This window comes from Neoarius graeffei, chromosome 26 (assembly GCF_027579695.1).
Source record: "Neoarius graeffei isolate fNeoGra1 chromosome 26, fNeoGra1.pri, whole genome shotgun sequence".
Lineage (NCBI taxonomy): Eukaryota > Metazoa > Chordata > Actinopteri > Siluriformes > Ariidae > Neoarius > Neoarius graeffei.
Window position 1 is genome coordinate 32953088 of NC_083594.1, and position 72089 is coordinate 33025176.

General features: G+C 41.3%; 2 protein-coding genes across 5 annotated transcripts in view; both read right to left on the reverse strand.

The window, feature by feature from the left end:
- Positions 1-3204: 3204 nt before the first annotated feature.
- acad9 (acyl-CoA dehydrogenase family, member 9) lies at positions 3205-43920 on the reverse strand. Its single transcript, XM_060910613.1, has 18 exons — positions 43662-43920; positions 32126-32219; positions 31937-32038; positions 31734-31840; positions 23534-23634; positions 23356-23434; positions 20800-20974; positions 20518-20591; positions 20333-20408; positions 20183-20253; positions 19984-20103; positions 15998-16126; positions 15347-15426; positions 15130-15256; positions 10337-10414; positions 9462-9590; positions 5510-5582; positions 3205-5278 (listed from the first exon to the last, which is right to left on the reverse strand). Exons 1-18 carry the CDS (start codon positions 43836-43838, stop codon positions 5178-5180), a joined length of 1893 nt encoding a protein of 630 aa, XP_060766596.1. The 5' UTR covers positions 43839-43920; the 3' UTR covers positions 3205-5177.
- Positions 43921-71748: 27828 nt separating this feature from the next.
- iqsec1b (IQ motif and Sec7 domain ArfGEF 1b) overlaps positions 71749-72089 on the reverse strand; it is a 514186-nt gene continuing 513845 nt past the window's right edge. For all 4 annotated transcript variants that reach the window (XM_060910459.1, XM_060910458.1, XM_060910461.1 and 1 more), the window contains one exon: positions 71749-72089. This exon is cut by the window's right edge and continues 3765 nt beyond it. The gene's annotated coding sequence lies outside the window, so the exon portion shown is untranslated.

The window sequence follows — 72089 nt, forward strand, 5'->3', positions numbered from 1 at the left end:
AGAAAATGAGGCCAAATTAGAATCAGAAGAGAATAATTATAATGCAATTATGAAAGAAAGGAATTACAAAAATTAAAGAATGAAAAATTAAATATAACATTTGAAATGCTGATAAGTTTGGGCCTTCTCTGAAGGCTTAGAAAGCCGACAGTTCCTCTCTGTTTACAAGAGAAAAACATACCAAGAGACATCGAAAAACTGGAAAAAAAGTGTGCATGTATTATAATAATAATAATAATAATAATGCCTTTTTCCATGGTATATCAGATATATTCCACTGAATGGAATATACCTGATATACCACTCAATGCCAACCAATATTATTTAAATATGTGATGGCTGCTGGTCCTGATGTAGTTCATATGAAAAATACGAGTGGCGTATTTCCCAGTAAAACACTCGTGTGTGTGTGTGTGTGTGTGTGTGTGTGTGTAATCAAATATACCATGCACTGAGAAGCTCCGGTTGAAATTATGGATTCTCTAAGGTGACTGGTGCAGCCCTGAAGAAAACATTACTATGCCAGTCACCTCTGAGAATCCATAATTACCGGCGCCTCTCAGTGCATGGTATATTTGATTTATATCCCTCAACAAGAAATTCCAAACTAAAAGTGTTAAGATTGAATCTCGGCATAAACTCACTGGCGGCAGCCATGTTTATTGTTTACGTCGGCGCGATCTTCGACCTGTGCATGTGCAATGTACCATGCTGTCGCCTGCCTCACTAGGCATGATCATGATACGTAGAGCTACACACACAGACATGCTCGCAGAGCCACAGCTGTGACTCGAGTCGGCCGTGTAGCTTGAAATTGTGACGTCAGTTCATGGTATATCCAGGATATACCATGACTGACTGATACCGTATCCTTTTTTAAAAAAAAATTAATTTTTCATGTCATGAGATACATTATTTAATCAATGGTGGAGCTATTTTATGTCACGTGAGCCTGCATGGGAATTTTTTTGATGAGGGATATAAATATGGACTATTCCTAGAATTCATGGAGAATGTTAGCTGGAGCCTGGTGTGACTGCAGAGATTAGTGTATTACATTACATGACTGAAAAGACGTGCTTGCAAAGTAGCAGGTCAATATGAGTAAAATGTAAATATGAATCAGGAGTCCACAAATCACACACAAATGTCCAATATGGGCAAATTGTTTACAGATATAGTGTGTTATACTTTGTCCTTTTATTTTATTTGATCTTCTTGGTTTAGAATAAGTCACCTCTGCCAAGTAAATCAACTTGAAGACGTGGTCCAAAACAACCTGTTCCCATCAGCTGAAATGGTTCGTTGCTTGAGGAATGAGTTTGGAATTATTCCTCACAGAGGAGTGACAAGATTAATGCCAGACAGCAATGAGACAAAGGCTATTTCACATCCTCGTGTATCACAGCAGAGGATATACACACCCGCTGACAACTTCAGTAAAGATGATCTGGCATGGAAACAGAGTCAAGCAAATCAAGGTCTTTACACAAAAAACTTTATAAAGGTATGACTAATCATTCATAAAATTATAATGGAGGTGATGTCTAATAAGAAATAATATTATGCATTTTACTGTCTATATTTCAGGCCAACGTTGAGAACATCCAAAGAGCATCAAGTGATTTACAGAGAGTAAAGCCAAAAGTGTTTGTAGCTGAAGTGAAAGATGGTCAGTCTGCCCACAACTACAGTATTCAGACAATGAACTGCACCAGTCTGGCGAAAGCGCTACTGCGTAAGGAGCTGGCAAAGGTCAAAATGAAAAAAATGAACAGAAACATAAAAGATAATCTGAGTGTTTTGGGGAATATTCTATTTTCTTTATAATCAAAAGAGACAAATTTTTAACTAAGTTATGGGATCTAATAAAGCCAGCGATACTGAATAAATGCATTCTAATGACACTGACTGGAAATGCGCTATTAAATGGTCACATAACTTACTGTATATCTGTTCCAGGAACCAACTCGCAGGTTCACCTATAGCCAGGATTACCACTCCTTCACAGTGGACCCTGTGGATATAGAGGCTGAGCCTAAGGCCTCAGAGGCCAGGTCTCGAGCTGCATGGCGTACTTGGAACGGCTTCCTCCTTTATAATTTCAAAGACAGTGTAGAGTCCAACCAACACCCCAAACGCCCAGATGAGGCTCGGGTGGAGGAGCTTAGAAAGGTGCTGTCACAGTCATGTATGTTCACCATTAGCCCCAAAGAGTTTCAGGTTCCATTCCCATCAGGTTCCTCTCCAGAAGCAATAGGCATTCCAGAGTGGTTGTGCAAGAATATATAGATGTTTTAATACTGCTTTCGTACCATGCCCCCTGTTTAAAACCCTCTGATCTTAAGTGCGTATTTGGTTGCCTGTAATGTGACATGGCTAATGTAGATTGATAGATAACGGCTAAAGGCGTAACCAGATGACCAGGCTTCTTTAAGACGCTGGCTTTATCTGAGCCACTGAATGTGTGATTTATCGTCCCCAATGAAACATATGCCAACTGCACAAATATGTCTTGGAGAATATATGACCGAGAAAGGTCTTATGAGATCCTCTAGTGCAGGGGTGTTTTCAATTTTTGTTCCAGCTACATAAAATCCTTGCTTACAAATGTCTGGATAAGTAACTGCCATTACTGAAGGGTGACAACATTTAGCCTTTACTGATTAGTTCATGGCTATAAATAAGACATCTCAATTTGAACTGGTTTGTTTCACACTGGCCCTTCATGTTAGCACTTTTGAGTAACGCCATGGACAATGAACAAATGAAACCTCTGCTTGAGAGAATTAAAAAAAAAAAAACCTTTTGTCCAAATCACCTTTAAAACACTGGACCTTTTTGGAACAAGCCATGTCATCACTTGACTAATCAAACTAGAGAAGGTAACGGAAACAACAGAACGAAAAAGACCCTTTTCAATGTGGTACCTTTAAGGAAATAATTTACATAACTATGTGAATGCTCGCAACAAGCCATCAAAGAGGATCAGTCATGATGCATCATAAATTACATGATGGTGCTTTAAAAACAACAGCTAGTTTTTCAGGCATTGAGTTTTTCTGCGACAGTATTTTTTCAGGAGTCATCAGACCTGCTAAAATACTTTGCTAGACCACCAGTTTCCGACCCCTGCTCTAAAAGGAGTCTCTCATCCCTATGACTGAGCTTATCTGAATACAAATTTACATTTTAACACGCAACACAGTTTGAACCATAGTTTATTAGCACATGAACATTTGTCCTTCATGAACAGGCATGGAAAGAGAACATTCTTCATGAGAACATACCATTCCTGGACAGGGCCACATGGCCTTGGAGCAAACGGAACAAGGACTTTGAGCGTTACAGGAAACCACCTGCTGTTTCAAGTCCAGTACCTCCAATTACAATTCACCTTGCAGGTAAAAATCTCAGCACACTAACACAAATAAGCATTTTTTTTTTTTTAAATATAAACAGTTTCAACTTCTTCTAGGAGAATCTCTGCATCAGGAACAGCTCCAAGCTGCAGGTGCTCAGTATGTCAGATGGCGGAGAAAAATCTTGCCTGATAAGACGTCTGCAAGTTGCAGTCGAGTCCCAGAGTTCAAGTGCCACATGCAAAAAGTAGGCCTGGATAAACTACATGATATTCTGAAGGACAAGCCTATGAAGCTCTCTCTGAGAGCATGGAGGAGATCAATGGTACAGGTTTATGTACCCAAACACTTACATAAGAGAAGCTTACGTAAAAGACAAAATGTACAGAGAAAAATGGTCAAAATTCTTAATATATAGTTTGATTTAGTATACCTAAAACACAGGCGTCTTTGAACTTCCACATTTCAGAAACAGAATAGTAGAATCACTGTGTGTGTATTTTTCAGCCCATACCCTACAGAGGCACAGAGAAAGAAGAAAAACTGGAGCACATCCGTTCACTGGACACACAGATGAACGCTGGTGAACACAGCAAGACCCAGTTTGAGTGAGTAAAGACTGATTCCAACCTCTAGTGTAGACTTCCAGAACAACTCCTGGCTTAAAATATACATTTCACCAAGACTGTTGGCTTAAAGAGCAAGAATAAACTAAAGCAATTAAATGAACTTTCTTGTTTTTAACAGATGTTACTGGAGGCCACACTCCTTTCAACATAAGCGGACTGCGCTGCCTCTGACAGATGAAGAGAAAAGTTTGCATGCATTTCAAAAACCTCAGGATACCACCAAGACATACACAGATTTGGCTAATACCCAGTACAAGCGAAATGTTATTGAAACAAGGACCCATAACTGTGTAACTGCTCACATAAAATGAAAATGGCTCGTACAGCTTCAGAGCTACTGTGCATTTATATAATGTCTTACATTATACAAATCCCTGTCCAAAAAAAGTGCATTAACCAATACAGAAGTGTTATTACAATGTTGTTCATTTAACCCTTGTATAGTGTTCAAGTCTGTGGGACCTGTTTAAATTTTTTTTTCCACCATATATATGCTGCTCGTATATTGTTTGTAATTGGGGTGAAGTAAACCTCTATTAAGAACACTGGCTGAGTAACAAAAGGTTAAGGGTTAATAACACAGTTATGTACTGTAAAATACAGAGATCAGTATTTACAGCATGGTACATTTCAATAAGATCAAGGCCTTATAGTGCATATACAGTTAACACATCTCATTATCTCTAGCCGCTTTATCCTTCTACAGGGTCGCAGGCAAGCTGGAGCTTATCCCAGCTGACTACGGGCGAAAGGCGGGGTACACCCTGGACAAGTAACCAGGTCATCACAGGGCTAACACATAGACAACCATTCACACTCACATTCACACCTACGGTCAATTTAGAGTCACCAGTTAACCTAACCTGCATGTCTTTGGACTGTGGGGGAAACCGGAGCACCCGGAGGAAACCCACGCGGACACGGGGAGAACATGCAAACTCCGCACAGAAAGGCCCTCGCCGGCCACGGGGTTCGAACCCGGACCTTCTTGCTGTGAGGCGACAGCGCTAACCACTACACCACCGTGCCGCCGATCAGTTAACACACATTTTTAGTAATAAAAAGGACTGAAGTATGAGTGAACGGGGGAGCAGGACAAACCAAAGGCTGTCAACCTATTATCCAGAAATTGTCCAACACCCAATCAGAATGCAGAAGAGTTACATTGAAAGATAGAAACGCTATATCAGTATGTTCTTTCGAGAGGGTGGGAGCAGATATATTCCCGCTTCTCCAGGACTTCCTGGGCAATCTTCTTAATGTTGGCATCATTGTTTTCTGGAGAATCTGGAATAAACACACATTCATTACTGACAAAAAACAATCCATTCTGCAGAAGTGACTGAAGGTGTTTTGGGCAGCTTAAACAATTCGTTTAAATGGAAGACTATATAGTGCTGAGTGACTTATGGCAGAAGGCTTCAGTGTGAAACTCTATTCCACATGCTGGAGCTTTGTCTCGCAGTGCTATAAAACGCACCAGGCCTGGTCTCAATTACGGTTTTGTGATGTACTCACGTTTTTGCAGCTGAGTCATCCAGTAGTTGTTTTTGAAGAAAGCGTCTTTGCAGAAAGTGTTTGCGAGCAGCACCTACACCAGGAAAGAACAATTTGTTACTGTATAAAATAACATTATCACTCACAAGCAAGCTGTGGTAGAGTGTATATTAAAGTATGAAGAATATAACTTTAAAAAAATAGGTACCCTATGGGTACATGTGGCTACTGCTTATAAATAAAATTGTTTTCTGATACAATGGCCATACAGTAAATATAGTGCGTGCGCGCACACACGTTATCAATTATATTAGCCTCACCTCTTGCGTCACCAAGCTGTGAGCAGCATCGGGGCTTTGTTCAAAATACAGTGAATGTGAACTACATTTTCAAAATAGTAAGAAAGCACTTGTTCATGAATTGTCTTAGAAGCATTATTTAGTACTAATGAGCACATTTGGTTTCACAAGTGTAAAGACTAAAAATAAATACATTAAACTGGGTGCTGTGGGGGTACCCCACTAAATATACTCTCAATCAATAAACTATACGGTTTTGAATGGTGATGTTGGTTTTAATTTGAAATAAAATGATGAAAGAAACACAAAACTAAATCTTTGATGTGAATATTCAGAATTTGGCAAAAATTCTGCAAATTTGTGGAAAAATGGCAGCTTGATCTGGGCCATGATAAATGGTTGACATCACATTCCCTTAAAAAGGTTGTAGTCCACTGAAAAGTCTACAGTTATCACTAATTGTATTTTAAGTTGTAACTTTATACACCTAAGGATTGGTGCGCTCACAGAATAATCATAACCGTAATAAAACATCATGCAAAATATTTGATCACCGTTGTAACTCCATTTTCCGCATACCCAAAACCAATATGATCGTGTGTTTTGATCTAAACGGAAAGCCTCAGGGTCAAGGTCACTACCTCACCAAAAGTAGTAACTTAAAATCACTACGCCATATAAACATTTAGTTATAAATCTGCGATTTTGTTTTTTAAAACGAAAGCTGAAAGTTAGGTATAGAATGTGTTTCTTACAGAATATGTTACGATGGTAGCTGGTCTTGTATGAATTTCTGAGCTATAAAATGAGTTGTGGTCCATTTTTTACTGTAGTGTGTTATTTGTGTGCGGGGAAGGACACACATTAACGATTTGCATGTGTAGAATGGAATTTTCCACTCCAGCAGTTAGAAGTTGATCGTGCTTCCATTTGCGGTCTTTCTGTTACGCGGGTGATCTGTTCGGACGTTATCACTGAAAAGGTGAGTTTTGACAGTTTTATTTTGTTTTAGTCTTGCAGTATAAGGCAATAGAATGTTTCTTTTTCATCTTATTTTCATATTTCGTAGTGTTTGCGTATTTTTGGCCAATATTTTGCAACCATGGTCAATTTAGATCGAACTTTTGATAGAACCTATGGCCAGTCGTTTTGCTCCGCCCCCACCTCGCGCTCTGTCCGGTGCAGTAGTGATGTCCCGATGCTTGCATGCTGCAGCAGAGACCCCCGCGACCTTCAGCTGGTACAGTCGCTGTTCTTTTACCAGCGCCGTTATGCTCATCTTTCCGGTGTTCTTGATTTTTCCACTGTGTCCTATTTCGCCATATCAAATACCCAAAATTTATCATATTCATATTTAAGTGAATAATCAATTCAGTCATCATAACTTGGCTTTTTTTTTTTTTAAAAAACCAAGCAATCAAAAAAAGGAAATTTATTCAATATTTTTCACTCATTTGTGAAGGAGGGGCTTTAATTCTTCATGATGTAGTTATTTTATATGTAAATCAATTTTGCAAAAGCATTTGAATTGTAATAAAAAAAAATGTTCCACAGTGGAGGCCAGATAAAGCAAGATGCTATCTTTATTCTTATTAAACATGACAAAAGAAACATTGAGTGTTAGGTAAATGCAAAAAAAAAAAAAAGAGGGGGGGGGGGGGGTTAGAAAATTTATTTTTTGCCCATAATGTCCAAAATGAGAGACCAGTTTCTGAGACGAGCCCATATATATTTTATATGCGAATAGCAGAAGTTTGACCAATTATACGTTTACTCTTAGTTTTCACATTTGTCAAAGAACATATATGATTTATTAAAAAATTATTGACTGAAAAACACAAGTACTCATTACAACTCTTGTTGAACGGCTGGAATTCGTAGCCTAAATATCTGCCAAAAAGCTAAAAAAAAAAAACAACACAAAAAAACCCCCAAAAAAACCCCACACACAACTTAGAAAACCTTTCATTTGATCTTTCAGAAGAACCAAATAAAAGCTGTGATATCAAAAGGTAAATTTTCTTAAAACAACCACTTAATTGATATTGAAATCAGTAGCCTTGGCGAATGATGTGAATTTGATTTATCTTTATCTGCCGATTATCTTCCGATACGACGAAGTTATAACGAGGTTTATCTTATTTAGTTTCTAGTTCTGATTAGTTTCGGAGTTTATCAAGAAATAAAACAGGTAATCAAACTTGATCAGGATAAGTGCTGATTAGTTACGAAGTTTTGCTATTTTTTACACTCGTTCTTGTGTACCTTTGATACACAAAACAGTATTGTGTACTGATCATATCGCGAGATCACAATTCGCTGCTCTGGTGAGTGTAATGCTTATGCGTTATCGTAATTCTTATGCGTATGCGCAACTGTTACACTCTTACAGCACGACGACAGTGGCTACCGCCTCTATATGAGGTAGTAGTCACAAAAAAGCCTTGTAATTGCAGAAGTATAAACAAACAACACAAAAACAAAAGAACTACTGGATGAACTGAGGAGTCCATATTGAACTATCATTTTCCTTGATAAGATCCAGCTTACTTTTTTCTCCAGAAACAGACCATTATCTCAACATTAAAATTATTCCATTCCATTTTAAATCAAGAACAGGACTCTTTTTAGCGCTCTCTTTCATTTTGTTTTTGGCTTGACGTGTACATCACACACTTTACCCAAGTGGCCACTTTTAACACAAGAGAAGGAGGGTGTGGTGGGAACCAATCTTCCCAGAACAGACCGCCTTTGCTCTTGGCAGGATAACATTAGTGATTTCATTTTGAACTCTGTACAGAGTCATATTGGCTTGTTAACCAGCTAGCTCTCTCTGTGCAAATGATAGTTGAGCTACGCCAGCTGTCACATACAGACATCGTAGTTAACTACATGAAACCTAACAGCTTCCATTTCTCAGGTTATTTTTGGCCGTTTTGAAAAGGAAATCTCTTCTTATTACAACGTGTTCTTAGAAAGATGCATTCATTGACTCCATCGGCTGTCTGAACCTCCCTGACTGTGTATTCATGCTGCAGCAAAACAATGCACTGCTGCCTTTAGAGGATATGTATACATACATAAATACACATCCTGTATGTATAGATGTCCAGGGTGATGTGCATGAAGTCTAGACCCGTTCTCCAGTGAAATAGCGTTTAAAACAAGCTGGCTATACTTCAGTGTTTTGAAACAAACAAACAAACAAACAAAACACCTTGTTCATGTTTCTTAAACTTAATTAAATTCCAAATCCCACTGAATGTTTGCGCATGTTGCTTGTTTTGGGGTCTTCTAGCCTTGTATGCCTTGCAGAAAAGTGTCTTTCAGTCATTATGCTGTTGTAAACATGTAATCACGGTGGGCATGGGTTACAACAAGCCTCACACAACACAGAGCAATACGATCGTGGCTGCTACCTGACGAGATTCACCTTCCCTTTGGATAGAATTGAGAAATTCCTGCGTTTTTTGCTCTTGCTTTCACAGTGTTCAGCAAATAATGTAGTTTAAAAAAAAAAAAAAAAGCTTTGCAGGGTTTTGCTTGCCTCCTACTTGAAACCTTGTGCTGAATTGTTTTCTTGTGAAGTTGTAGTTTGTGGTGGTTGGTTGAAGAGGATGTTGGATAATTGATTGAAATGCTGTCAGGTATTTGGTTGATGGTGACTTATTTACCTCATGCTCATGGTTGCGAAGGCCAATGCTGATGGAGCGACTGGCACGGGACAGCACTGCAGTCATTGCGTACAGGTTCATCAGTGTATCGGCCACTCTTTTCAGCACTAGTTGCTCATCTACTATAGTCTAAAAACACACAATGGTACACAATCGTGAGTGACTTGAGAAACTTTCTCTGTGAAAGGCAAGCAACAAACAAATGCTCAAGTAACCTCTCTAAGCAACTATCTGCATGAAAATGTCAAAGAAAAGAATTCAATCAGTTGCCACATCCATAGCACACGCACTGTCAGTCTTTCCGAACTTGACATATCCCATGCGCAGTGCAGATGCGAGTTTTGGATCAAGATGATTTATTGCTTTAAATGTTTCCTTGACATGTAAAAGAAAATAAACAGTGATTAAATCAAGCAGAAGAACAGCATCCAGAAATATATCTCATGACTCTTTGTGACTGGAGTCCTAATTACAATAACATGGCCTCTTTTTTTTTTTTTTTAAACTAAGAATTGAAGACGGGCCGAGTAGAGCTCAGGACAGCTGTCTCACATATGAGGCCACACATTACCTCAGTGCTACAGGAAATAAGGGAATAGCAAGGCAGTCCCAACAGGCCCACACTAACTACTCTGCACCTCCTTATAGCAACCAGCAACACTCTGGGATGTTAAACCAATAGCATGTTTTCTCTGGTGGTATTTGAAAAATCTGCAGAGGAAGTGATCACATAAAACTCCAAAAGGCAAGGAACAGAGACTTCATTTGCAGAAAGAGCAATTTGGCCAGAGATTTTCTGGAGCTGCAAAGTTCCCATGATCAAATAAATGAACATTTATTTGACCATTGATGAGCTTTCAGTAGATGGAATGTACCTTTCCATATCTGTACAGCAGGCTTTCTACAGTGGAGCCGAACAAGGCCACGTTCTGCTCAAACATCTTCGCGCTCTCCTGTGGGAGACAGAGGCACATTGTCCTTTCATTTAATTTAAAACAAACTACATATAGAATAGACAAGTCACAGTTTGTCACATTTGATTAGTTTCACTGACCAAGGAAAAAGCAACAGGTATTGATCAAGTGTCTGCAATTATACAGTCCTGGCAATAGTGCCCACTGTGCTCCTTTAGCAAGGGCACCTAACTCACAACTGCTCCACAGGTGCTGTAGCATAGCTGCCCGCTGCTCTGGGGATGTGAGAGAGCTCATTGCTCGCTTGGGTGTTCACTGCTTCAGATGGGTTAAATTTCACTGTGTGCTTAAAGGAGATGCGCAGAACCGTGGCCTCACTTTGTTTATAAATGCCTTGAGACCTCAAGAATGGCATAGGAATAGTTTTAAGTGTTAACAATAAATCTAATATAGTAATTTTTACGATTAAAATGATTCATACAGGTCTGAGAGGCTGTCCACACGGCAACGGATTCAGGTGAATCTGATAAAATTGTTTATCATTTCGGCCTGGCGTCCACACGGCACCGGCGTTTTGGGTGCCCCAAAACGAGAACGGGTTCCAGAGTGGAAAAATCTGGCAACGGCGCCGTTGCGAAGTCGTCTGGATGAGTAGAACGGATTTGTTTACGATGACATCACAACCACATGACTAGAACAAGCAGCACTCTCGCTGTTTTGTATGAACCACTGCATTGCATTCACTTTTGTATACAGCTTTTCTTTTAAATAAACAAGTAACTGAACCATTTCTTGAATTTCTTTTTTTTATTGGATAAGACTGCTTTTCAAAATGTTCACACAATAAGAAAATTAAGTTATATAAAACTATGCACACTAATGAAACTAATTTGTACACACAGAAGGCACGATTTCCTCGCGTAGTTGCAGCCATCTTCTTGTTGTTGTGTGTTTGTTCCTGAGTACTTCACGCCAGGTAGAAGAAGGTGTTTATGCGCATGCGTCCTACTTCTTCTATTGTTCTGGTGTCTCCGAAGGGACCGTCTTACAGCGCACGTGGAGGTGTGGCATGTGTATTGCATCGTTTTCAGCAAGCGTTGCCATATGTACCTGATATTTTACTGATCCATTGCCCATGTGGACGCGATATTTTTTTTAATAACATCTCGTTGACGTTGTCGTGTGGATGTAGCCTGAGTGAATGACCTTGACATCTGTGACGTCACAGCAGGAAGGCTATCGGTCTCATCGCCATTTTTGCTATACTAAAAACACAGCTGACTGCAACTTTGATCCTCCATTTTGAGCTAATTTATCGCCATGCCACGTAGATGCGTATCTGGCGGGTGCAGCAACACGACAGAAGGCGGATTTATGTTGCATTCATGGCCCAAGAATGATCAAACTGCAAAAATTTGGACGCGTTTTATAAGAAATTCATGGGCACATTTTACTGATGACTCGTACGAAACCTCTGATCTGTTGAGGAGCGTTGGCTATAAGCCCGTACGGAAAGAGGGTGCAGTACCCACAATTAAAGGAAAAGAAAACTACAAGAAAAGGAAAGCAAGTTCAATTGCACCAGTTCTCCCGGAGTGTGTGCCAAGCAGTAATGGCGGAGTACTCAGTATGGAGAAAATGGAGAATGAGTGGGCCAATCATCAGATTTCTCCACTGGATATGCTTGCCTCAGCAGCAATATCTCACCCTTACGTGGAAGAAGCGAATAAACGAAGAACTGAAAGCCAGATTGTTTTGAAATAATTGACCACAAGATCGGCCTTCAAAAAGCGAAAACACATACGGGTAAGATGTGGCTCTCATTTGGTTACGTAACACCACCACTCACTGTTTACCTGCATTTAGATTAATACATGTAACTTGTATTATGTATTTAAGTTACAGGTATAAGATTATTTAATTTACTTCAGAATGCAATTGTCCCAGTTCATCTGATTATTTAATTAGCTTTTTACATTTTATCAGTGAAAATGCATGCATGTACGTGTATGTTGCACAAGTTATAACGCCTATCCTGTTTTAATGAGAGTCACATGAGATTGTCAGTTCAATTCCATTCAATTCTCTAGACGGCCTTGTTCCCTGCCTTTATTTCGTAAGGTGGGGGCCTCTGTGGCCGACGTGTTACTATCAGATTCATTTTCCGATGGTTCAAACTGATACGGTTCTACGCGTATAGCAGTAGCATCTACACACATTCCAATTTCAGGACTATCACAGTCAGATGTACTACTATCTGAGGAATCCGAAGAATCTCCAATAAATCCGAACGAAGAGGCCATTGGTCTATAGGTGTAAAAGGCCTCGGCCTTAAAACCGGTTACCGCTGTGATGTCACGCACTCAGGGCTGGCTGGCTCAGCGGGGCAGCTTATATGCCAACTTTGCAGTCGATTTTAACTCTCATATTTTTTTAAAATTCCCATTTATGCAGCATACAAGAGTCAAGGATGAAGATACTATCCACTCAGAAATGTATTTAAAAATAAAAGGTTCTGCGTATCTCCTTGAAGTCTATGCTTGAGTGTACATGTGACAAATAAAGGCTTCTTGGCTTATCCAATCACAGGTTTTATATTCATGCACTGGGGTAATGAGAAAGAAAAATACATGTCACGATGTGCATCATAGAAATGTGTGACACAATATGGAAGGCTATTAATTACATGTCTAATGCAGTTGCACTGTGTGAACACCAGGGCTCCCAATCTGTAAGTGAAGTTTGCAGAAGTTGGACATTTTCATCCACTTTGGAGCTCTATTTCCAGTTAAAATGATGCCTCAGGTCCACAACTCATTATGTTTCAATTGACCATTTTCCCAAGGACAGAGACTTTGTTTATTCACTCAAATTTTGGGGCGAATTTATACATGTATGCATTTATTTATTTTTAAGACAGGAACCTGTAGTACATTTGTTTAAATATTAAACATTGTTTTGCACTGTTAATGATTCAGGAAAAAAATACATTTTTCAGTCATAAATTTTCTTCTTTCAAGTTTTGTTCAAGATATTCTGAGAATCAAATTGTCTAACCAGTCTCGTGAATCAAATTGTGACCGGGGTGTATTGTTACACCCTTGTAATGTACTCAATTCTAATACGTTTCTATAGTAACGGCTCATTCACAGGGATCTGGTTGATGGATGCTCCATATAATCTATAAGAATGGAACTAAGAAAATTGTCCAGTTGTTGATTTGGAAAAGGAAGTTTAACATTTATAGGAGGAGTCTCCCATGTCAATACTTTGTAATGGTCCACAAGTTTTCCACCATGGTAAAGTCTTTCATACGGAGGACTTTCCAGTTTCTTAGTAACATGAAAAGGTGATTTTTAAAGCTGTGATTAACACACACACACACACACAGAGAGAGAGAGAGAGAGAGAGAGAGAGAGAGAGAGAGAGAGAGGGACTGTTTATATAACAAGTGATGGCAGGAACTATAGAGCTACATTCTACAACGTTAAAATTATGGTGCGTTATTCTTTTGGCCACCCATTTTTTATCTTTAGGTTCACGGATTTTTTCAATATATTTTTGATGATGTCGGTCAAAATAAAAATGTGTCCTTGGCCAATTTTTTTTTTTTTGCATGGCAAAATTTCAATATCGGATTAAGATGATAAAATAATTTAAATTCAAGAGACACGCTTTACACACACACACACACACGTGTTCTTGTGTATAAGTTTATAACACGGACTAGCATTCCAGTACTTACTTCTCTGAAGGTATGTGGTCATATGACCGTTGAGCTCTCATGAGCACATCGAAGGCTGATACGTTCGTGCTACTTGATTCGATAGGACTCTCTGCGGCACCATCCTCTTCTAATTCCACAGTCAGATACTTGCAGCCAAAATCGTGAACTAACGTTATGGCAGGCATATTCAGCATCGTGCTCATTACATCACCACCTTCTTTCTGAGAACCAAAGATCGTTTTGATCTTTTCATTGTTTACTTTCAACGCTTGAGAGATGAAATCGCCCACGTTTTGGTTAGTGAGACAGTGAAAAGACTTTTCTTTACCACACTTTATGCTTACATACAGTTGAGGTGATAGCTCGGAATCCATGCTGTCAGCGTCAGCCATGGTCAGCACGAGGTTGACACTGTCATAAAGCGGTCGTAAATACCATAAAAACGTTCAAGTGAATACTCAAATGTCGTAAATAGTTTCGTTTTCGGACTCGGCTGAAGTGGATATATACAACACACATTGTCGTTTGTATTTGCGATTCTAATACTTTTTACTTAAAGAAATATGACCTAGTACCAGGGATGCAATGCTGTTACAAGAAAAATGTGACTTTTTTTTTTTTACATTTCTTTTTGTACGTTTCGGCGGTTAAAATAAAAATACGCACAGACTTATTTTTCTAGCGGTAGTATTTAACTGCCGTCGGTGGATCCAGGATCCAAAAAATCTAAAATGAGTCGCCTTAATAAATAAAATGTTGCAATCACATACAGTAGCAAATTGTAATGGTCTAAGAGATTATTGCTATGGTCTTGCTATGTGGTGGCAACATTACTGCGCTTCATGCTGGGTCACATCACACCACTCAGTCAGTGATTTTTTTTTTTTTTAAAAACAATACGGACCATGTTTTAATTGTTACTTCTAGATTTCTATACAGATCTGTGGATTTAAATGTATTAAATTAATATTTAACAATTATCTAAAACATAATATGAATACATGAGCAAAGCACCAAATTTAGATACCGTCAAACTGGGGTGAACTACGCCGTCTTTGCCAGTGAGGCCAAAATCAATGGTCCTCCCCAGAGAGTCCTTCAGCTTCTTCCCCAAAATCTCAAAGACCACGCCCACATTCCCCTTTTTCATCTCCCTGTAAAAAAGAGTTACACACAAGCAGTTTACCTTTCTGCATTCTTTAACTGTGACAGGGCAGGAAGACACATTTACAGCTTATACATACTTGATTTTTCCTGTTAAGACTTTGCCTGCGTACTGCATTCCTGTGAGAGCAATGTACATCCTTAAGATCTCATTGGTTCCCTACAAGCAGACAGAGAGGGGGAAGAAATAAAGGAAAAAAAAAAAAACACAAGAAAATGGAGGCAATATGTTCAGATCAAGTTTCAAGTGCCATCTAGTGGTCAAGGCATGGAGAAAATGATTACAATTCCCACATCATAAATAGTCGTTTTTTGAAAAACAATGCAGGACAAATCATCGGCCATTTTTCTTCACTTATGCAACACACCCCTGAGTTAATCAGGATATTTGGGCAGGGTCCATGGTAATGTATGGATTTATTTTATTTAAAAAAAAAAACCACCCAGCTGACATTTAGAGACAGCCAAAGTTTGCCACATTTTCATCCAGATCATATAGATTAGAGAAAAACAAGAATTCGCCAATACTGGTGAACTGCAGAACACCAGAGTCATGAACTGACAAATGAGGGAAAAAAAAAAGTTTTTGATTTCATATCATCTAAGCTTAACTAGAATCACAATTCAGATAATTTACTGCAAATTAATCCAGTAATACTTGATAAATCACAATATGGTCTCTTACATGAACCAATTTGGACAACAAGAACTAAATCTTTGTTCAAAAATACCTCAAAGATATGCAGGATTCGACAGTCCCTGAGGTAGCGCTCAAAAGGGTAGTTCTTGGTATATCCAATACCTCCTAAAACTTGCAATGCCTCACTCACACACACCCAAGCACCCTCAGAGCTGAACACCTGTAAAAAGACACGAACACACACAAAATCCATTTTAATTGTTTATTAGGAGTCTAAGCAGAGAAGCTGCTGGAACCCTACTGTCAAGTCAGTTTATTTGTATAGCACTTTTAAGAATGGACATTGTCACAAAGCAGCTTTACCGAAAAATAAAGATTTAAACATGGGAACTAATACATTTATCCCTAATGAGCAAGACTGACATGACAGTGGCAAGGAAAAACCTCCTATGACTACACGAGGAAGAAACCTTGAGAGGAACCAGACTCAGAAAGGAAGCCAACCTCATTTAGGTGATGATAAATAACTCGCTTCTATAAGTTGGGGATTAAGGATCACTGGAGGAGTAGCACCTTTCTAGTTGGCCATTGTGGCGTCCTAGACTGGTCTCCCTATATCCAGCACCATGTGAAGCGCAATAAATGGTCTATATCAAGTGGCCACTAGCCTCTCCATGTGTGGTAGAGAGCCACATCCTACTCGAGGTGCCTCGGTTTACTTTGCAAAACACGGTGGCTCTTGAGAAGTAAACCCTGAAATCAAATCCCACTGTATGCTTGGTGGTATTTACTGGCAGCTCTGTGCAGTCAAACTGGTGGTAGTTATGGCACCCTGGCAGTCCTGCTCGCTAACGGAGCAACAGTTCTGGCAACCAAGCAACAAGCCTTCTCTGCGACCTTGTCAGCTCTGCTGTCCTGTTGGGAAACTGGGATTTCTTGCCAAGGAACGCTATTCTGCACCATTTAGTTTGGTCATCGTAGACACAGACTTTTTAATGAGCATCACAAGAGATTTAGTAACTGCTACTGGGTTTGAGGTAACGGACGCCTCACCAAATATGGCAGTAGAGGAAACTATACATCATACATCAATGCTACCACATCTGTGGTAACTAATGGAAACAGCACACGATAAAGTAAAAGTACGCAATAGTGAAAAGCAACTCTTAAACCTGCCAGCCTGGAATGTTCACACAACTAAATGATAGCGACAGCAGTATTAGACCAGAATGAGCCACAGCAATCATTTGCAGAGAGCTACAAAAAGCAACTGTAGAGATCTGTGCCCTGAGTGAAGTTCAGTGCCCAGGTTCTGGCAACATCAAGGAGAGAAGTTGCACCATTTTCTAGAGCTGGTGCACATCAACTCAGTGCCAATACCTGATAGATTAATAATTGTTCAGATCCCACTCAAGAATAACGCTCATCTTACCTTAATTGGCGTCTATGCACCGACAATGCAACGCTCAGAAGTTGAGAAAGAAAGTTTCTATGAGAAGCTACGTGAATGTATTGTCAAAGCCAAAGTAGACAGCGTAGCAGCTCTAGATGACTTCAACACTCATGCTGGGAAAGACTGGAAGTCCTGTCAGTCATCGGAAAGCATGGAATAGGCAAAATGAACTCCAAAGGCTTAATGCTACTAGAATTTTGTACTCGCTTTCAACTCTCAAGAATGGGAACCATGTTTCAACTCAAGAATCATCTCAAGAACACCTGTGCTCATGTGCGAGCTGATGGAAAAGCCAGAGAATTTATCAAATGTGACAAAGATTAATCGTGCAGCACGTCGCTTTACTGATCATAAACTCCTCATTACCAAATGATGCTTTGTGATCAAGAAGAGACGGGTTAAACCACCCTCAGTGCCAGACACCACACTAAACGCTGAGAGGAAAGAAAAGGTTGGAACATTCTAACGGAATGAACGGAAAACCTGTTTACACTTATAATGGAAGTATAGGGCCGGTCAATAAAGGTTTATTTAATTCTGTGAATTATTCAAATTGTTTTTGTAAACAAGAAGACAGTCATCTATATCCCCCGCCCTATATACCAACTTTCAAGATAGTGTCACATTTTTCAAGTTCTGCTGCAGGAAACCAACCCTACCTCTTTACACTGACCTCAGCAGCCCATGGCATAAACCCACCGGACCTTTGGTCCAGGTGAGCTAAAAATTAAAATCTCACATTTCTTAGTATCAAAAAGGCACATAAACACATACCAACTTTCAAGACCATACCGCTCATAGTTTTCAAGTTCTTCTCTGGAAACAAAACCTACCTCTAAGACTAAGGCCGAATCCCATTTCACCCCTTGGACCAACCCCTTGGCCCTTCCCCTCCATTTTGCGCGTTCATGTGAAGGGGTAGGGGTATCCCAATCCCAGTTAACGTGGAGGGGTAGGGGAAGGGGTAGGGCTTCTGTACCCCTCCAAACGGAGATTTTCCTGGAGCTGACTCCGAACGAAGGGGTTTGAGTGATTTCCCACAATGCCATGCGGATTTCAGCGAGATTTCATGCGGATTTCAGAAAGATGGCGGTTCCCGCAGCGAAAGATTGTCATAAATGTATTTTCTCCATTATTTACGTGTTTTAAGTTGTTATCCAGAGGAAACACGCCGCTTGATTCGCTTTCGAGCTGAGAATGAGCAGCGATTTCTGAAATCCAAGCTGCTGCTAAAAAGCTTTGGGAGTGAGTATTGTTTTCGGTTGCTTTACTGCGTACGTTTTGTTCCGTTATTCTCGCTTTTATTGTTTACATGAGTGTTCTGACACCTCATTCTGTCGGATGTGGTGCACGAAGCACCAAAGATATCCCATTCAGTGGTGTTAGTTAACAAATCACACCCTGCCAGCAGAGATTTCTGCCTCTGACTGTAGCGGCTGGTCGCAGCCAATGACGCGTCGCGTTTTGCTAACGTAAACGCTGACGGAGGTACGCGATGACGTATGCGATCGTTGAAGGGCTATCCCAATACGTAAGGGTTGAATTTCAAGCCCTATCCCTTGTAGCTCAGTTTCAAGGGGAAGGGCCAAGGGGAAGGCGGAGGGGAAGGGGTAGAAATTAGAATTGGGATTGGGCCTAAGTCTGAAATTGTTTCCATGGAAACATGATAAAATTTCTTAGTATGAAAAGGCACATCTACATCATCTTGTTAACATGTATACCAAGTTTCAAATCCATATCATGAATGGTTTTGGATTTATGCTCTGGAAACGAACATTGCTCTTAGAAACCAAGTCAAAATCTAGTTTTGTTTTTTAAATGTAAAACTTTGAAAATACTTTTTTCAAAAAGCCAAAGACACCAGTTCACATGTTGCTCGTTATGTATCCAAAAAAGTTTCATGAAGAAGATATCTTCAGTAGTTTTAAAGATATGGCCTGGAAATGAAAATGTGAACGGACGGACAGCCGGATGGAACCAGTTTCTATATCCCCTGCCAAACTTTGTCTGGGCAGGGGATAATTAAGCTCTAAATCTGTAGAATTCATCCTCAACAACAACGCAGTTAAGCCTTATGTTTGACTTTTTCTTTTTATTGCAAGGTACATACAGTATATATTTACTTATTTTAAAATAATCATAAGTTTTATTGATCCTGAAGGAAATTTTAGCTGCCGACTGAATTTAAAAAGCTTCCCTTCCATTATAAGTTAATTTTGAGTCAACAGGGGTTTTTTTTTGTCTTTTTTTTTTTTGCCCTCCATCAGTACAGGGAAAGTGAACGTCTTCTCTGTGGTAATCAGAGATGCTGTGATGCTGCCGTATTTCTTTAATGTCATCGGACATCTAAGTGTCTGGAGGACAGCGCTGTCGAAATACAACTGAATACTTGCTGAATCGACAGGGACAGAAAGACCAAATCAGCCTTTCCACCCAGAAGCATGGCTAATTTTTCTGTCATGGAATTTACTGAACTCCTGCCCCAGTGACAGGAAACATCCTCCTGAGCCAATTGCACCACGCTCAACACTAACTGATGACATCTAAAAATAACAAAAACACAGACAGGAAGGAACCAAAAAGGCAAACGTTTATGTGGTTAAAATACGGACAAACAACTTTACCTTCACTATGGCTGCCTCGACAGAGCAGTCAGGAACTCCAGGCCGGTCCATCAACCCAGCAGTCAGATATGCCATGCTCTCCATCACAAATGCATTCTGGGCCATGATGGCAAACTTCTCCTGGAGGAAAGAGGAAAAAAAATTGTTTAATAACAACCAACTAATGGCCATTAATCTCCAGTGATAATGACCAACACACCTGAATCATGCCAAATTCAGCAAGTTTCTTGGTGAACTGTTTTCTCGTGCCTGCATATTCTGATGTCATCTCTGTAACACAAAGTGATGCATGATCCAGTCTGTTTAAGGAGAACATGCTTAGGTCAGTTTTTCTTTGACATTCTTATACCAATCAGCTTCTTGATCATTCCTGCACATGCACTTCCCATGCTGAACCTGCCACCATTCAAGATGTTCATAGCAACCTGTGGAGATACAAACACACGATACTAAACATACTAAACACGACACTGATATACTGAATATGACAACACAATCCGTTTTATGTTACTCAGTATAGTGCTGTGTAATCACCTTAAATCCACCACCAACTTCACCAATCACATTCTCTATGGGCACTTTTGTATTTTCAAAAGTTACCTCACATGCTTTAAAAAAAAAAAAAAAAAAAAGGTCATTATACGAGAAGTTCATATCAGTGATGGATTAAAAATGTTTGTATTTTTCATATAATCTTATTCACACTTTCAAACTAAAGACCTCTCTTTTACAATGAAGAATATTTACGACAAAACTTTAGCACATCAACCATATATTAACTTAAAAACCATCATATATCAAAGGATGTGAACTAACTGTTAGAGCCTCGGATTCCCAGCTTGTCCTCCGGTTTGCCGCTGGTCACCCCACCAAACGCTTTCTCCACAATGAAGGCAGTTATCTTGTCTTTCTTTTGCCCGTCCTTGTCCAAAACCTCAGTTTTTGCAAATACTGTCATGATGTCTGCCATCCCACCATTGGAAATCCAGATCTTAAATGGGACGCAGCCAAAAATAAAACATGCACAAATTTTCAATTTTAGACTAAGAGACATTTATCACCCATGTTTATCTGTTTTTAGTTCTCCATGAAGCCAGGATATAATAGAGCTAATATGCAATGGAAGTCCATCTCGGCATTTTCTATAAAACCTGCAGTAAATGTGACAGACTTTCAGGTGACGTTTCTTGGTGCATTTCATAAAAATGTACAAATCTCCTAGCTTCCTAAAATACGAAGGTAGAATTGTCCAGAAAATCTAGAAGTTTTCTATGGATGACATTCTAAAAACCATGAATGTAAAAAAACCAAGACGACAGAGTCATCTATATCCCCCACCCTATAGACCCTTTTCAGTCACGTGACCTTCGTAAACGCGACCGCCATTTTGGACACGTAGTGGACTTCGGCTCGAATCGGTTTGAATGCGAGGAAGGCGACAAACATAAAAGAAAAAGGAGCGAGATGCAGAAAACTGTATTTACTGTGTTTACTGTAATTATGATCTGGCAGCTATTTACACCGGATCCAGTGTAAATAGCTGCCGGAGCAGCTATTTACACTGTAAAAATTTGAAAAAATTTGAAAAAAAAAAAATTCCCCCCAAAAAAATCTAAAATGGGAAAAGGCACCAGTTCACACGTCGCTTGATATGTACACAAAGTTTTAAAGATATGGCCAGACAGCCAGACGCAAAATAAAATAATTCATTCTAGAAGAAGAAATTTTTGGAAAAGGTTTTGCCAAAAGAGTGAGATTGACTATATTTGGGGCAAGTGGAACATTTTTATTTTCTTTGTGCTCTAAATCAGGAACAGGTGCATGCTAAATTAGTCTGAATGGCACTGCACATGGACGTGAAAGATGTAACCAGATAATGGTGACATACCAAGCTTGATATTCAGTTGTAGCTACAACTGTGGTCAGAAGTTTACATACAGTGACATCTTGGATATGAATGTCATGGCAATATTTGGGCTTTCAGTCATTTCTTTGAACTGTTCTTTTTCTGTGGCAGAATGTACAGCATACATCTTTAATTAAAAAAAAAAACACTAGAATTAGGTGCACAAGTTTTAATTTTCTTTGGGTTTTCTGAAATTAACACAGGGTCAAAAATATACATACAGCACACCTAATATTTGGGCAAAATGTCTCTGCAAGATCCACCTTGACATTTTTGTTTACCATGAACAAGCCTCTGGCAGAATTCTGGTTGGATATTAATTGTGAGAGGAGTTGATGTCAGAAGGCAAGCACACCATGAAATTGTGAAAGTACAAGGTTGTTAAATCAAGCGCCACAACTCTGGTAAAATGCGACCGAATTGAACAAAATAATATGCGTACTACCAACATATAACCACGCCTTTTGCCAAGTTTGGTGAAATTCCTCCAATAATCCTCCTTCGGGCCTTTCAGCCAGCAGGGGATAAAAATTGAGAGGAGATGATTTCAGAAGGAAAAAACACTCATGAAATTGTCAAATTATGATTTTGTTAAATCAAGGGCTGCAACTCTGGCAAAATGTGACCGAATTTAACGAAATGACTATATGCGTAGTACCGACATATCACAAAGAATCCTACCAAGTTTTGTGAAATTCCTCCAAAAATAGTGAGAGGAGTTGGATTTCAAAAGGCGAGCACCCTTCCTGGGACGGACATCACCACAACAATCCCCCTTCGGACCTTTGGGCCAGCGGGGGATAAAAACCATCTGTGAAAAATCAACCTTCATAATGATTTGAATTATGATTATTTAAAAGCACACAGCTTCTGCTTGTCAGCCTGATATGCTGACTGATGACAGCAGAGCTCTGTTACTCTGCTATACATGTCCATACCTCTTAGCTCTATTTGGAGGCTGATGTCATCAGTTGCTCCTGTTTTATAAAGCAGACCACGATAGGCAAGTGTAAATCAACTCATAACCAATACGTTATATAGCTACATCATTGGCACCGTGCCTCACTGGAAAAATGCTCAACTGTACTGAAGCCTGTCACAAATTGGTTTATATTTAAAAAAAAAAAAAGGGGGGGGGGGGGGGGGGGGGATGCTTGTTTAGTCAGACAATTGTGTAGAACTTTAAGAACTGCAAAATTTAACTTCATCTCAGGAACCTATACACATGTCCAGCTCAGGGAGGACTCCAGTCATTTCACGTGGACTGACTCAAGAACAAATGTCTAATTATTAGTTAAAATTAATTTAGAAATGGATTCAAAATTGACAGTTTACAACTGAACTCAAATCAACTTGTACTAATCAAATTTAAAAATGATACATCAATTAGCATCCCCAAAAGAGTTGAAGGAACCAATTTGTCTTAAAAGTTTTATGCACGCACACTTATTAATGAAAATGGGCACCTTTGAGCCATTAATCAGGAAATGTTTCCCATCTTGTGTCAGTGTAGCACGGGTCTGAATAGAGGCAGCATCGCTTCCGCTAAAACAAAGAAAAAAAAAAACATAACATTCATTGTTTTCTGGAGTCAAACAGCATGGAATAATTTGAATGTCCAGTCTAGTGGTAATGGCGTCAGACCTGCCTGGCTCAGTCAGACAGAACGCTGCGATATGCTCTCCTGAAGCCAGTCGGGGTAAGTATTTTGCTTTTTGCTCCTCAGTTCCAGCAATCAGGATTCCCTGAAATAACAAATGTATGTGAGGTTTCACTTGATATTTAACCCTTTCAGAGGTTAATTGCTGGTTTCACGTGACGTCACATCAGTTATTCAGAACTTTAGCTGGTGGTCTACCAAACCTCAGTTAACAAAGCGTTTGTACGGAGAAGGTGCATTGCTTGCATGAAAAATGCCTTACACTTGTGTTGTTTTAAGCTGTTCAAATCGATCAAACCGTGAAACTGAGAAAAGTTTCTTCAGGGTTCCACGTGAACTAATAAAGTGTGAACGAACACAGGATTTCACAAAAAGACGTCAAGAAAGGCGGCTTTTAAACCGCTCACTGAAATCAAAAGACAGCAGAGTCGTAACATGCTCGAGTTTGCAGTGATTGCTTCGTGAAAGGTTTGTATATCCCTCTCAGCTATGTCCATAGTGTTTTCCAAGTACTTTTCTTGCTATGTGTTATTTTACAGTGCTTTTTTTTTTTTTAGGTCACGAAACACTAAAGTCGCCAGCTGTCCGTTTCCTTCTCACTCCTCAAAGTCCATATGCATGAAGGTCGCAACAAAATTCTTACGCAGCCATACAGTTACAATCACGCAGCCGTGATCACTTCTCCGTCTTGTTTAACTAAGATCTAGGTCTTTAAAGTGGTTTCTGATTATCTATGTGAATGATTTACCTGAGATATAAGAGCCAACACAAGTGAGAATCAAGTGAACTGTTTGTTTACACTTCAACTTGCAGCGCTTCATTGTAAAGACGCGAACCTAAAGCTTTAAAAAATAACTATTAAAAAAATAAAATTCTTCTACCCCCATTCCCTGTATTAGCCTATGAAAGAAAATAGATGGAAAAACGAGTGAATCAGAAAAAGCCCTACGAACTTACGTCACTTTGAAAATTAGTAGTCATGGCCTCGCCCATAACCCACTGGAGGGAGCGTCACAGTGCTGTTAGCCAATCAGAAGCGATATGTTTACATGTCATGAATATTCATGAGTAAGAGCTGAAATCCTGTCGTTCTCTCCCCACCCACTCCTCCACCAAACTAGAACAGCCTGAAACAGGAGCACCACAGCATTTTTCTCACCAAAACCGGCTCACAGGGTATTCATTCATACTAGAGACCACTGCACAATTAATGAAAAAACGATGCAATGACACCTTTAAAATCTTCTATATTTCTGCATAAATATGACCGAAAACATCAGATTTTCACACAACCTCCTAAAAGTAGATAAAAAGAACCCAGTTAAACAAATGAGACAAAAATATTATACTTGGTCAATTATTTAATGAGGAAAATGATCCAATATTACATGTCTGAGAGTGGCAAAAGTATGTGAACCTTTGCTTTCAGTATCTGGTGTAATCCCCTTGTGCAGCAATAACTGCAACTAAACATTTCCGGTAACTGTTGATCAGTCCTGCACACCGGCTGGGAGGAATTTTAGCCCATTCCTCCGTACAGAACAGCTTCAACTCTGGGATGTTGGTGGGTTTCCTCACATGAACTGCTCGCTTCAGGTCCTTCCACAACATTTCAATTGGATTAAGGTCAGGACTTTGATTTGGCCATTCCAAAGCATTAACTTTATTCTTCTTTAACCATTCTTTGGTAAAACGACTTGTGTACTTAGGCTCGTTGTCTTGCTGCATGACCTACTATCTCTTGAGATTCAGTTCATGGACAGATGTCCTGACATTTTCCTTTAGAATTCGCTGGTATAATTCAGAATTCATTGTTCCATCATCGATGGCAAGCCGTCCTGGCCCAGATGCAGCAAAACAGGCCCAAACCATCATACTACCACCACCATGTTTCACAGATGGGATAAGGTTCTTATGCTGGAATGCAGTGTTTTCCTTTCTCCAAACATAACGCTTCTCATTTAAACCAAAAATTCTATTTTGATCTCATCCATCCACAAAACATTTTTCCAATAGCCTTCTGGCTTGTTCACGTGATCCTTAGCAAACTGCAGATGAGCAGCAATGTTCTTTTTGGAGAGCAGTGGCTTTCTCCTTGAAACCCTGCCATGCACACTATTGTTGTTCAGTGTTCTCCTGATGGTGGACTCATGAACATTAGCCAATGTGAGAGAGGCCTTCAGTTGCTTAGAAGTTACCCTGGGGTCCTTTGTGATCTTGCCGACTATTACTCGCCTTGCTCTTGCAGTGATCTTTGTTGGTCGACCACTTCTGGGGAGGGTAGCAATGGTCTTGAATTTCCTCCAGGTGTACACAATCTGTCTGACTGTGGATTGGTGGAGTCCAAACTCTTTAGAGATGGTTTTGTAACCTCTTCCAGCCTGATGAGCATCAACAACGCTTTTTCTGAGGTCCTCAGAAATCTCCTTTGTTCGTGCCATGATACACTTCCACAACCATGTGTTGTGAAGATCAGGCTTTGATAGATCCCTGTTCTTTAAATAAAACAGGGTGCCCACTCACACCTGATTGTCATCCCATTGATTGAAAACACCTGACTCTAATTTCACCTTCAAATTAACTGCTAATCCTAGAGGTTCACATAATTTTGCCACTCACATATGTAATATTGGATCATTTTCCTCAATAAATAAAAGTATAATATTTTTGTCTCATTTGTTCAACTGTGTTCCAGTTGAACAATCCAGGTGCGCAGTAAGCCAACTAGGGGAGACACCTCCCTTAGCCTTTTGGCAGTTGTCTAGGAGAAGGAAAATTCGGATATAAATCCCGCTCTCATTGCTAATCTACACATCTTGCATCTGCTTGTCTCCGTTTTTTTTTTTAAGCTTTGTTACTCCGAGTCACTGCAGTGTTGTGCAAGCTGTACGTGACTTACATCCAAGCACAGGCATTGCTGACATATAACATCATCTATCTGTATGCGTTTGAAGTCCAGTGACAATGGTGATCTGGCGACGCGTACAGGTCTGACAGACTGGTAATACGTAGCTGCTGACCTGCACACATGATGGCCTTTGGTAGATATAAAGTCCCTTGTTCACCTTTATGAGGCAGAGGTGGAATTCGGTTGCTTCCAAAGGTGTCTGAGCAGCCCTTTTTAGGAAAGCACTGCTCACCACGTATCTGGAAGGGTCTAGAAAAGGTGACCTAAACATTGCCTGTCTCACTTAGTCTGGCCAGTGTAGCGCAGCTGGCGGACGTCCTTCCAAGCGCTCAAAATCATACAGATAAAAGAAAAATCAAACTTAACATCGCTTGCTGGAATGTAAGAACACTCAATGACAGTCAGACTGGTTCATCCCCTGCCAAGTGTACAGCTCTTGTAGCCAGAGAACTCAATCGCTATGGTGTTGATATCGCGGCCCTGTCTGAGACGCGTCTTCCTGACGATGGCCTACTCAAAGAGCAGGGTGGAGGGTTTACATTTTTCTGGAAGGTAAGGAAAGCTGAAGACTGTAGGGAGGCGGGTGTTGGGTTTGCAAGTCGCAGTAATCTGGTGTCTGGCTTGGCTGAGTTACCTCGTGGCATCAGCGATAGGCTAATGACCCTTTGTTTACATCTCCATGGAGGTTGCTATGCTACAATCAACAGTGTGTATGCCCCAACACTTGTTTCAGATGTAGCTGATAAGGTAGCCTTCTATGAAGAACTCCATAACCTTCTTAACTCTGTTCCGGGGACTGATAAAATCATCTTGTTAGGCGATTTCATTGCCAGGGTAGGTTGTGACTGGGAGATCTGGAGCTGCCTCAGTAGATTTAGAACAGGGAAAATGAATGGAAACGGGCAGCTTCTTCTCCAACTGTACACAGAGTTTAAGTTGCACATTGCGAGCACCCAATTTCAACACAAAGGCGATCATGTGACAACCTGGATGCATCCAAGGTCTCGGCAATGGCATCTGCTAGACTATGTCATAGTTCGCCAACGTGACATGCAGGATGTCCACAATGTAAGATCCCTAAAAGGTGCAGACTGTTGGACAGACCATGCACTTGTACGATCCAAAATGCAATTGGTTATAAAGCCTCCTGCTCGGAACCAAAGGACTATAAAACTACCAAAACATCTAGATGTGGCAAAATTGTATGATCCTGTTACCCAGAAAGCTCTAAAAGATCGCCTATCAGCTGCAGTCAACTCAACTTCATGGGAAGCAGTTCGCAATCAGACCTACACTGCCACAAAAGACACTGTTGGCCTAGTATCAGCCAAGAGCCATGACTGGTTTGGTAGAAATGACCAGGCAATTAGAGAAATCCTGGCTGACAAAACCAAGATCTGTGAACGGATACTTCAGAAGGACCTTCCTGTAGCACTACAAGAACAGCTGAACCAACAGTTCAAGGACACCAAATCCCATGTGCAACGCAGATTACGGGAGATGGAGGACAACTGGTGGTCTGGCATAGCTGCAGAAATGCAAGCAGCAGCAGATGGTGGTAATAGCAAGGAGTTGTATAATCTGATGAAAAAAGCCTTTGGCCCTAAAATAGCAACACTAACACCACGGAGATCAAAAAACGGCAATGACCACCTCACTAGCGTGGCTGAAATCTTGAAGCATTGGAAACGATCCTTCTCAGACTTGTTGAATAGGGATAGCCAAGTAGATCCAACTGCCCGTGACAACCTAGAGCAATGGCTTGCTGTAGAGGCAATGAATGACTCCCTTACTTTAGAGGAAGTCAAAACAGCCATCAGTAAGCGGAACACGGGAAAGGCAGCAGGAAAAGATGGCAAAAATGTGGAAATTTTCCGTTATGGTGAAGACCACATGTCTGAAGTTATGCATTCAATCATAGTGAACATCTGGAATGAAGGTAATGTCCCTAAGGACTGGAAAGATGGAATCTTCATACCTCTGTATAAGGGGAAAGGGACAAAGGAGCTATGCGGGCATTATCGTGGTATAACTTTGCTGTCCTCTGCAGGAAAGAGCCTGGTAGGAATTATATTGTCATGACTCACATTGTGGAAACTATTTTACCAGAGTCTCAATGTGGCTTTCATCCTAACAGAGGGACTATGGACATGATATTCACAGCACGTCAGATGCAAGAGAAGTCATACGAGCAGCAGCAGGGACTTTTCCAGGTCTTTGTAGATCTGACGAAAGCTTTTGATACAGTCAGAGACTTGATGTGGGAAATTCTAAAGCGACTTGGTTATCCTAACCATTTTGTTGACATACTTCAGTCCTTCCACGACGATATGGAAGTGTCAATGTTGGCGGTTTACTTTCTGAATCATTTAAGGTAAGGACTCCCTGTGAAGCAAGGCGACCTAGTAGCCCCTACCTTGTATCTTTTTCTCTGTTGTACGTCACGTGTTTGAGGACTGTCCACATGGCATCCACATCCGGTACCGTACATCTGGTAGACTGTTTAATATTCACTGTTTTGCTGCCAGAACAAAAACCTTTCGAACTATGGCTCGTGATGATCTTTACGCTGATGACTGACCTGGTCTCTTATAGCGAGCAGGAAATGCAGACTCTCATGGATAGGTTATTGCAATCATGCCAGGCTTTTGGCCTTACCATCAGCCTTGATAAGACAGTAGTCATGTTTCAACCAGCTCCAGGCCAACCCTATATTGAACCTTCAATTTATGTTGATGGCTGCAGACTGCAGGTGGTTGATAAGTTCATGTATCTTGGTAGCACTAAATCAACCGCCACTGTACGCTCGATGACGAAATATCAAGTCGCATGAAGAAAGCAACTGAGGCTTTTGCTGCTCTTAAGGACTGGGTATGGAATCAGCGGCGGTTGAGAAAGGTCACTAAGATATCTGTCTATAACGCACGTGTTCTAACTTGCCTGTTGTACTCTTGCGAAACCTGGGTCACGTACAGAAGACACTTTGATGTTCTTAAACAATTTCACCAACGCTGCCTAAGGTCAATTCTCAGAATTCACTGGTCATCATATACACCTGACACAGTTGTGCTTGAAAGTGCTAATTCTGTCAGCGCTAACTCTGTCAGCATCGAAGCACTGATTCATCATCACAGACTTCGCTGGACAGGCCATGTGATATGCCTAGAGGATAACAGAATCTCAAAGCAGATGCTGTATGGTGAATTGCTACAGGGCACTCGGCCGCAGCACAAGCCTAGAAAGCAATTCAAAGACTGCGTTAAAAGAATCTTTAGTAGGGTGCAAAACAGACAACAATGACTGGGAAACTACGGCCTGCGATCGGGGAATGTGGAGACAGACGATTTACAATGGGTGTAAAACATTCCACAGTCAGGTGGGCACAAGTCAAACGAGCGGCAAGGAAAGGTGAGATCATTGATTTTGCAATCGCTCAATATGAATGCCAACAATGTGGCAGAACCTGTAGGGCTGGGCTACTGAGCCACCAAAGAAGCCATGCTGACAGAGTTCCACTCAACTATGATGAATATACTCAGCACTATGACCTGACTTGTCAAATTTGTCTAAAAGTGTGTAGAAACCATTACGGATTAACACGATATACGAGTGTGCACAAACAAGAACAACAGGCTCCACCTGGTGCAAGACCAGGGCATAAGGACTACGTTTGTCATCTATGCAACAAGCATTGCAAATCTCTTGCTGGCTCCAAAAGCCATTGTCACTCACATAACTAAAAAGATCATCATAGTCAGCAATGGTCATACTCGTCTAACGAGTTGACAGCCATCATATATGTGACCCCTCACCAAATCCAGGGACGCATGTCGGCCGAAACGAATCCGAGATAATCGCAAAAGAAGCATTTTTTTTTCGAAATTTGTGATTTTCGTTTTTTTCCATCATGTGCAAGTTGAGATCTTGAAGAATGCAATCAGTATTTCAGATAATAGATTTTGTTGGAAAAGCATACATTTTTTTGTTGCAAATTGTCTCGTTTTTGTCAGGACTGTAGCCTGCTGGGGGGTGTGGGTAAATTACCATATGGGCCATTCACAAGACGATTTAAGTCTTTTGGTTTTTTTTTTCGCCAATCAGCTGTATGATACGAGCTGAGCTCGTGGCTACTTAAGCTGCATACAGGCGTGTAATTTCACTATGGAATGAGCAAGCTAAACAGAGCGCAGAGGAGCTGAAACACCGCGAAGCAAACAGACACACAGTATTTACATCGGAGATAACCATTTCTAGCAATAAAAACCGCAACCTCGTTTTCCAGATTGAATGGAATACTTGAATGATCGGATGATACACGGACTGTTCTAGGACTACATTCCATCGAAGGCATTGGTGTGTGCAAGGTGACATTTCTCTTTCTGATGGGGTAAGTTTATTAATCTAAGGCTGTGTGGTTATTTTTGCATGTAACGAAGAGTGTTGTGGTTTGGTTAAGCCTAGGTCACAACCGTACGTACGATTTTTTGGCCGTGCGATTTTTGGCGTTTCCCAAATCGCTGCGGTTTTTTTTTTGTTCATGGAGAAAGACGCGCGTTGGCCGTAAGTTTGTCTTGCAACCTGAAAAAAACGTAAGCGCCCGTAGAGTTTGTTTGACATGACAAAGAACCTCTGCGGCCAGTCTACGGCTCAAAAATCAGCACGTCACACGCGCGCTCTCGTGCGTTTCACGCGCGCCCTCTGTGCGTTTCTTGCATGTAGACCGGCCGTAGGAGCACGTACGGCCAGTTGTGACTGAGGCTTTACATGAAACTAGCGTTGTGTTAGTTGTGTCATCATCGTGCTATCTTTCTTACGGTGTGAGTAATTTTTCAACCACAAAACGTTAAAGTATACTTTAGGACTTATTTTTGTACTTCATAATTGTTTTGGGCATACTTTGCATGGAAGGAAAATTGACGTGGTGATCTTTGTTTACATGAAAGTAGCATCGTGCTAGCTCGTAGGGGGTAGGGCTTTCCTTAATATCATGCAAATGAGCACCATTATGTGCCCACCCTGCACCCAGAGTAGCGGAGATGGAAAACTTTGAGGGCGATTTTCTCCCTTTTCTGTTTTAAGAGGTATACACATTCAAAAGGCCACACATTCTTCAAATATTGTCAGATCTCCACATGGAAGGCATCATTGGAAAGCTTAGAAACTGTACTTTCTGAATCTGTCAATAACTCAAAATGCCCCCGGGCGGACATGTGTCCCTGGATTCCGTTATCTGACACATATATCACTCACACACACAGACGGAAGACACCGCTCACCTTTAAGCCAATGGCCTGATGTGCTGCAAGTGTGACAGCGATGGCTCCATCAAGTGCTGTGATCTCTGCCAAACGGGCGTACATGGTATTAGAGAAACCAAGGCCGCCTGTAAAAAAAAAAAAAAAAAGACACACAATGTTTAGGTAGCACTCTAAACCCTCAACACCTTTCAGTGTCATAAGATGTAGATGTTTGGCCTCACCATACTCCTCAGGCACCTGGATTCCAAAGAGCCCCAGGGCTTTCAATCCGTCCAAGGTTTCAGGTGGGATTTTCGCCTCCTTATCAATCTTTGTAGAATCAACTTAAGAGACATGTTACGCATTAAGAATGGCTTCAGTTGTTTGGCTCACAGGAACAGCCTTTTAAATCAGCACTGTTTATCACTCACCATCATCACTGAAAAACCTCTCCACTGGTATAACAAACTGTTTGATATCTTCCAATTCTTCATTGCTGATTTCTGGATAAGGAAAGACTTCATTCTAAAGAAAGGAATGGATTGACAAAATATTTGTACCTTAGATAAAGTGATACACAGACTTCTCAAAACAACTAGTACAACTGGTATCATACCAAAACCTGCTATTGTTACTGTTATCTAAAAATGACCTGTGAAGTTACCTGTAGCTTTTTTAGCCAGAGTTAAAATCATGTCATAACTACCTGAAAATACAACGGACGTAAAAAGCTTAAATTCAACAACGAAGAACAGGAGTCAGGAAACTGGAGTGATTCAGAGATTTGTTAAATGGTTGGCCATGATGGTCAGTACTCGAACACAAAACGCCTTTTCTTTTCCAGTGAATGGCATTTCTATACCTAAAAAGATTTTAAAAAATAGAAAAAGAAAAAATTTGACCCATTTCCACACATGCTGTTAAAGCATATACTCAGATCCATGGCCTCATTTTTGTTTATAAATGCCTTGAGACCTCAAGAATGGCACAGGAATAGTTAAGTGTTGTTGTTAAATCTAATATAGCAATTTTTACGATTAAAGTGATTCATATAGGTAGCGGTCTGAGTGAATGACCTTGACGTCCGTAATGTCACAGCAGGAAGTCTGTCGGTCTCATTGCCATTTCTGCTATACTAAAACACAGAGCTGACTGCAACTCCGATCCTCCATTTTGAGCTAATTTAATCGTCATGCCACGTAGATGTGTGGCTGCGCCCACCAACAACACAACAGAATGTGGATTTATGTTGCATTCATGGCCAGTGTTGGGGAGTAACGGAATACACGTACCAGCGCTACGTATTCAGAATACAAATGAGTAACGGAATACAGTTACAGTTAACGTTTAAATGGGTGGTAATTAAAACAGTTACTTTGTAAAAATAAGTGGATTACACGGCAGTATTTTCCAGTTGAACATGTTTAGCTATCCCCTCTCTAATTTTGGTAATTCCACGCATTGCCGGAAACCCAAACAATGCGCAATAAGAGCTTCTAATGTAAACGTCCTCCTAACGGTGTCATCAGTCAGACAGTGGACCCGGAGCAAGCACAACAGAGTCAGCAGAACCCAGGCAAGAATGCCTTTCTTACGTGGAAATTCAGACACCACTTCACATTCAAAGAAGAAAGGGACGGGCGAAATCTGACTGTGCAATGCAAACTCTGTGTACCAGCAACCAAGCTGCTGTCAGCGTCGAAAGACTCCACCTCCAACCTAAAGAAACATCTTCAAGTGAGGGTCATTCCACGTCAAATCAACCGGGGTCCGCGCACTTAGGTCTCAAAAAATTCCGGGGGAGGGGGGGAAGAAAAAAGAAGGGGGGGGGGGGGGAATCGCCAGATGCACCCGTTACCTAGGAGAAACACAATTTATTTGAATGCAAGATGTATACTTTCCATGTTACAGTCAGTTTTACTGGGGGGGGGGGGGGGGGGGTGTCAATTTTGTTCAAACTTTTTTTTTTGTCAAAGTTCACAAGCCCATACGGTAGCTCAAGAACTAAACCATGTAGGAGGCTCAAATTTTACATGCTGGTACATACATAGGAATAGTATGTAGCAAAACTGTCATTTTGGGTCTGGATGATCCTGCATGGTCATAGCACTCCCTCAAAATGATCAAAATTTTATTCGAGTTTTTGGCTGTGCTCTGTTTAGGCCTTCAGAAGGCACATTTTTACCCAACATAGGCTCTTGATTTTTTTCCCTTACTGAGATAAGTAGAAACACTCTCAAAAAAAGCAATAAACAGAAAGGAAACTCTATCAGTGTTTGAACAGAAGATCTCAAGTCTGACAAATCATTTTGGATGTCATTTTCAGAGCACCGTAACACCTTGTGGGAATGTGCGCAGATTTTTAAAAAATATTTATAAAAAATTAAAATAAAATAAATTTACGAGATTTAATTTAAATAAAAATTAGAAGAATGCTCAACTTGCAAGGACCTGGACATTCTGATGGACCTGCTGAAAGAAAAGATTGCGGTTTCCCCAAGGAATGTGCAGACCCAACTCCTTACTCTGGTACCTGACAGCTAGACTGTGGAGAAAGTAACAGAAAAATTTGAAGTCCGTCCATACATGGTGAAAGCTGCCCGAAAATTACGGCAAGAGCATGGTATCCTTGCAGAACCTCAGGCGCGGAGAGGGAAATGTATATCACCAGAAATTCATGCAAGAGTCAAAACTTCCTATGAGAGAGTGATGAATTTACCAGATTACTTCCAGGGGCAAAGGACTACAAGTCTGTAAAGTCCAGTGAAACAGGAATGCGGGAGCACAAGCAAAAACGACTGATCCTGATGAATTTGAATGAACTCTTTGAAAATTATAAAGCCCAATTTCCTGAAGACAAAATAGGACTGTCCAAGTTCTGTATGCTACGACCCAGTCACTGCATCACTGTGGGGAGTAGAGGAACACACTCTGTATGCGTATGCCAAATTCATCAAAATATAAAACTAATGCTGGCTGCCCTGCCAAGTGGAGACCAGAGAATCACCTACCATGACCTGATGGCAAAGATTGTGTGTTCAGTAACATCAAAACTTTGTATGGTGCACAGATGTCCATGCTGCCCTGGGGTTGGTGTACTCAAGAGCTACCTGGAGACCTTGTGTGAATTAGATGACATGACTGAAGATTCTGATGTTTTGTTCAAGCAATGGATTTCAACTGATCGCACCACAATTCAAACATGCTCTAGCACATTGGTGGAATTTGTTGATACCATTGTGAAGAAGACTGACAAGTCATCATTTCATCTGGAAACACCAAGCGGCATTCTTGTCCACCTTAAAAGAATAGCTGGGACCAAATGAAGCGATAATCATCCTGGATTTTGCAGAGAATTACAGCTTTGTGGTACAAGATGCAGTTCAAGGATTTCACTGGGAGAATTCCCAAGCAACAATTCATCCTTTTGTTGCTTATTTCAAGCAGCTTGGTGAACTGCGACATGAGATCATTTGTGTCATAAGCGATTGTCTGCAACATGACACAATAACTGTTCACAGATTCCAGAAGGATGTCCTGAGCTACCTGCAAAAGACAGCACCCCAACTAAGCAACATCTTTTACTTCTCAGATGGAGCTTCATCTCAGTATAAAAATTTCAAAAACTTTGCGAATCTTGTGTCTCATCAGCATGATTTTGGATTTGAAGCCAAATGGCATTTTTTTGCTACATCCCATGGCAAGAATGTCTGCGATGGCATGGGTGGCACTATTAAAAAAGAAGCAGCACAAGCCAGTCTCCAAGCAGCAACTTCAGGACACATTCTGACACCAGCAGATTTATGAGTGGGGCGTAGGACATATAAAAAATGTTCACTTTTTGTTCATATCAAATGAAGACATCATCTCTCATGCTGCTGAACAGAGGATGTGATTCTCCAAGGCCAAAAGAGTACCTGGTACTCGAGAATACCACTGTTGCATCCCTACAGAGGACGGCAGACTCAAAGTAAGTCGGGTGTCAGGGGAAGACAGTCCGCTGACTGTTCAAATATCCACTGAAGGAGCTGAGATGCTCCTGTTTCCTGATCACACTCATGCTGCATCAGCAGTGTCCGTCACATTAGACCAGTGCCATATTGGAGGCTATTACCCCTTTTCCACCAAATCAGTTCCAGGGCTGGTTCGGAGCCAGTGCTGGTTCACAACTCGTTCAACTTGCGAGCCAGCTGAGAACCAGCTTGCTTTTCCATCGCTCGCGGTGCTAAGAGAAGACACGTCATTACGTCGCCGTATACGTCAGTTACGTCATTACGTCACTGTATACGTCAGTTACGTTGCTACGCTTGCATAAACCTTGGCGTGAATATCGAAGCAAAAACACGGAAGAAGCAGCAGCAACAACAATAATAAATGACTTTGCGTTTGTACAGCTGCTGCTTCTCGTCACTTAAAAATGGCGATCTTTCGCAGTCTTATTATTGTTATTGGTCTTAACAACTCTGCCCCCCCCCGCTGACATAAGCGGTTCTTTCCTCTGGCCCAGCAGAGAGCTGGTGCTTGCCTGGAACCGTTTTTTCTGGCCCCAGAGCCAGTTCTTTGTCAGTGGAAACAGAAAACCCGGTTCCAAACTAAGCACTGGCCCCGAACCAGCCCTGGAACTGCTTTGGTGGAAAAAGGGCATATGTTGGATGCATGTATGATGAAAAATGTTGGATTGGTATGATTCGTGACAAGAGTGAAGCGGAATCAGACATCCAGATATGTTTCATGCACCCAAACTATCCCGCTCCATCTTTCCACTGGCAATCAAGAGAAGATATTTGTTGGATGCCATTACAATGCATCGTTGCATTCCTTAGTGCACCTACAACTGTCAGTGGGAGGCAGTACCACCTTGATCTCAAAGACAAAGATGCTCTACACACTGCACTTCAAATGAAACAGAAATGAGGGTAGTTATGATTGTTATAAATGAGCATGATGTAAAATGAAGTACCATGTTTGTTTGGTGCTTAAATGTGCCTCTGATTACTTATTTCTGAGGTTTTTTTTCTTTCAGTTTTGATGTTTGTCAGGGTTTTTTCTAGAAAAATTTAGTATGAGGGCGCTCACCATGGCGAGGGAGCGAAGCGGGGGGAGATGGTGCCGGTTGTCCCCCCCCGCCGTGCAAAGCCTTTGAAAAATGCTCCAATGGGACATTCTGAGACTGAGAGGGAAATTGTAACAAATTGTCTGTCAACATTGAAAAAGAAAGAAGCACTCTTCTTCTGCCCCGGACAGTCTTTGGCTTTCTTCCGTTTCGTGCCGCGGGATGACATCTTTAAATGCCCAAGTGTCAACAAAAACAACTCGCGAACTACTTCTGTCAAAAGCTCCTGTGCCGGTGGGTGAAAGGTCATTCAGTCTCGAGAAATCTCGCTCGACAAGTCAGCTGACCTTGTATGTAACCCATGTCAAATCTCACGAGAGCAGCCGCGACAAGTAAACAACTAAACAATATGGCGCCTCAGTCTGGAAAACGCTAATTCGGATTGTTTTTGCACCGTCTGGCGGTGTATCTACTATGATTGGAATATTTTTGGAGCAATTATAACGCATTTGATAATCAGACACATTGTCACGTAGTGTTGCTGGGATGTTTTCACGGAGTCGGTAAGGGGGCGCATGCCGAGAGTAAGAGGGCGCAGCACCCCTGTTCCCCCGTTTAGACGAAAGCCTGTTTGTCATCATTGGGAAAAAGTGCATTTGTCCATATCCAGAGTGGAAAATAAAAATGAAAGATTCACATAAGACAAGTCAAATTGGTGTTTTTAAAAAGAAGGGATCATGGAGAATGAAGAAAACAATTTAAAAAAAAAAATCTGTGCACATTTCTACAAGGTGTTACAGTGCTCTGAAAACGACATCCAAAATGATCTGTCAGACTTGTGAGGTCTTCTGTTCAAACACTGATAGAGTTTCCTTTCTGTTTATTGCTTTTTTTGAGAGAGTGTTTCTACTTCTCAATAAGGGAAAAAAAAAAATCAAGAGCCTATGTTGGGTAAAAATGTGCCTTCTGAAGGCCTAAACAGAGCACAGCCAAAAACTCCAATAAAATTTTGATCATTTTTGAGGGAGTGCTATGACCATGCAGGATCATCCAGACCCAAAATGACAGTTTTGCTACATGCTATTCCTATTTATGTACCAGCATGCAAAATTTGAGCCTCCTACATGGTTTAGTTCTTGAGCTATGGGCTTGTGAACTTTGACAAAAAAAGTCTGAACAAAATTGACCCCCCCCCAGTAAAACTGGCTGTAACATGGAAGGTATACATCTTACATTCAAATAAATTTACAGTGTTTCTCCTAGGTAACATGGGTACATCTGGTGATTTTTTTTTAGAATTTTTTGAGACCCAAGTGCGCGGGCCCTGGTTGATTTGACGTGGAATGACCCGCAAGTCATTTTTCTTAAAAAAAAACCCTGCCACTAGCCTACTGCAACTAGTTGTTTTAGTTGTTGGTATCTCTAGCTCCCTGGGTTATGTGCCAATGTTCTATTGCAATGTGATTTATTTAGCCATCGATTACTAAGGCTTCTCGCCATTGAGGTTAGCCAAGTTTGCTAGCTGAAAACCTGCAGCCGACAACCTGCTAGCTGAAATCATGTGCAGTTCTAGTTAACGCCATTTATAAGCCTTAAATCATAGAGGGCAAACGCAGAGCATTCAATATTCAGTATTCAATTATCTTTGCTTAGGCCTAAATGTTTCTGCAGTTTTCATCTAGCAATGGTGCTTGGCTAGCAAAACTGTTAAGGATAGTCATAGCTTACTAATAGCTAATGGCAAAGTTTCACTGAACATGTATAGATGTGTTAAATAAGTTGTGGTGGTTGTCGCTGATTTTTATTTTTATATGTTTAGCTACTGTAGCTTAATCATTATCATACCACTCAATTTTTGTAATATCGAGACAGTGAACTATTACAGGTAGATTTACTCATGCTGCTGTTTATGATTGTGCACAGTTTTGTTCTAAGCATCAGGCTTCTCTACTGTATTTTTGCGAAGCCAAACGGTCCGCTCTAAGAGAGAGAAGTTGGTGTTGTGTGGGATCATGGAGGAGTTACTGCAAAAAACGCTATCTAAATATCCTAAGGTTTCTCATAAAAAAAGAAATCAAATGGAGTTTTTATTGTTTTTAGAACAAATTGACAAAATATTCTTAATCTAGCAAATTTGCTTGTTTTAAGTAAAATTATAGGGTACTTAGATTTAGAAATATTTCCTATTTTTGGAATGACATTTGTGTAGAGTCTTACAAATGTAAGAGGAAAGTATTTATTTTAAAAAGGAAAGTTCAGTTGCACCACTTCTCCCGGAGTGTGAGCCAAGGGTTGTTGCTAAAACCCAGGACAGAACAGGACGTGACCGATCACTCAGGCAGCGACCTCCCTGCAGTTGTTGCTAAAACCGGTGACGTCCCGTCCTGGGTTTTAGTAATTGCCTGAGCCGAGCAGTAATGGTGGAGTACTCTGTATGGAGAAAATGGAGAATGAGCGAAGCAGCCGTCTGATTTTTCCACTGGATATTGCTGCCATCTTGCCCTTACGTGGAAGAAGTGAATGAACGGAGAACTGAATGAACAACTGAAAGTCAGACTATTTTGAAACAATTGGCCACAAGATCGGCCTTCATGAAGCGAGAACACAGATGGGTAAGCTCCAACTCTCATTTGGATACAAAACAACACGTTGTTTAACTGCATTTAGATTAATACACGCAACTTGTTAGCGGTATAAAAAGTTAGCGGTATAAAATTATTTAATTTGCTTCAGAATGTGATCGTCTCAGTTCATCTGATTATTTAATTAGCCTTTTATGCTTTATCAGTGAAAATGCATGCATGTACATGTAAGTTGCATAAGTTATAACACCCATCCTGTTTTAATGAGAGTCAACCCACAATCAATGAAGTCGAATCAGTCTTAGTTAAGCAAGTCGGTAACACTATTTCTTACTTTCACTATAAACTTTTATTTATATGACTTTGGTCTGTGAGGGCGGCACGGTGGTGTAGTGGTTAGCGCTGTCGCCTCACAGCAAGAAGGTCCGGGTTCGAGCCCCGTGGCCGGCGAGGGCCTTTCTGTGTGGAGTTTGCATGTTCTCCGTGTCTACGTGGGTTTCCTCCGGGTGCTCCAGTTTCCCCCACAGTCCAAAGACATGCAGGTTAGGTTAACTGGTGACTCTAAATTGACCGTAGGTGTGAGTGTGAATGGTTGTCTGTGTCTATGTGTCAGCCCTGTGATGGCCTGGCGACTTGTCCAGGGTGTAGCCCGCCTCTTGCCCGTAGTCAGCTGGGATAGGCTCCAGCTTGCCTCCGGTTAGAGATAATGAGATGAGATAATTGCATTGATGAGAGATGGCAGAGGTAGTAGTGGTGAAAGTGCAAATATAATGACAAACAGGTTATTGGTGCTACATTACAAGTTGTGGGTGTTATACAGTCTGACAGCAGCAGGTATGAATAACCTGCAGTATCTCTCCTTCTTACATCATGGGTGTAGCAGTCTACTACTAAAAGAGCTGCTTAAAGCCCCCACAGCCTCATGTAGGGGGTGAGAGGGGCTATCCATGATTGATGTCAGCTTGGCTAACATCCTCCTCTCACCCACCACCTCAATGGAGTCCAGAGGACAGTCCAAGACTGAGCCAGTCCTTCTGACCAGTTTAAGTTTCTTCCTGTCCCTCTCTGAACTTCCACAGCCCCAGCAGACCACAGCGGGGAATCGCTGATGCTACCACAGAGTCATATAAAGTCCTAAGCAGTGTCCTGCACACACCAAAAGACCTCAGTCTTCTCAACAGGTGGAGACGACTTTGGCCCTTCTTGTACAGGACATCTGTGTTGTTAGTCCAGTCCAGTTTGTTGTTGAGGTGAACACCCAGGTATTTGTACTCCTCCACGATCTCAATGTCCAGACCCTGGATGTTCACTGGTGCAATTTGAGGAGCTGTCCTTCTGAAATCGATCACCACCTCCTTTGTCTTGCTGGCGTTGATGCTCAGGTGGTTCAGTTCGCACCAGGCGACAAAGTTGGTGATGACCTCTCTGTACTCCAGATCGTCCGCCTCTGACACACGTCCAACGATGGCTGTATCATCTGAGAACTTCTGGAGGTGGCAGCTGTCCGTGTTGTAGCTGAAGTCAGATGTGTAAAGAGGAAAGGAGAGAGCACTGTACCTTGTGGAGCCCCTGTGCTGCAGACTACCACATCAGAGACACAGTCGCAGAGCTTCATATATGCCCCTTTTCCACCAGAGCAGTTCCAGGGCTGGTTCGGGGCCAGTGGTTAGTTTGGAACCAGGTTTTCTGTTTCCACTGACAAAGAACTGGCTCTGGGGCCAGAAAAAATGGTTCCAGGCTAGCACCAATTCTTTGCTGGGCCAGAGGAAAGAACCGCTTACATCAGTGGGGGGGCGGGGCGGAGTTGTTAAGACCAACAACAATCGCGAGACCGTGAAAGGTCACCATTTTTAAGCACCGAGAAGCAGCAGCTGTACAAACACGAAGTCATCCATTATTGTTGTTGCTTCTTCTTCTCCTCCGTGTTGTTGTTGCTTCGATATTCACGCCAAGATTTATGCAAACGCAGCGACGTAACTGACGTATACAGCGACGTAACTGACATATACAGCAACGTAATGACATGGCTCCCCTTAGCACCCCGAGCTATGGAAAAGCAAACTGGTTCTCAGCTGGCTCACAAGTTGAACGAGTTGTGAACCAGCACTGGCTCCGAACCAGCCCTGGAACTGATTTGGTGGAAAAGGGGTAATACTGCGGCCTGTTAATGAGGTAGTCAATGATCCATGCAGCCAGGTGGCAGCCGACACCAGCTCCCTCCAGCTTCCCCCTAAAGGCCAATTTATGCTGACAACCCAGTCCTCGCAGATGGCGTCGCAGATGGTGTCTGCGAAGCCCCCCCCTTCGCAGACGCTCTGTGCGCACCTCCCAAAAATTGTGACCACCGCAGACAGCGTCGCAGACAAGAGGGCTCTGATTGGTCCACTCTACATCCGCTGTACACGCACTTCCGCTTCCCTACTTTCCCGGTTTGTTTTGTTTTCACAACCGGCATTTTTAAAAACACGAGCGAAGATGGAGCAGCACGAAGAGCGGTTGATCAAGGAAGTGAGGAAGTACGTACATCTATACGACTCCAGTTCTAGTCATTATAAGTAACCGGAGTATAAACACTCCACTAACCACACCCACCAACTACTCCTAGTGATTTCACGCCCCCTTGCGTTGTGGCGGTGAATAACATCGCGCACGCCTATTACTCCCCGCTCAACGATAAATTACAACTGTCTGTGAAAAGCTATCTGCGAAGCCTTGTCGCAAAAGCATGCAGAGGCCTTAAGCAGTGATGGCTGGATTGTGTTGAAAGCACTGGAGAAGTCAAAGAACATGACTTTCACAGTGCTCCCAGTCAGGGGCGCCACTAGAAATCTTGGGCCCTATGAAAGATTACAATTTAGGGCCCCCCCGGTAAAATTTTCAAGCTCAAGTAACTGAATTTGAAGTCTGTTTTTGGCTGGCACTTTTACTTTACTACGCGTGTGATCAGCTCTGTAGCAAGTTTAGGTGATACAATTATTTGGTATATAAACATTTTAAATGCAGAACTGTCAGAATTAGACTGAATAGACTGTTGCCTTAAAATGAACATTCCATGATATATATGGAAGATATATATATATATATATATATATATATATATTTCCTTTTATGAGCAACTATTATTAAGCCACTCAGTAGCCTATGGAGTTCATTCAATCCAAATGTTTGTGTTGAGAGAAACTGCATGCATCACTGTATCAGTATGGATCTATAACATTCTGTATGCACATTATGGATACTCCAGAGCCCTCCAGCAAACATCATCAATAATCAGGATTACAAAATGTATTCCTTTGTTTCCTCCATTTATTGACTTATTGTATGTGATCAAATGTATGCCTTGATGAATAACTACACTAGTTTTTTGATACAATTACATAGTGCACTGCAAGAAATCCACCAAGTGTTTTGGTTTCTTTTAGGCATCACACATTTATTAGAAAACACAGCAAATGTTCAAATATTCAAGTTAAATACTTAGCAACAGTATCAATAAATCCACACATGAACAACAGCAATTATATCTATGACCACAGCTAATGTGCAACATATTAAAGTTAAATACTTAATATCAACAAATCCACACATGAACAAACATCTAGACTTAATTATACAATAAAGATAGCTATGAAAAAAGGTGATTTTTTTTTTCACACACAGTGTGATATCCGGACTTCATAATTCATCACACCCTGCTCCTGCTTAGCAACTTCTAGAATGTACAGCTCTGTTGCGCACATAGAAAAACTGCCAGCTGATCTAAACTGCGCTAATCCCGCTCCCAGAATCAGACTGTACCATTAGTAAAAAGGGTGGAGGGATGAAATGACAATATCATAAATAATTCAAGAAAAATGTTATAGCAAATCATAACCATGTATAATTTGCATATTTTAAGAGATGAAATGAAATATTTTATTTCAAAAACTTACACAAGGCAATACTATTAAAATAATATTAATATCCCTCACAGGCCCCCCTGTCAGTGCCAGGCCCTTAGAATCGTCCTAACTTTCCCCCCCCTAGCGGCGCCCCTGCTCCCAGTGCCCTCCAGGTGTAAAAGTGGCCGGTGTAGCACGTAAACTTAATTTACAAAACTAACTAAATACTGTACCTTAACAACAACTAACTCCATTATTACTTGCGCATGTATTACTCTGTGTGAGGTTTTATTTTATTTTTTTGTCCTCGTGTTTGTTTCGCCTCTATACAAAAGTCCTTTATTATTTTGTAAAGCGCTTAATAACACCAACAAAGTCTCTGTAGCCGAAGAGAAGCTAAACAGTAACGCTCGGTCACATCCACATGGCTGGCCTGTACTTTCTCACCCACCTTGTTGACTTTCCCGAGGAAAAGCTCTTTGGCGTACACTAAACTCCTCGAGCTCGACTGGACGCAGCGGTGAGGGGGATGAAACCGAGCGCTCAGCTCTTTTCCAGTTCGGCTCCAGAGTAAAGTCCTTCCGAGCTTTGCTGTTTTTGATAAAGCAATAATTCTGTTGAGGTTCATCGTCTTGTACACAACCCTTTCTCTTCAGTTACCTCCAAAATACAGGTAGCAGCTTCTTCTTCTTCTAAGTGAAATGGCGGATTAGACACTACTCGGTGTATTACCGCCACCTACAGGATAATTATGTCCACTACTAGACCATGAGTCTTATATTCTGGCAAAAAGGCCAGAGGATTTTAAAAATCTAATTAGGCATGAAGTTACTTTTGGATCCTTCACTTGCAGCAGAGCAGGGAGGGTAATAGTGGTAACACCCAAGCTGGATAGGTCAGTTATCAGTGGTAGCTTTTTTTCTTCTTCTGTCAGGTTTTATGGCAGTTAACAGGCAAAGTGTATTACCGCCATCTACTGGACATATTCATGTTCGCCTCCACATTTAGCACACCTATGTTTTGACTCCATCTACTGGGCTGAGGTGTTTATGATCCAAGGGACATTAAATCATAGATGTGTTTTATATACAGTACCAGTCAAAAGTTTGGAAACACCTTCAAATTCGATGTTTTTTTTCTACATTGTAGAACAATACTGAACTCATCAAAACTATGAAATAACATATGGAATTATATGGTAAACAAAAAAGTGTGGGCGGCACAGTGGTGTAGTGGTTAGCGCTGTCGCCTCACAGCAAGAAGGTTCTGGGTTCGAGCCCTGTGGCCAGCGAGGGCCTTTCTGTGCGGAGTTTGCATGTTCTCCCCGTGCCCGCGTGGGTTTCCTCCGGGTGCTCCGGTTTCCCCCACAGTCCAAAGACATGCAGGTTAGGTTAACTGGTGACTCTAAATTGACCGTAGGTGTGAATGTGAGTGTGAATGGTTGTCTGTGTCTATGTGTCAGCCCTGTGATGACCTGGCGACTTGTCCAGGGTGTACCCCGCCTTTCGCCCGTAGTCAGCTGGGATAGGCTCCAGCTTGCCTGCGACCCTGTAGAACAGGATAAAGCGGCTACAGATGATGAGATGAGCTTCATGAGGTAGTCACCTGGAATGCTTCTCAATTAACAGGTGTGTCTTGTCAAAAATGGAATTTCTTGCCTTCTTAATGCATTTGACACCATCAACCAGTAAAGAGTAAATAATAAAAATACAGTAAATAGCCCTATTCCACAACTGTAGTAATCCATATTATGTCAAGAACCACTCAACTAAGTAAAGAGAAATAACAGTCATTATTTTCAGACACGAAGTGTCTTTTAGTTAATTAAAATAAAGAAAATACATCGAATTTGAAGGTGTTTCCAAACTTTTGACTGTTTTATATATAAACAACTAAATCCTTCTTGCTAATTGTTTTCCCCTTAAATACTGTATTAGAGCTGTCACTACTGGTTGTGTATTAAGCTGACTTAATAAATTATTCATAGTTACAGGCTTCCTTATGGCAGCACGGTGGTGTAGTGGTTAGCGCTGTCGCCTCACAGCAAGAAGGGCCGGGTTCGAGCCCCGTGGCCGGTGAGGGCCTTTCTGTGTGGAGTTTGCATGTTCTCCCCATGTCCGCGTGGGTTTCCTCCGGGGGCTCTGGTTTCCCCCACAGTCCAAAGACATGCAGGTTAGGTTAACTGGTGACTCTAAATTGACCGTAGGTGTGAATGTGAGTGTGAATGGTTGTCTGTGTCTATGTGTCAGCCCTGTGATGACCTGGCGACTTGTCCAGGGTGTGCCCCGCCTTTCGCCCATAGTCAGCTGGGCTAGGCTCCAGCTTGCCCGCGACCCTGTAGAACAGGATAAAGCGGCTAGAGATAATGAGATGAGATTTCCTTATTACCCTCCTCATCACCTTTCTTTCAGTAGAATACTGTCTGCAGTGTAAAAGAACATGCTCCACTTTTTCCATTTCTCCACAGTGTGCACAGGCCCCAGACTGATGTTTCCCTATGGTATACAGCCCACTATTTAGACTTGTGTGCCCAATCCTCAGCCTAGTCATCCATACCTCCTCCTGCCGTTTCAGTTCACCACTCCTTGTTATTACCTCCTTTTGTAATTTATACAGATGTCTTCCTTTCTCCTCTGTACTCCATCTATCCTGCCATATTCTATTGATGTTGCCTTTAATTATTACTTTAATTTCTGCTTTACTTAATGGAACCTTAAGTTCAACCTCATTTGCCCTGGTGGCTTCTTTAGCCAGTCTGTCCTCCCTTTCATTTCCCTCAACCCCCTTATGTGCTGGAACCCATGTGAACTGAATAAGTAGCTTTTGCTGATTTATATTAAATATGAGGTGATTTATTTCATCGAGGAGGTCTTGTCGGCATGTGGATTTTATCTTAAACAATTACAGGCCTATTTCTAAACTGTCTGTTCTGGCTAAGGTACTTGAATTCCTGGCAATTAATTCTATTTTATCGATTTCCCAGTCAGGATTTCGCAAAAAACATAGCACCATTACTGCAACCTTGAAGGTTATAAATGATATTACAGAAGCCTTAGATAATAAACAGTCCTGCCTTTCTCTTTTTATAGACTTTTCTAAGGCTTTTGATACCATGGACCATAACATTTTGACTGAACGTCTTACAGCAGTTGGGTTTTCTGTACATGCAGTTGGATGGTTTGCAAACTATCTTAAAGATAGAACCCAGGCTGTCCATTTAGAAAGTGTTTCTTCTGAGGTTCAGTTTGTCCATAAGGGGGTGCCACAAGGCTCAGTATTAGGCCCTTTGTTATTTACCTTGTATATAAACAATATTGGAGTGAATATCCCAAATGCAGCCTTTCATTTTTATGCTGACAACAGTCATCTATTGCTTTGCACCCACGGCTTTAGTTAGAAGTGTTTGCATATATGCAGAATGTATTTAATAGAGTGCAAGAACAACTCTGCCAACTGCAACTTGTTCTAAATGCTGATAAAACAAAACTTATGTTTTTCACTAATTCAAAATCAGCAAGGTTAAATCAGTTTGTCATTGTCACCAGTAATGGTCAACAAATTGAACTTATATCTACTTTTAAATATCTGGGGTTCTTGATTGATGACCATTTGTCTTTTAAGGCACATATTCTGTATACTGCTAAAAAGCTGAAGGTTTTACTTGGATTTTATTTTCGAAATAAGTCTTGTTTTTCCTCTGGGGTGAAACGGAAACTGGTGGAGCTGACCTTTTTTCCGATAATTGATTATGGTGATGTGTTATATATGAATGCCTCCGCTCAATGCCTCCACATGCTGGATAGTGTGTATCATGGCGCTCTGAGGTTTATCATAAACTGTGGAGCTCTAACTCATCACTGTGTCTTATACACTAAAGTAAATTGGCCATCTTTATATGCGCACCAGCTCGGCCATTGGTATGTCTTTATTTACAAGGCTATCCTTGAGATGATTCCATCTTATTTATCATCTCTTTTAATCCTGAATAATAGAGCCTACAGTCTTTATTCTCTGGACTTTTTACATTTTACTGTTCCTAGGGTTAGAACAGAAATGGGGAAGAAAGGTTTTAGGTTTTCTGCTCCAACTACATGGAATAATTTGCAGTCAGAGCTCATACTCCAAAATTAGGTATCTCTGAATGTATTTAAGTCCATAATAAATCCCATTGTATTGAGGCTTCATGAGTGCAAATGTTTTATTTGAATGGAAATGTCTTATTTGATCTTGACCTGTTTTTGTAAATTCACTTGTTTATTTGTATTTTTTAGTTCTATGTCTAATGTGACAATGTGTTGAAACTTTTTTTTTTTTTGTGCTGCCATTCTTGGCCAGGTCTCTCTTGTAAAAGAGATCTTCGATCTCAATGGGACAAACCTGGTTAAATAAAGGTTATAATAATAATAATAATAATAATAAAAAATCCACTTTGGATACCGGTTAAGGAAGACATTGAATCTGAACAGATGACTGCTTTACTAGGCTTCACCTCCTCCACCCACTGCAGGGCCAGTATGATAGCCATCATTTCTGCTGAGAAAATTGACAGATGATCTGACGTCCTTTTTTTGCTATTAATATTGTAGCTGGGGATATGTACTGCTGCTCCTGTTTTACCAGTTTTGTCTTTTGAAGCATCTGTATATATCTGTTGTATCATCGTACATTATTTCTAAATACTGCTGTATGTTCTGACAAACACCTCTAGATTTTACTATCTCCTTTGTTTCCATGTTTCCAACAGGGAAACAGAATAACCAAGGGGGAATGATTGACCTTACTATTGTTTTACCAAATGGAATGTTGTTGATCCCCACTTGATTTGCCTGCTGATTACCATCCCACCCAAAGCTACGTATGAGGTGACCATACTCCCAGCATTCCCTGAGTACCTGTTTGGTCGGGTGATTGTCCTCATGACCCTGTAGATTAAGCCAATATGATACTGATAATTTCAGCTGCCTGAGGTCCAGTGGCATCTCCCCTGTTTCCACCTGAAGTGTTGGGATTGGAGAGGTTCTGAAGGCACCAAAGCATATATGAAGGTCTTTGGCTTGTATCCTGTTCAGCTCTGATAAGGAAGACTTAGCTGCTGAATTATAAACTATACATCCATAATCCAGGCGGCACGGTGGTGTAGTGGTTAGCGCTGTTGCCTCACAGCAAGAAGGTCCGGGTTCGAGCCCCGTGGCCGGCGAGGGCCTTTCTGTGTGGAGTTTGCATGTTCTCCCCGTGTCTGTGTAGGTTTCCTCCGGGTGCTCCGGTTTCCCCCACAGTCCAAAGACATGCAGGTTAGGTTAACTGGTGACTCTAAATTGGCCGTAGGTGTGAATGTGAGTGTGAATGGTTGTCTGTGTCTATGTGTCAGCCCTGTGATGACCTGGCGACTTGTCCAGGTTGTACCCTGCCTTTCGCCCGTAGTCAGCTGGGATAGGCTCCAGCTTGCCTGCGACCCTGTGGAACAGGATAAAGCAGCTAGAGATAATGAGATGAGATGACATCCATAAACCAAGACTGGTCGAACTAAAGCGCTATATATTCTTTTCAAGGATATGCTTGATGCCCCCCATTCATTTCCTGTTAAGCATTTCAAAATGTTAATACTCTTCTTACACTTATCAATAATCTTCTGTATGTGTACTTTAAAAGAAAGTTTAACATCAAACCATACACCTAGGTATCTTAAATTATTCACTTGCTTGAGTGGCTGCCCATATAGTCTGAGGTCCACTGTAGGGTTAGCCCTTTTTTTTTTTTTTTTTGAAAAACAGATAACTTGTGTCTTCTCAACAGACAAATGAAACCCCCACTCATGAGACCATCTTTTGACCTTGTTCATTGCTGCTTGCATTCTGTTCCTCAGATTATTAGTATTTCGGCCTCTCACCCACGGTGCCCCATCGTCTGCATAAAGTGCTCTACTAATTCTGGAGTCTATGTTGTTAAAAACATCATTAATCATTATATTAAACAGTATGGGGCTGCATACACTTCCCTGCAGGGTACCATTCTGTACAGTGTAAATATTTGAATGTTTTACTCCAACTCTTACCTTTGTTGTTCTCATCTCATCTCATCTCATTATCTCTAGCCGCTTTATCCTGTTCTACAGGGTCGCAGGCAAGCTGGAGCCTATCCCAGCTGACTACGGGCAAAAGGCGGGGTACACCTTGGACAAGTCGCCAGGTCATCACAGGGCTGACACATAGACACAGACAACCATTCACACTCACATTCACACCTACGGTCAATTTAGAGTCACCAGTTAACCTAACCTGCATGTCTTTGGACTGTGGGGGAAACCGGAGCACCCGGAGGAAACCCACGCAGACACGGGGAGAACATGCAAACTCCGCACAGAAAGGCCCTCGCCGGCCACGGGCTCGAACCCGGACCTTCTTGCTGTGAAGCGACAGCGCTAACCACTACACCACCGTGCCGCCCCCAATTGAACATTTTACCGTTTATTCCCATTTTATTCAATTTAAATAAAAGACCCTCTTTCCAGAGCATATCATGTGCTTTTTCAATGTCGAAAAATGTTGCTAAGACTGACTCCTTGTTTACTTGAGCTTTCCTAATTTCATTTTCCAGACAGACTATTGGGTCCATAGTTGTATGACCATTTCTAAATCCACTCTGATGAGGAGAAAGAAGACGTCTTTTTTCTATCTCGTACAGTATACCAACGGCTTAGTTATCATCCTTTCCATTAACTTGCATAAGTTGGATGTAAAAGCTATAGGCCTATAGCTTTTGACCTCTACCTTATCCTTACCCGGCTTAGCTATTGGTACAACCATTGGGTGTTTCCAACTAGCGGGCAGCCTACCTTGTTCCCAAACTTTATTATATAACTTTAAAACCACTTTTTTAGCCACATCAGATAACTGGTCAATCATCTTATAGCATATTCCGTCTTTACCTGGAGATGTATTCTTAACACCTATGATTGCTTTCTTCAGTTCAAACAATGTAAAGTTTTTATCAAGGACACTCTCACTTACTTCTTTCCTTCCCAGTATGTTACCATTATCCTCAATCTTTTTTTGTTCTCCATAATAATTCTTCATTTGATAAGTTTTGAGAGCTATGTGCCTTAACAAAAGCCCTAGCAAGCATCTCTGCTTTTTCTTCATTAGTTACTGCTTCGCCATCATTGTCTTTAATTACTGGTAAAGAGAGATCCCTTCTTATTCCTGCCATCTTTCTAATCATTCCCTATACCTCACTAACCTTTATTTCTGCCCCAATAGTACTACAGAAATTTCTCCAGTATTTCTTTTTGGTTTCTCTTATGATTCTTTTAACTTTAGACTGTGCTTTTTTAAAAATATGATATCAAGTTGGCGGCATGGTGGTGTAGTGGTTAGCGAGATAAGAAGGTCCGGGTTCGAGCCCTGTGGCCGATGAGGGCCTTTCTGTGCGGAGTTTGCATGTTCTCCTCGTGTCCGCGTGGGTTTCCTCCGAGTGCTCCGGTTTCCCCCACAGTCCAAAGACATGCAGGTTAGGTTAACTGGTGACTCTAAATTGACCGTAGGTGTGAATGTGAGTGTGAATGGTTGTCTGTGTCTATGTGTCAGCCCTGTGATGACCTGGCGACTTGTCCAGGGTGTACCCCGCCTTTCGCCTGTAGTCAGCTGGGATAGGCTCCAGCTTGCCTGCGACCCTGTAGAAGGATAAAGTAGCTAGAGATAATGAGATGAGATGAGATATCAAGTTATTAATACAGATAGTAGCTGTGACTAGTGAAACCTTTAACCTATGTTTGTCGCACAGAGATGACGACATGATGTACTACTGCACAGAGCTTTATAAATGATCTCCCAGAGTTATCAACTTTGATTGGGTCACTGTCAGCCCCTGCAGAACTTGATCAGGCAACTGAATGCTTAGAGTCAACATTCTGGCATGCCTTAGATAATGTAGCTCCTCTTAAAAGGAAAATAGTTAGAGACAGGAAATTAGCACCCTGGTATAATGATGACACTCGCACATTAAAACAGACCACTCGAAAATTGGAACGTAAATGGTGTCAAAGAAAGTTGGTAGTGTTCAAATTAGCGTGGAAGGAGAGCTTCCTGATGTACAGAAAAGCTCTTAGTGCTGCTAGATCAACATATCTCTCCTCCCTAATAGAAGATAATAAAAATAATCCTAGATTCCTATTTAATACTGTAGCAAAATTAACCAGGAATGAGTTCACTATCAACACATGCACACGTGCAGTATGTAGTAGTACGCTGATTTCATGAATTTTTTTAATGACAAAATTGAGAATATCCGACAAAAAAATCAAACTACTAATTTAAGGTCAGACAATGTAAGTGACCCTGTAGTTAACAATATAACTGTATCAGATCATCAATTAGAATGTTTTACTCCCCTAAAAGAAACTGAATTACTTTCATTAATCTCCACATCAAAAGCCTCAACTTGTGTACTAGATCCCTATTCAAACAAATGATACCTGAAGTAATTGAACCGCTTGTAAAAATAATAAATTCTTCTCTTACAATTGGCTATGTACCCAGATCCTTTAAACTAGCAGTTATCAAATCCCTGATTAAAAAAACTGACCTTGATCCCTGTCAGCTGTCCAATTATCAGCCAATATCAAACCTCCCCTTTATCTCCAAGATCCTTGAAAAAGCTGTGGCACAGCAGTTATGCTCATATTTGCATAGGAATAACATCCATGAAATGTATCAGTCAGGATTTAGACCTCATCATAGCACAGAGACAGCTTTGGTTAAAGTAATAAACGACCTACTGTTGGCGTCTGATCAGGGCTGTGTCTCGCTGCTTCTGTTGCTTGACCTTAGTGCAGCATTTGATACCATTGATCATTCCATTCTTCTGGATAGACTAGAAAATGTTGTGGGAGTTAAGGGAACGGCCCTCTCCTGGCTCAGCTCTTATTTAACTGATTGCTATCAGTATGTTGATATAAATGGTGATATTTCTAGACGTACTGAGGTAAAGTTTGGTGTTCCACAAGGTTCTGTCTTGGGTCCACTGCTTTTTTCTTTATATATGTTACCTCTGGGTGATATTATTCGTAAACATTGTATTAGTTTCCACTGTTATGCTGATGACACACAGTTGTATGTTTCTGCAAAACCTGATGAGAGACACCAGCTTAATAGAATTGAGGAATGTGTTAAGCAGGGGTGCCAGGGTGAAATTAGTAAGGGGGCCAGATTTTTTTCAAGTGGGACCTTGGGGGCCGAATTACACTTTTGGCCTGAAAAGACCAGACACTAACTCAACAAAAGGACATTATTTTATATGATTTTTGAAGGCCTATATGCCCAAAAGGAATTGTAAAGCTATAGCCTCAAAATGAGGCGCACAATAACATGGCAGACAAAAGCAATTTACCCTCTGAAAATGTAACAGTCTAAGCATGCAAGTAGCCTACATTTATAAAAAAAAAAAGCTACAGAAATGGACTAAGACACAAATAACACAAGTGTAAACTGTAAATGACTTAGATCAGATTTATTGATCTTGCACATCAAAAACATGTCAATGCATAGGCCTAATTAGGCCAATTAAAACGATTGGCAAGTAGGCCTAAATGAGTCAAAAGAAAGAAGTGCCAGGGTAAATAATTCCACCAATAGGTCAAGTGACTAAATATCCAGTAGCATTAGTTTAAAAGAGCCAAATATGACTGAACATACCAATAAAAACAAACTACAGATGGCACATTAACTTTGCTGGTCAAGTCCCACATATATTTCCACACACCCATCCTGTTTATTCCCCCTCAAGCACACAGCACAAGGTTACATGGGGGAGAAATACCAGCTACATTTTACATGTGGAAGCCAGAAGTCTTTTACTTTTTACCAGCTTGTCGACATTGGGGGACAGACTCTGGGCAGTTGCTATTTTCATGACATCGTTGAGATGTCCATGGGTCAGACGACTACGCAGTTTCGATTTATTAATATTCATTACTGAAAATGCCTGTTCACATAAATATGTTGTCCCGAACATACAGAGTATTTTACCGGCAAAGGCCGTGATAATTGGGTACTCTGGTGGCAATGACTGATAGAAAGATTGGATTCCAACAGATGCGTATTTATCCTTGACGAATGCACTCTCCGAAAATGGCTTGGACACTTTTTTGCGATCTCCCACGCGATGATGTAGCTCGCCTTCACTGCCCCTAACATGAAATAAAATGTACAACAAAGATATTGAGACACCCCTCTTTGAAAACAGCCGCATTTAACATTAAAGGAGAACTGAAGATGATGTATGATATTAAAACGAACCTTCATGTGTCTCTCGAGACTTTGAGAAAGCTGCTTGCTGTTTTTGAAGGTTTGAGGCAAGCTCATTTAGCTTTTCAGTCCTGCGTTGCCCGGTGAATTGGCTGTATTTGTCGGCGTGGGTCTCGTAATGTCTTTTGACATTGTATTCCTTCGGTACAGCCACTTGTTGCGAACAAATCAGACAAACAGGTTTTCCCCCTACTTCCCAGAAAAAGTATTTCTCTCTCCATTTTTCCTGAAAGATGCGACCCTCAGAATCAACTTTTCTCTTTTTAGACTGTTGTTGCTTGTGAACGAGCAACAACTAGCCTACTCTACATTAAATCCGGGTCATTGCACCTGCGCGTGCTGCAGCAAGCAGAGAGCAGCTAAAAACGAACCGATGGATTACACGAAAATGGAATCAAATTGAAACATTAGATTTAAAATCATTACAAAAAAACCCCCACAACATTCGATTTTTATTAATTTATTATTAAAAAAAAAAAGTCTCATGAACCACCGGGCCGGATGTGATGACCAATCGGGCCGTATCCGGCCCGCGGGCCGTTACCATGGCACCCCAGGTGTAAAGGACATTAGACACTGGATGCTTATTAACTTCCTTCTGCTTAACTCTGACAAGACTGAAGTACTTGTATTAGGACCACATGCAGCTAGAAGTAAGTTTTCTGATTACATAGTAACTCTGGATGGCCTTTCTGTTTCTTCGCGTGCAGCAGTAAAAGACCTCGGAGTGATTATTGACCCCAGTCTTTCATTCAAAACTCACATTGATAATGTTACCCGGATAGCTTTCTTTCATCTCAGAAATATTGCTAAGATAAGAAATATAATGTCACTACATGACGCGGAAAAACTAGTTCATGCTTTTGTTACCTCCAGGTTGGATTATTGTAATGCCTTACTGTCTGGATGTTCCAATAAGTGCATAAACAAGCTCCAGTTAGTTCAAAATGCAGCAGCAAGAGTCCTTACTAGAACTAGAAAATATGACCACATCACGCCTGTCTTATACACACTGCATTGGCTCCCAATCAAATTTCGTATTGATTATAAAATACTACTATTGGCCTTCAAAGCACTGAATGGTCTCGCACCACAGTACCTGAGTGAACTTCTGGTCCTTTATGACCCACCATGCCTACTTAGATCAAAAAGTGCAGGCTATCTGCTGGTACCTCGTATAGTGAAGGCTACATCAGGGGGCGGAGCCTTTTCTTACAAAGCCCCACAGTTATGGAACAGCCTTCCAAGTAGTGTTCAGGAATCAGACACAGTCTCAATGTTTAAGTCTAGGCTGAAAACATATCTGTTTAGTCAAGCCTTTTGTTAATGGTGTTTATGAGGTAAAGGTGTAGATCTGGAGGGTCCTCAGACATGGTGTTTTGGTAAACTGGGATATATGGATGCTGTCAGTCCCCATTCGCTTGCTCACTCGAGTTTGATGACGGTGTAGTGGCTGCCACTTTATGTCCCGGGGCTCCCTCATGCCTGTGTTACCTTCTGGCTCTCTCCTTTTAGTTATGCTGTCATAGTTAGTTGCCAGAGTCCCTGCTTGTACTCAGTGCAATATGTATACTGTTCCTACTTATTCAGGTGACATTGGGCATACCTAACAACCTGTGTTTTCTCTCTCTTTCCCCCCCCCCAAATCTGTCCCTCTGAGTTACATATTGATCCTGGGATCGAGATGCTGACCTCTTCTGCTCCTTGGACCTGCCTGGTCCATCCTGGTGCCCTGTGTCTGGTTGGAGTCTCATCGCATTGCTCCTGTGGAGGGCAGCCCCATGTGGACAGTTGGGGGTCGCGCCTGGAGGACGCTCTGGACTCTTGCAGTGGTGTTTTTGTGGCTGGGGACTGCAGTTGACTTGCTGACTTTGGGACTGCAGTTGTCATGAACGGTTTTGCACTCGGGTTTCCATTGGTGGGGGGTTTATAGCACCAATGAAGATGACTTTGTTAGGACTGTTAATGTTATAGTCATGCTGTCTGTTGTTGCCCAAATGAGGATGGGTTCCCTTTTGAGTCTGGTTCCTCTCGAGGTTTCTTCCTCGTGTCGTCTGAGGGAGTTCTCCCTTGCCACCATCGCCACAGGCATGCTTGTTGGGGATAGATTGGGGATAAAATTAGCTCATATTTTAAGTCATTCAAATTCTGTCAAGCTGCTTTGTGACAATGTTTATTGTTAAAAGCACTATACAAATAAACTTGACTTGACATGTAGCTTAGCGGAATGTGCGTGTGCTATCGCTAGAGGTAGTTGCGAAAACCCGTCACACAGAATGGGACGTAACATATTATCGCTCGCGGGATGGGACAGGATGGACCCATGACATTGGGGGGGGGGTGCGTCATGACCGTGAGCTATAATATGTCCCGTCCCGTGTTTTAGTAATCTTCATCGCTAGACGGCAGCATTTGATAAAAGTGGGGAATAAAAATGCTGATTTGGTGATATGAGCTTCGACAGATCTCATTCCTTATACACTTGTGGGCAGTTTGAGTTTTTCCCACAGTCATAATAATAATAATAATAATAATCATAATGGACCACCTTCAGCTATAAATATATACATTGGTTTTCCCTCAGGGCAGCATGGTGGTGTAGTGGTTAGCACTGTCGCCTCAAAGGAAGAAGGTTCTGGGTTTGAGCCCAGCAGCCGACGAGGGCCTTTCTGTGTGGAGTTTGCATGTTCTCCCCGTGTCTGCATGGGTGTGCTCCGGTTTCCCCCACAGTCCAAAGACATGCAGGTGAGGCGAATTGGTGGCTCTAAATTGATCATAGGTGTGAATGTGAGTGTGAATGGTTGTTTGTCTCTGTGTGTCAGCCCTGCGATGACCTGGTGACTTGTCCAGGGTGTACCCCACCTCTCGCCCACAGTCAGCTGGGAAAGGCTCCAGCTTGCCTGCGACCCTGTAGGACAGGATAAGCGGCTACAGATAATGGATGGATGGGTTTTCCCTCATCTTCTGCTTTGCGTCACATTAAATAACCAGACCCGTGGTAGAATCACTGTAATGCACGCACCTATCCATCTTTCTGAGGGTCATGAGGAGCTGGAGCCAATCCCAGCTGACATCGGGGCAGGTTAAAGGTGGGGCTAAGACAAAGACAGACAGCTATTCAAACTCGCATACATACCTACCGTATGGGCAATTTAGAATAGCCAGTTGACCTAATCTGCATGCCTTTGGACCGTGGGAGGAACCTCACACAGGCACAAGGAGAACATTCAGACTCCACAGAGAAAGGCCCCAGTCCACTGGCTGGTTCGAACCCAGAACCTTCTTGCTGTGAGGTGGCAGCACTAACCAATGCACCATCTTGCAGTCCATTAATAGTTCATAGAATGTCAACACAATTCTTAAGCCATGCAACAGCACTCTTAACAGCAACTTCAGCGTCTAAGCAATAGAGTGGTGCTTGAAAGTTTGTGAACCCTTTAGACTTTTCTATATTTCTGCATAAATATGACCTAAAACATCATCAGGTTTTCACACAAGTCCTAAAAGTAGATAAAGAGAACCCAGTTAAACAAATGAGACAAAAATATTATACTTGGTCATTTATTTATTGAGCCGGTGAGGGCCTTTCTGTGCGGAGTTTGCATGTTCTCCCCGTGTCCGCGTGGGTTTCCTCCGGGTGCTCCGGTTTCCCCCACAGTCCAAAGACATGCAGGTTAGGTTAACTGGTGACTCTAAATTGACCGTAGGTGTGAATGTGAGTGTGAATGGTTGTCTGTGTCTATGTGTCAGCCCTGTGATGACCTGGCGACTTGTCCAGGGTGTACCCCGCCTTTCGCCCGTAGTCAGCTGGGATAGGCTCCAGCTTGCCTGCGACCCTGTAGAACAGGATAAAGCGGCTAGAGATAATGAGATGAGATTTATTTATTGAGGAAAATGATCCAATATTACATATGTGTGAGTAGCAAAAGTATGTGAACCTCTAGGATTAGCAGTTAATTTGAAGGTGAAATTAGAGTCAGGTGTTTTCAATCAATGGGATGACAATCAGGTGTGAGTGGGCACCCTGTTTTATTTAAAGAACAGGGATCTATCAAAGTCTGATCTTCACAACACATGTTTGTGGAAGTGTATCATGGCACGAACAAAGGAGATTTCTGAGGACCTCAGAAAAAGCGTTGTTGATGCTCATTATGCTGGAAAAGGTTACAAAACCATCTCTAAAGAGTTTGGACTCCACCAATCCACAGTCAGACAGATTGTGTACACGTGGAGGAAATTCAAGACCATTGTTACATGGGTGCAAGTTTTCCGGCATGTGCCGGAAGTTCTGGTTTTTTCGATTCTGAAAAAGTCATTTTTCCAAATCGTGTAAATCCATTAAGATTTATTTTATTTATTTATTTTTTTTTTTTTGGGGGGGGGGGGGGGGTATAGGGGTGGCCCTCTCACTGTCTCACTCTCATAGGGCCAATGATTTTCTGCAATCGCGGAAAATGGACGGAAATTACGGAATTTTTATAGTGAAACATTGCTCACGTGTCAAAGTGTAACTGCCGCAGGAGGCTTCTGCGTAACTGCCGCTAACGCCCAAGCAGACATGCCTTTCTGGTCAAGGCAGCTTTGTCAGCTTTGTCGGTGATTGGCTTGTGGCACACCTAGCCAGCCAATAAGCTGCTTATTTACAGATTCGCTTCCTGCGTCGCAACCAGAATGGCGACCGCGAAAAAGAAACGAATGCTCTGGTGGCCAAGGACGCCATATGGTTGCCAGTGGCGAGTGTGGACGTTGAGCGCTCCTTTTCCATGTATAACCCTCTTCTAAATGACAGAAGATTCAGTCTCACAGAGACCAACACTAAACAACTTATGATGCTCTATCATAATGGCGATATCGAGCAGTGTTTCTCGGTACTCTGAGAGCGCGTAATGATTGATCTGCAAGGAATATTCAGGACTGTCATTACAATCAAAGTTAAACTATTCTTGTCTGTTTGAGAGCGTGCTCTGTGTTTTGTTAGGAAACACTGTTTCATGAGTTTGTGGTGTACTAAAAAAGATGGATATAGAGTAATATTTTTAAACAGTCAGTTATGAGTATCGTCATTACAGGCTCTTACTGAATATTAATTTATCCCTATTAATTTATCAGTACTCTCAATATTATATTGAGATATTATATATGCTATTATATTGCATATATTATATATGAGATGGGTTTTTAGTTAACGGTGATCCTAGTTTCTTGATTTATCTGTTATCAGTGTCTCATCTCATTATCTCTAGCCGCTTTATCCTGTTCTACAGGGTCGCAGGCAAGCTGGAGCCTATCCCAGCTGACTACGGGCGAAAGGCGGGGTACACCCTGGACAAGTCGCCAGGTCATCACAGGGCTGACACATAGACACAGACAACCATTCTCACTCACATTCACACCTACGGCCAATTTAGAGTCACCAGTTAACCTAACCTGCATGTCTTTGGACTGTGGGGGAAACCAGAGCACCCGGAGGAAACCCACGCGGACACGGGGAGAACATGCAAACTCCGCACAGAAAGGCCCTCGCCGGCCCCGGGGCTCGAACCTGGACCTTTTTGCTGTGAGGCGACAGCGCTAACCACTACACCACCGTGCCGCCCTGTTATCAGTATGTCAAGTAAAATATTTTGAGTTGTCTCAATTTGTGATCACACACTAATTTTTTTTATTAATGCAATTTATCAGCTTACTGTCAGTGTAAATGTTTTTATTATAATTTTTTTCATGAATGACTGCATCATGCAAAGGACCATTTGTGTCTAGAGATGCAATACTTTGAAACTCAAGTAAAATTATGCCAGCCAGAATTACTAAATTGGAGCCAAACAGAACAATTTTGAACTGAAATTGTGAAACGGAATTGAAATGGAATTTTTCATTGTCCGAAACGGAAAAAGCCAGATTTTGAAACGGAAAATCATTGGCTCTACTCTCAGCGTATTACCGGGTTACCGCGGTACAGTCTCTGCACGAGACAAATCTTTTCATCTCGTCTTCGCCACAAACCTCATTCAATGTATACGCCACTCACCGACGAGCGGTCCTGACTAGCCCATTGTTTCACAGTGTTATACATGTGTGATATCATGTTTCACGCACGTAGCACGTTGTTCAACCAAATCAACACAGCTATTCCAGTGTATATATTGTAAAAAAGGTATCACAGCAAAAGCATATTAAAAATGGTTGTTTCAACATTTAAATTAGTTGCTAGATGTTTTGAAATATCAAGCCTTGTACTTGAAATATTGTCATTTCAGATGAATTGATGAAATGTATTAAACATTTGATGTGAATATGCAAATCATATAACTATTAATATTATGAATGTTTGCATGAGAGACAACCATTTTAACTTGTAATTTAATTTTTTTTTCGGGCCCTAAGGGGGGCTCACCTCCCTTTGATCCTTCCGTTTCATTGCTAATCCTTTGATGCTTCTAAATGCCTTAACATTCAGACCTCACCTGAAGCCCTCCAGCTTCTTCTCTCTCAATCTGCTCTTGATCCTTTGTACTGGATTTCTGAGTTTCCTATGTAATCAAATAATGTGTTAATGAAAATTAACCAGAAACCTAACATTAGTAGGAATACACCTTTTATCATGCAAATGTATTTGGCCTAAGCTACTAATAAAACAACCGAAATTATGGCATGACTTGACATGACTATATTAATATGACATGATGACATCCTCACCTCAAGCACTGATTCCTCATTAACCTGTTCTAGGTTTGCATCGGCCTTATGCTGTCTTTCCTGTACACAAATGATTCATTAATTAGCTTTCATAGTGTCAGCTTTAATAGTAGCCTTGGTAACAGGCTACATTAACTTTAGCCTACCAATTTCTACAGCAAAACGGGAGATGGTTAGCATTTTGGCATGAATTGCATGGTTAATATTATTACCCCTTGTCATTAATATGTAGGCTCATTAGCAGTCTCACAATTTTCCACAGTAGAAAGACTGGTGGTAGCCTAGCCTATAACATTTTGCAATGATAGGTTTGCGTCGGGCGGCACGGTGGTGTAGTGGTTAGCACTGTCGCCTCACAGCAAGAAGGTCCTGGGTTCGAGCCCCGGGGCCGGCGAGGGCCTTTCTGTGCGGAGTTTGCATGTTCTCCCCGTGTCCGCGTGGGTTTCCTCCGGGTGCTCCGGTTTCCCCCACAGTCCAAAGACATGCAGGTGAGGTTAACTGGTGACTCTAAATTGACTGTGAGTGTGAATGGTTGTCTGTGTCTATGTGTCAGCCCTGTGATGACCTGGCGACTTGTCCAGGGTGTACCCCGCCTTTCACCCGTAGTCAGCTGGGATAGGCTACAGCTTGCCTGCGACCCTGTAGAAGGATAAAGCGGCTAGAGATAATGAGATGAGATGAGGTTTGCGTCGCGTTGTAGGCTATAGCTAAATAATGTCAACCTGTTCTGGGCACTACTTACTCTCTGTGTGTTGAAATAGCTCCGTATATCTTTTTTCTTTTTTGGTGGCGTTGTCTAGGTTATCTACAAAGCAGATAATCGGACAAAATGAGTTTGAATACCAAGGTAACAGTAATGTTAAGTTGTACACTTTTCTGAAGACATACAGTAGCAGGCTATCACAGACGACTTACATTATCAGCACAACACACGGGCCTGTGGTCTCTTCATCATTACCACCACTAGAAGCGCTTTGTTTATGTCCATGTGAGGAGACACGTCCATGTGAGGAGAACGTGAGCCTGCAGTTTCAGCCAGTGAAATTGCAGCATGGATAACCCTGTCACCAGTGGCGTGCACAGACATTTTGGGGGGCAAGTGCTCTGGGGGGAAAAAAGGACACTTTTTTGCGCATGTGGAACACCTTATTATAAAAGTCTGAGATTTAACCCTCCTCTTGTGTTCATAATCATATCAAAGTTTTGGGTATTTTTCTGTAGTTCCATCTTTAAAAAGTCTGATAAAGTCTGAAAGTCTGATCTTCCCGTCACTGACTTGAGTCTCAAGACTGTTTATTCACAGATTTCCGTGAGATCATCTTAAAATTTGTAACGAAATATACACACTCAATGGGCTCAACGGAGCTCTCCTTTATTTACATAACGGCGTGCATACTAGCATAACGTGATATTCTTAATCGTTATAAAAACAGGTCGGAATTGATGGAGAGTGGGGTTGCCTCAATGGTTTAGGCTACATTTAAAATGTTGTTCAGTTTGTTTCTCCATATGGAAAGGGAGCAAATAAGCTGGCAAAGGCTGCCATGTGCAGTTGTTTCTGTATGCGACGGGCTACTTCACGACAAAATAATTACAGCTTGGGCTTAGAGGGCAAACAATACATTTTCACTCGATTCATGTGTTACCTGGCTGGTGGGGCAGGGGAAGAGCTGACTGACTGCCCGATGTGTTGTCTGCGCTACGACAAGGCCGTGGCTTCCAGGACGCTATGCTGCTGCAACTTCACATTGAATGCGCTGCACGCTTGTTCACGTGACAGAGCAAGAGAGACAGAGGTCCGGTGTGTGTGCGGAGGGGACACACATCGGGACATTATTTTCACACATGCTTTTAATGCCACAGCTTTTCTAAAAGATCATGTCGACATTGGCCTCAGTAAACTGTAAAAAAAAAAAAAATTCAAAAGGGCACTTTTTTGGACAGAGGGCAGAGGGGCAGGTGCTTGAGCACCACCTCGTGTCTATCTGTGCACGCCACTGCCTGTCACTCTGGCACGTCGAAAAAACTAGTGACTAAGATTATAGCCTACTATTGAGTTCGCAAAAAATATGTGAATAAATTCATATTTTGTTATATAAAAATAAAATGCTAAATATTGGTTGTGACATGTCCCTATGGTCCATATGCAAACCTATGCCCTTGATGGCAACAGTATTCCCTAATGGCAGTGGCCTCTTTCATCAGGATAATGCACCCTGGCACACTGCAACAACAAGCTGTGCAGAGTGTGTTAGAACAGGTATGTTTTATATTTGAGCCTTTCTGTGGAACCAGTGCAGCAATTTACTGCGTATCATGACAAAGTTGTTTTAATCACAACCCAAAGACAGACAGTTGAAACAAAAGGTGACATTTTCCTTCTGACTAGTTTTTGAGCCTGAACATTCATTTTCTGCTGTCTTTTCTCTAAGGTCACACCAGAAGAGTTGAATAACACACAGTTTCCTGCCGTAGGCCATGACTTTCAAATGGCAATGTCTGTTACTTTCTTTTTCTGCAGTACAGAACTGAAATCATCAAACTACAATTATTTTGAAGGTCAGCTCTCCAGCAGATCTCTCTGTCTCTCTTGAGCATACAATCATCTACCATGCTGATTTTCTGGGGTGTCCACAACTACAGCATAAGTGGTTGGTGTAGGAATTATAGCACTTATGTGCTCCCCTATCACCCCCATTCAAAGGGGCCAAAAGTAATCAGACAGACTAATATAGTCATAAATTGTCGTTTTTAAAATTTTGTTGCAAACCATTTGCAGTCAATGACTGCCTTAAGTCTGGAACCCATAGCCATCAACAAATGTTGAGTTCCTTCCCCAGTGATGCTTTGCCAGGCCTGTACTGCAATTGTCTTCAGTTCTTGCTTGGGAGCATTTTGCCTTCAGTTATGCCTTCAGCAATTGAAATGCATGCTCAGTTGGATTCAGGTTAGGTGATTTTCCTGGACATTGCACAACATTCCAGTTCTTTGCCTTAAGAAAGCTTGAGTTGCTTTTGAAATATGCTTCAGGTCAGTGTCCTTCTGCACTGTGAAGCTCTGTCCAATTCGTTTTGAGACATTTGGTTGAATCTGAGCAGGCAATACTGTATAGCTCAATACACTTCAGAATTCATCCTGCTTCTTTTGTTAGCAGTCACATCATCAATAAATTACATTACATCAAAACACCATCCAGGAAGTAGGTGTATCTGTGTCAAAGTCAACAATCAAGAGATGTGTTCACCAGAGTAAATACAGACTTCCTGGATGGTGTTTTTAATGTAATGTATGGCCGCCAAGGGAACCAGTTCCATTGTATATAATGTATACATTACATTATATAACATTACAGGCATTTAACAGATGCTCTTATCCAGAGTAGCATACAACATACCCAGAGCAGCCTGGGGAGCAGTTTGGGGTTAGGTGTCTTGCTCAAGGGCACTTCAGCCATTCCTGCTGGTCCAGGGAATCAAACCGGTGACCTTTTGGTCTCAAAGCTGCTTCTCTAACCTTTAGGCCATGGCTTCTCTATGCCCTACATGCCCTGGCCATACATGCCCATACCATAAGAGAAGGTGGTATGCTTCAGATCATGAGCAGTTCTTCCCTTCTCCAAACTCCTCTATTCATATCATTCTGGTACATTCGAGAATGTTGCTCCAGAACTGTACAGGCTTTATTTTTAGATTGATTGATTTTAAACAAACTCTCATCTGGCCTTTCTGTTCTTGAGGTTTACCAGTGGGTTACAGTATCACTTGTGGTAAACCGTCTGTATTTACTCTGGTGAACACATCTCTTGATTGTTGACTTTGACTTTGACACAGATACACCTACTTCCTGGATGGTGTTTTGATTTGGCCAACTATTGTAAAGAGTTTGTTTCTCTTCACCAGGGAAAGAAGAATTCTGTCATCCACCACAGTTATTTTATGTGGTCTTTTTGATGTTCCTGAGCTCTCCAGTGCATTCTTTCTTTTTAAGAATATACCACATAGTTGATTTGGCCATACCCAATGTTTTTGCCATCTCTATGATGGGCCTATTTTGGTTTTTCAGTCTGATGAGGCTTGATTCATTAGCCAATGAATCAACAGCTTCCTGAATTTTATATTAATGTTAACAGCAACATACAGTATACCAAATGCACATGTCACAGTCGATAAGTTTTATCTGTTTACTTGTAAATAGTAAATTAAATAACGAGGAAATAAAACACACTAGGCCATGGAACAGCTGAGCACTAAAATGTCCAATTACTTTTGGTCTCTCAAAAAGGAGGGGATCACATATGAAAAATACTGTAATTCCTACACAGCTCACTGTTGCATCCAATTTGGATTTAAATACCTTTAAATTAAAGCCGAAATTCTGTACTTTGAGCTCATACCTTTGCAAGGCACTGTATGTGCAGTCCTCTCTGAATGTACTGGAATGGCGAGGCCAATTCTTTTGTTTTTGCTACATACTAAAGCAGTGGTTCCCAACCGGTGTGCTGTTTTGTTTTATTTTATTGTAGTATGTTGCTGCTCATAATGCTGCATTATGTCAGACACGTTCTTGCTCCGACGCACTTCAACGCACTTATAATAAATTTTTAGGATTCCTTGTATGATTTAACTCTGATAATTATTTGACAATCTGCTGTAGGGCAATAAGGGTCAAATCTAGCTAATGACATTATAGCCTATCATAATATTTGTGACATTCTGTGGTGGGCGTCTAAGACATCTTTTATCAGCCACCTACAATGCAGCCATCAGCATTCTGATTTGGATTCTATGATGATCCATGAGAGCATAAATACTTGATACTCCCTATTAGTGAGACAGAACTGAGGAAGCCTTTCAGATGAGAGGAGAAACATTTTCAAGAATCTTCAAGCAAGTCCAGTTGCTGTCTTCTACCAACCACAGATTACTATGTACCTGGATGACTGAGTATCTTCACAGATATCTCTCTCATCTCATTATCTCTAGCCGCTTTATCCTGTTCTACAGGGTCACAGGCAAGCTGGAGCCTATCCCAGCTGACTACGGGCGAAAGGCGGGGTACACCCTGGACAAGTCGCCAGGTCATCACAGGGCTGACACATAGACACAGACAACCATTCACACTCACATTCACACCTATGGTCAATTTAGAGTCACCAGTTAACCTAACCTGCATGTCTTTGGACTGTGGGGGAAACCGGAGCACCCGGAGGAAACCTACGCGGACACGGGGAGAACACGCAAACTCCGCACAGAAAGGCCCTCGCCGGCCACGGGGCTTGAACCCGGACCTTCTTGCTGTGAGGCAACAGCGCTAACCACTACACCACCGTGCCACCCTCTTCACAGATATATTTGTGACATTCTTAATAAATGATAACCAACTTTAAGTGGTTGTGCTTTTATATTGTGGTCTGACATTTGATGTTTCTTAGCCCCAAAAAGGTTGAAAACCTCTGCATTAAAAACGTTTGGCTTTGAGATCAAAAGATGAATATAAGATGATGGATCAGAATTTCAGTTTCTTGATATTTATATCTAGATGTGTAAAACATTTTAGAACATGGCAACTTTCTTCTTCTTTTATTTCAACTCATCCATTTTTCAGGTTTCAAATTAATGTCTCTGGGTCTATTCTTGGTTAGAGCCCTGGGTTTCACCTGTGAAGACTGCATTTGCTGTTAAAAAAGGATAAACCAACATGAAGACCAGAGAGCTGTCTATGGGAGAAAAGCAAGCCATTTTGAAGCTGAGAAAAGAGGAAAAAATTTATCAGAGCCATTGCATAAGCAGTATGTCTCATCTCATATTCATCTTTTGATCTCAAACCCAAATGTAGTCAGTATGTAGCAAAAAGAAAATATTTGGCCTTGCCCTTCCCATACTTTTGGAGGGAACTATAGGTTGTCATGTTGAGTAGTGTTAGTGCCTAACAGACACAATTAAAAACGTAATAATACATGACGGTAATGCTGTTTGTGGCACAGCGACGCAGCAGATAGTATTGCCAGCTCACAGTGCCAGGGTCCCTGGTTTGGTCCTGAGCTCAGTTTATGGTCTGTGTGGAGTTTCTCTGCCTGTTCTCCCTGTGTCTAAGTTGGATTCCTCCCACCTCCAAAAACATTCTGGGAGGTGGACTGGTTACGGTATGTTAAATTGCTCCTAGGTATGAATGTGTGTGTGTGTGTGCAGAATGTATTCCTACCTCACACCCAGTGTTCCCCAGAAATGGCTCTGAATACACCACAACCCTTATCAGGATAATGCACTGACTGAAGATGAATTAATTAATTTAACAATGAATAATGCTGCGGGTGTACAAATGGTACAAGATAAATTAAACACTGCAGGAATCACGCATTACATACAACCCCAATTCCAAAAAAGTTGGGTTGCTGTGTAAAAATGAAAATAAAAACAATGCAATGATTTGCAAATCCCTTTCAACCTATATTCAATTGAATACAATACAATGACAAGATATTTAATGTTCAAACTGAAACTTTATTTTTTGTACATATGCACTCATTCTAAACTTGACATCTTCAATACCTTCCAAAAAGTTGGGCAACAAAAAAACTGGGAAAGTTGTGGAACACCTGTTTGGAACATTATATAGGTAAACAGGTTAACTGGTAATTGGAAAGGCTCAGCCATTCACAAGCAAGTCATTTCACCACTTTGTGAAAAACTGTGCACATAAATAGTCCAACAGTTTAAGAACAAAGTTTCTCAACATACAATTGCAAGGAATTTAAGGATATCAACATCAAACATTTTAGAGAAATCATGTGACACCAGCCAACCACATGTTTTTGAACTTGTGCAATGTTAGGGGGTGGTATAACACATTCAGAGGAAAGCTCTATCCATCCATCCATCCATCCATCCATCCAATTTTGCTCTCTTAGGCGCCTAGCCACAGATGTGGCATCATTGGAATTCAAACTTGTGATTGCCAAATGATAGGGCAAACGTTTTTCTGTTGTGCCACTTGAGAGCCTTGAATTGTTTTTGAACAAGGAGCATCCAGATTGTTACTAGCACAAACCTCAAAAGTCAGCATCTGTGATGGTATGGGGCTGTGCTTATGCCAATGGCATGGGTACCTTGCATTATATGTAAAGGCACCATTAATGCTGAAAAGTACATACAGATTTTGGCATTGTCTTGCTGGAATAAACAGGGACCTCCCAGAAAAAGACGTCATCTGCTCCATCCAGATGATGTATTTTTCCAGGACATCCCTGCTTATTGCACTCAAGTTCCCATCAATGAAGAGTTTATAACATCAACGAAACTGACTTCTTGTTAAAACTGTTAATATTATAGTCATGCTGTCTGTTGTTGGCCAAATGAGGATGGGTTCCCTTTTGAGTCTGGTTCCTCTCGAGGTTTCTTCCTCATGTCGTCTGAGGGAGTTTTTCCTTGCCACCATCGCCACAGGCTTGCTCACTGGGGATAGATTAGGGATAAAATTAGCTCATGTTTTAAGTCGTTCAAATTGTGTAAAGCTGCTTTGCGACAATGTTTATTGTTAAAAGCGCTATACAAATAAACTTGACTTGAGTATTTCAGCAAGACAGTGCCAAACCACATTCTGCACATGTTACAACAGTGTGGTTTTGTAGTAAAAGAGTGCAGGTGCTAAACTGACTTGCCTGCCTCCCGTTGAAAATGTATGGTGCGCGTTATGAAGCACAAAATACAACAATGGAGACCCCAGACTGTTGAGCAACCGAAGTCTTATATCAAAGCAAGAATGGGAACAAATGTCAATGTTCAAAACTTCAACAGTTAGTGTCCTCAGTTTCCAAACAACGGTGTTAAAAGAAAAGGAGTTGCAACACAGTAATAAACATGCCCCTGTTCCAACTTTTTGGGATGTGTTGCAGGCATCAAATTCCGAATGAGTGTTTATTTACAAATAAAGTTTGTTTAAACATTACAGTACAAAGACAAGATATTTATTAAATTGAACATAGGTTAAAAAGAATTTGAAAATCATTATATTCTGTTTTTATTTATTTATTTATTTATTTATTTTTACTCAGCATCTCAACTAGGAGCATGACTAATAAATAAGGATTTGTTTTGTTTTCTAAGGATCTTGGTGGGGATTTGGGGGATGGTGTCTGCATTCTGTGCATCCTTACTTAATGATGCAAATTGTTACAGCAGGCAACTGAGCAAAGAACAAAGCTCATTTTCCAAAAGTCATTTCGTTGAGAATGTTGTGAAACCCTGATGCAATACAAAGGCAACTTTCTTTAGTGCCCTTAAAACTAAAACTGTGTAAAAGTGCTTAGGTCCATGCAGATGCTTCAAACGCCAACAAACTGTCTCATAGCACTATGCAATTTATAACTACTGTTTTGATATAGATACAGTTGAATCAAAAGGTGCATAGCCTAAGCTCAAGAAATTCAAACTCAAGTTTTCACAACTCCATACATTTCAGAATGGAGAAGCATATTATATTGAGCAAACAAAAGAAACAGAATTTAATAAGAAAACAATGTTTCACTACCACTATAACTATGTGTTTAGCAAAACCATTTGTAACCTGTTTAATCTGTTATAAACAGATAACAGATTAAACAGGTTACACGTAAAAAGTAACACAGCCCTAAATCCACCATCATTCTGTACATCCTCGATCATGACATCACTGGACAGCAGCAGTGGAAGCAGGAAGCTATAAATAGAACGGTCTATTTTATGCTTCTCCAGTTGTTTGCCACATCATCCATCTATTCTTTGGTCCTTAAATGTCAGAGCACACCAGAAGAACAAAAAAGGCCCGCAACTGATCATATTTCTTGGCAGATGGAAAGTTTCCTCCATCTCCAGACCCCTTTCAGTCTGCATACTGGGCCAACCTATCCACTGATACAATCTCCTCTGCCCTCCATGTTGCCTTCACCCATCTGGACACAAAAGACTCGCATGTAAGAATGCTGTTCATAGACTTCAGTTCAGCATTTAATACCATCATCCCTCAACAGTTGATAAGGAAACTGGACCTGAACATCTCACTCTGCTGTCTGAGAGGCCACAATCAGGAAGGATCGGCATCAAGCACCATTACACTAATCACCCCACCCCCACGGGTGTGCACTCAGTCCCCTGCTGTTCACCTTGCTGACTCATGACTGTGTTCCAATGTACAACTCCAACCACTTCTTCAAATTTGCTGATGACACAACTGTGGTGGGTCTTCATCAGCAACAATGATGAAGCAAATTACAGAAGTGAGGTGAACCAACAGCCACGTAGTGCATGAATAACAGTCTCTCCCTAAACATGGAAAAAACAAGAGATTGTTATTGACTTCCAGAAGGCCCACACCCAGCACTCCCTGCTGACCATCAGTGGAACTGCTGTGGAACGGGTGAGCAGCACCAAATTCCTGGGGGGTTAAGAACAACACTGGCCAAGAAAGCCCAGCAGCACCTCTATTTCCTCTGGAAGCTGAAGAGAGCTGGAGGTCTGACACCCATCATACACACTTTCTACTTTAGCACCATTGAGAGCATCCTGACCAGCTGCATCACTGTGTGGTCTGGGAGCTGCACAGCTGTCAATTGCAAGATCCTGCAGCGCATAGTGAATGCAGCTGAGATGATCACTGGTGCCTCTGTATCCCCTCCCCTGGACATCTACAACACCCGCCTAGCCATCATCATTGTGAGCGACCCCATCCACCCTTCTCATACCTTCTTCAGTCACCTGCCTTCTGGAAAAAGGTAGCAGAGCCTCTGAGCTAGCTCCACCAGACTGGCAAACAGACCAGGCTGTCACGATGCTGAACTAACTCACTAATTCTCACTCACTAAAATTCATTTGTAGTATTGTATAATAGAAAACACCTCCGAACATCCGCTCACTACTTATCCTGCAAGTGTATCATTTGGACATTGAAGATACTCTCATATCCTCAGCCATTTTGCACCATTACCATTTGCACTATTTCTGCTTGTGTGGTTTTGTGTGTGCACTTTTTTTTTAAAAATCAATACTTTTGTGTATTTATGTTTACACCGAAAGTCTGGGAGAAACAACATTTCAATCCTGTCTACATCCGGTACATATGGCAGAATTGACAATAAAGTTGATTTGACTGCTGTCATGGTGATTCTCCAGACTATCCATACTAGTCAGCAGGACTAGAATGTTAAGTAGAACCGTGTGTGCAAGTCCGAGGCGCACAGCTTTGTGTCCGGAGTCGAGAACATTCTTGTCCCTCCATGACCAAAACTTCGATTCATAGCACACGGGAACTATTATTAAAGAAGCAGTTTGTAATTTTTACAGCCTGCCTGTGAGGCAAATTGTAATAAAAACACTGGCAGGTGTTTCTCCTCACTCCCTTTGAAACTGTGTCTGAAAACACTCCCTCAGACATTCATTATTTACTATATAGAATGTTCTTTATTGAGCAATATAAGCCACTGGAGTGAATTTAATCAATTTGAGAACGTGCCAGAAGCACATTATATTGAGCAAACAAAAGAAACAGCCAACTTTATTAAGTACGAGAGCAGAACCACAAACGAGACATGTCCAAGCGAGTGTAGTGATTTTTTTTAAAAACAAGAATGGAAACTAAGAAAATACAGAAGATAATTTAATTTTGATTTTCTGTACAAGTACACAACTAAAGTGCATGTTGGATTTAGTTGTCATTAAAAACATTTCCTTTGTATTTGTATAACTTCAGTGCAGAACTACAGCGTAATGTTTGTACTATGGCTTACTGGAAGTATTCTGTGGATCATAATATATCTATGTATATAGGAACCATCCAAGACAAACCTCTTCACATTGTCAAATGTTTAACATTCAAATGCCTAACGTAGGCATGTCTACTAGGGCTACTAATATTAAAGCAGATCAGTGTTGGCTTGCAGCACTTATTGAATAGTTTAATACACTATATAAGCCAAAGGTTTGGAGAAATCTGACCGTCACACCCATGTGTGCTTGTTGAACATCCCATTCCAGATTAAATCCTACTTTGCTGTTATAATATCTTCCACTCTTCTGGGAAGGCTTTCGAAAAGCCACAAAAGCATTAGTGAGGTCAGGTTGGTGTTGGGTGACGAGGCCTGGGGTGAGGTCAGTGTTCCAGTTCATCCCAAAGGTATTCAGTGTGGTTGAGGTCAAAGCTCTGTGTAGAACACTCAAGATCAACCTTGGAAAACCATGTCTTTATGGACCCTTGCTTTGTGCACAGGGGCACTGTCATGCTGGAACAGGTTTGGGCCTATTAGTTCCAGTGAAGGGAAATTGTTACAACACACAAAAACCATCCTATAAAATGGTACGCTTCCAACTTTGTGGGACCAATTTGGGGAAGAACCACATGTGTATGCCATGGTCAGGTGTCCATAAACATTTGGCCATAAAGTATGGATTAAAGTTATGTTCATTACAACAATCTATTTTTATATTGGCATAGACATTTAAATAAATTGCATGCATGCTTAATAGCAAGCTACATATTTCCCATGGTATGTGCCACAGACAGATCAACAAATGATGAATCTGACAGTACATTTTTATTTTGTGATAATCACATGGTCACAGTTATAGATTTACATCTATAGGGTCTCAATCTACTTAGAAACAGAATACATATCAACATGAATATTCTCCTGCTCCTCTTGATCTGATAACTAGGCCTATAAAATGAGCTAAAAGAGAAAGTGTGTGTGTGTGTTGGAATGCAGTGTGTCAATCTAAATGTGAAAAGAAAAAAAAATTTCAGGAAATGGCCAACTTGGAAGACCTACAGAGGATCCAATGCCAAATTTGAATACATTTGGTAGTATAAGTGGGATAATAACTCTTTAAAGAGATAAAAATGTACCCATGAAATGA

Excerpts from the sequence above, each read along its gene's own strand:
- acad9 (XM_060910613.1), bottom strand. The coding sequence starts at position 43,838 with ATGAACCTCAACAGAATTATTGCTTTATCAAAAACAGCAAAGCTCGGA. Across the intron at positions 23,435-23,533 it reads TGTCTGACTGAGCCAGGCAG|CGGAAGCGATGCTGCCTCTA; the intron begins GTCTGACGCCAT and ends TCTTTGTTTTAG. Across the intron at positions 15,257-15,346 it reads GTCTTAACAGGAAAAATCAA|GGAGATGAAAAAGGGGAATG; the intron begins GTATGTATAAGC and ends TCTTTTTTACAG.